This window comes from Bufo bufo, chromosome 3, assembly GCF_905171765.1.
Source record: "Bufo bufo chromosome 3, aBufBuf1.1, whole genome shotgun sequence".
Taxonomy (NCBI): Eukaryota; Metazoa; Chordata; class Amphibia; order Anura; family Bufonidae; genus Bufo; species Bufo bufo.
In genome coordinates, this window is record NC_053391.1 from 320,141,824 (window position 1) to 320,213,912 (window position 72,089).

The following is a 72,089-nucleotide window of genomic DNA, read 5'->3' on the forward strand; positions in this document are numbered from 1 at the left end:
GTATTGATCTATACTGTGGCACTTTGCACTTTATTTATATGTTTATTGGGATTTATGTCATCCCCTTATATCTGCAGGAGCATCCTACTTTGATGTATTATGTATAGTGCTCCTGTGGGCATTTTTCCTGTGAATGTAATGCTGCTAATATATATATATATATATATATATATATATATATATAACAAAAAAAGGTCACAGCAGCACAAGACCGATGATGTGGGTGCAGGTAATCCTCACAGCCGCAGGCTCAAACGGCTATAGGTAAGTATAGCATCAAAAGGATGAGCCAGCACTCCAAATAAAGTGAAAAAAATGGTGGATCTTTTATTCCCCTCTGCAACGTTTTAACCGCTCAATGCGGTCTTTCTCAAGCATACAACATGGTGTCATACAAGGGTATATATACCCACAATGCATAGCAACAAATAAAGTGACAATAATTCAATAAAAAATATTCTAAGAATAAAAAAACACGTATAAAATACAATAAGCATCTCAGAATTGTGAAAGTTACATCAATAGTGATTTACCTGATATAATACATCATATACAGAAGTGATAATCATAATACAAACATAACAGTGCATTAATTAGTGACAATAAGACACATCATTACAATGTGATATCACCTGTGTATCCATATTGAAAGTGATCATAATCAATAAAGTTAAAAAACTCACACGGCGGTGCATGGACCGGGGCGCCAAAGGTCCGCGTCCTCACAATTAGACCGCGCATGCCCAGAATCCCAGCAACATCACCCACACAGACGCAGCCCTGCGACGTCACCACGGACACGTGAACAGACACGTGACCTACCAGACGATCACGTGACCAGTCCAGGGGAGGCGTCGTTGCCCCAGCAACCGCAAGCCAAACACCGCAGGCAATGACGAGCCCATGCTAGAGAGAAAGGGGCCGGCGCAGCCAGATTAGAACAGGAGGAGACGGGAGAGAAACGAGGGGCACAGTAATCTGAAAAATTCTGAAAAACAAACAGACGGGAGCATATAAGCACCCCCATACGGTCACTGTATACAGGTTTAGAGAATAGAGTGAACGTGGTATATAAGTATATCGGCACTAAGAAGGAACACCTTCAAGATATGTGCCATACTGATACAGAGCAGGGGAACAGGGGCCAGTGGTCCTGTCATTCTCACGACCATGACCACAGGTCCATAACGGGTGCGGGGTCAAGGACACGTCCATGCCCAAGAACCCCAAACCCAAAAACCGTCCCCTGAGCCTATAGAGTAAAATAATTAGAGAAACCACCACTCATAGAACAAACAACCCTATACAGTCGACCCACATGATGTATAATATAAAGAATACTTTTGCGCCCCATGGATCTCCCCCATCACCAACTTCTCAGCGGAGGAACGTAGAAAAAAGCGCCCACCATCCATAAACGACGCCATTAGAGCATAGATGACAGAAATCTAGAGAAAGAAAACAAAATATATTTTTTAGAACAATGAATCTAAAATTAACTGTAAATCCAGTCATCATAGTTAATTATATAATAGATGACACCAATCGAGTTCACATATCCCAGGGCACAACAAGGAGAGGATCAAACGGGAACAATAAAGAGCCCCATCCTATATCACACTCCACTTAAAATCAACATTAAGACCACCGGGTCTCAAAGTATTGAGGCGATGGATCCATCTAAGCTCTCTCTGTTTGAGCTGTTACATGTTAGGAAGTGACAATCATCGGTTCTCAATTAGACAAAAAAGGAAAGATCTGCCAGTCCCTAAACACTTTGTGGAGGCCAATCATAAGGAGAGGGACCTGAAATTCATGATAGTGGATCAGATCACTCCGTCTAGACGGGGAGGTGACAGGACATTGGCTCTCAAACAGAGCTATATATGCAATTTTATTTTTGTAAATTATTAGTCTAATAAAATCTGTTATCTTTTGTACTATATCTCTGCTGCTCTGTTTTTCTTTGGGGTTAATTGATAATGTTCTCACAGACAGCCTTATATTGGGGTTTGTTCTGATTATAGGGTGTGTGTAGGTTCTGCATAAAGAGTCTAAGTCCAGGCGTGTGTTCACACTTTGCCAACAGGTCCCCGCCAAAGATTAAGTCCAGGATGTAGTCGACCTATCTTCCCTAAACAGGTCGCAAGCATTCATCCAAGAACAGGCCCTCTCCCCCTGCTTCCGTCCAGCTGGCTTTTAAGACAGTTAGGTGTTGGCAAAGCCCGGACCCGCACCTAAAATCCAGTCCGGTGCTTGACCTAACCTGGCTATCAATCAGTCCAGCAGCACATGCTGTGAGGAAAATACCTTCCCCGCCAGACCAGACCTTTTACTGTGTCACAATTTGCATAGTAGCTTGACCTATGTAGCCCAAACTCAGTTTGGAGTTGTTGAAATGTTTTCAATATAGCATTGTCAAACACCTGGTGGACATAGTGTATCCCTTTATTGTGCCCAGCCCTCAAACCCCTCCAGTTTGTATTGTATACGTTTTGCCACAATGGGGTATATTTGGTGCAGCCCTTAATGTCTAACAGGTCTCTGACAGTCCACCAAACCTTGTGCATGAGTTAAAAAGTGGGAAAGCTCCTCCCCCCTTCCTATTTAGACAACTGATTATTGCAGCTCGTTTGTTGGTCCCAAAATACTGGCTTTCAACTACTCTTCCATCTATGGAACAGTGGAAATTGAAAGTGGATCAACTTTACTGCTTTGAGGAACTTTCCGCATGGGAGGCTAGGAATCACCAGAAATTTGCAAAACAATGGCGACTGTGGCGGGAGTTTAGGTTTACTAGTAGCTAGTTTCCTCTTTCACAATCCAACGATTGAATAGAATAGAATAAGCTATCTGACTAATCATCCTTCGGATCTTGTTGCATAGGACGATATTATACATAATAATAATAATGACATAGCCCTTCAAGATGTGCTTAACACAGCATACTCATATTGGTGAACTCCTATTTGTACTGTCATTTCTCAGGAACCTTCTTGCCTTTGCCCTTGCCTTTGCTTTTGTAATGTATTGTATATGCGCTATTGATGGCATCATGTTAGATGCCTTAATTGTCAAATATGTACCGTGTATTGTTTTCTTAAATTGAAAATAAAAAACTTTAAATAAAAAAAAAAAGTGGGAAAGCTAGGGGAGTATAGCTTAAATGCATGTGCCTCCAGCGTCCCAAGAGGGGAGTGAGTGATTCCCTACAAGAGAACCAATAATAGGTCTCCTAGGGTCCCGGACTGTTGTCAGGTTCCAACCATGCATATGTTGAAGTTGTGCAGCTAGGAAGTCCGGGGATGCGGCAGTGGCACTCTATCGCTATCTTTACCAAGCTGTAGTTTTGACAATTTTATCCTGGGCACCCCTTTCTTCCATACCAGATCTCTAAATAGCCCATCTATCCTTCTGAAGAAATGCTGGGGGACCCAAACCGGGCGTTGTGCAGGATGTATAACAGCTGTGGCATTAGTATCATTTTAACTACGTTCGCTCTACCTATCATGGACAGTGGTAGTTTGTTCCAGGCATCTACTTTACGCTTCATCTTATCCAATAGGGGTATCAGATTGAGCTCAATGTATTGAGTAACCTCCCTTGTAATCCAAATTCCCAGATATTTAAACTTATAAATAGGGATTTACATATAAATGATGTGGAGCCTAATGCAACCTCAAGGTTCTACAGAGCCATAATTGGGCACCTACAGAAATCTATGATCCCTGCTGTGAATCATCGCATGTTTCATCTGACTCTCATTACGGAGGTATTCTCTCTTATATTGCCCAATGGAGCACTATAGTGGGTTACATTGAGTCCATACTACAGAGCCACTTGGACAGAAGACTTTATTGGATCAATGCATTTCAGGAGTTAGTGCTGTACTATACAGCCCAATTCTGCAGGCGATTGTTGAGAGGGAAGAGTTCCTTCCCGGCAATCGCCTGCTTGTTACTGGAGGAGACCGCTGCTATTAAATGCGATCTCTTCCACAGCATGGGGAAAAGTGATCGGTATGCCATCGCTTGCCCCCCATGCTGTCTCTACTGGTTTGCCAGCGGAAGATCGTGATTAGACAGTATGATCTGCCGCCAGCAAACAATGATATTTAAGCATGCTTGAAAATCACAATTGCCAGATAACCAAACATTTGCTTGTTCACTGGGCAATCGGCGGCAGTATGACACTGCCAGACCATCGCTAATGATCCCATCGCTAATGATCCTCTTTAATGATGAACTGGCTGAAAATATAATATATAACAAACTATGATTGTACCCCGTTATTCCTGTCCACCGACGGGAGGGGAAACGGCAGTGAACATTATTAAAACATAGAATTAATTACATAAAATACCTTCATAGTTACTTTGCAACATATATATATATATATATATACAGTGGATATAAAAAGTCTACACGCCCCTGTTAAAATGTCAGGTTTCTGTGATGTAAAAAAATTAGACAAAGATAAATCATTTCAGAACTTTTTCCACCTTTAATGTGACCTATAAACTGTACAACTCAATTGAAAAACAAACTGAAATCTTTTAGGTGGAGGGAAGAAAAAAAAAGAAACTAAAATAATGTGGTTGCATAAGTGTGCACACCCTCTTATAACTGGGGATCTAGCTGTTTTCAGAATTAAGCAATCACATTCAAAATCATGTTAAATAGGAGTCAGCATACATCGGCCATCATTTAAAGTGCCTTTGATTAACCCCAAATAAAGTTCAGCTGCTCTAGTTGGTCTTTCCTGAAATTTTCTTAGTCACATCCCACAGCAAAAGCCATGGTCCACAGAGAGCTTCCAAAGCATCAGAGGGATCTCATTGTTAAAAGGTATCAGGAGAAAGGTACAAAAGAATTTCCAAGGCATTAGATATACAATGGAACACAGTGAAGACAGTCATCATCAAGTGGAGAAAATATGGCACAACAGTGACATTACCAAGAACTGGACGTCCCTCCAAAATTGATGAAAAGACGAGACGAAAACTGGTCTCGGAAGCTACCAAGAGGCCACAGCAACATTAAAGGAGCTGCAGGAATATCTGGCAAGTACTGGCTGTGTGGTACATGTGACAACAATCTCCCGTATTCTTCATATGTCTGGGCTATGGGGTAGAGTGGCAAGACGAAAGCCTTTTCTTACGAAGAAAAACATCCAAGTGAGGCTACATTTTGCATAAACACATCTGAAGTCTCCCAAAAGCATGTGGGAAAAGGTGTTACGGTCTGATGAAACCAAGGTTGAACTTTTTGGCCATTATTCCAAAAGATATGTTTGACACAAAAACAACACTGCACATCACCAAAAGAACATCCTACTCAAAGTGCTTTGGGGCTGTTTTTCTTCAGCTGGAACTGGGGCCTTAGTTAAGCTAGAGGGAATTATGAACAGTTCCAAATACCATTCAATATTGGCACAAAACCTTCAGGTTTCTGCTAGAAAGCTGAACATGAAGAGGAACTTCATCTTTCAGCATGACAACGACCCAAAGCATACATCCAAATCAACAAAGGAATGGCTTCACCAGAAGGAGATTAAAGTTTTGGGATGGCCCAGCCAGAGCCCAGACCTGAATCTGATTGAATATCTGTGGGGTGATCTGAAGAGGGCTGTGCACAGGAGATGCCCTCGCAATCTGACAGATTTGGAGTGTTTTCGCAAAGAAGAGTGGGCAAATCTTGCCAAGTCAAAATGTGCCATGCTGATAGACTCATACCCAAAAAGACTGAGTGCTGTAATAAAATCAAAAGGTGCTTCAACAAAGTATTAAAGGGTGTGCACACTTATGCAACCATATTATTTTATTTTTATATTTTTTCTTCCCTCTACCTAAAAGATTTCAGTTTGTTTTTCAATTGAGTTGTACAATTTATAGGTCACATTAAAGGTAAGAAAAGTTCTGAAATGATTTATCTTTGCCTCATTTTTTTACAGCACAGAAACCTGACATTTTAACAGGGGTGTGTAGACTTTTTATATCCACTGTATATATAAATTGTGACACAGTGAGAGGTTTTGTCTGGCAAGGCAGGTATTTTCCTCCCAGCATGTGCTGCTGTGGTGATTTACAGCCAGATGAGGTCAAATACCTGTCTGGATTTTAATTGCGGTCTGGGTTTTGGCAGCACCTGGCTGTCCTTAAATAGGCAGCTGGGCTCAGAAGCGAGGTCTCTGTGTTGGGATCTCAGACCCTTGTGTCTGGATGAAGGCTTGCTCCCTGTTTGGCGTGAAAACAGGTTGGTGCTGCTATGGTCAATGACTCTTTGAGACAGAATTGCCGCATGGTGTGAATTAACACCAACACGGCAAGGTAACTTTTTGTTTGAATATAACTGCTTGTTTTGTCACTTGCTTAAAGTGTGAATAAAACACTGAACTGTTTGATCCAAAGAACTTGTTGTTGCCTCTATACTGCGTCCTCTATATATATATATATATATATATATATATATATGCATATATATTAGAGATGAGCGAATCTATTCTAACACATCGATCCGTCTCATCAGCCGGTCATCTTCACCTGTGAAGGGCTGTTACCGCAGGTGAAGAAGTGCCCACATGCCGCTAAATTGACACTGCCAGACAATTTACTGCCTGTGCTGTTGCATCGCTGCGCAAGTGCCACTACCATCTGCCAGGAAATTGTCAGAGCCAGGCTAAATGTCCAGCCCTATCAATCTAGCAGCAGGTGGCCGCTTCTTCACATGTGGGGACAGCCCCTCACAGGTGAAGAAGCCCTGTGATGAGACAGATTGATTCATTAGAATCAGTTCGCTCATCTCCGATATGTATGTATATGTCACGTAGGCAAGGCAAACAAAGCTAATGAAGAGCGATAGAAGCCAATATTGGACAAAAAGGCACTCGACTTTCAATAAGCCTAGGGTTTCCCTGTGTGTATAGAAAGTGTCTTGATTGTTCTGAAAAGCCGAAAAAAGCCTTGGCAGTCAAGTTGGCTCGGTGAAGAGCTATGGAAGCCGATATAGGAAAACAGAATAAGCTTGCTTTTAGTTAACAGCAATAAGGTCCAGGATTTTTATAGTGATGGCTTGTCCTCAGGATAGATCATCAATATCTGATCGGCAGGGGTCTGACTCCCAGCACCCGTGACCATCAGCATAGCACAATGAATTGTTTTGCTTCCATAATTCCCAAGTTACCAGAAACAGTATAGCTCGTTGTGCTATGTCGTTTGCATAGCTACTATTCATTGCTATGGGAGTTACAGAAACAGCAGAGCACAGTTGACGTGGATGTTTCTGTAACTCTGGCCATCTCTGGTTATGCCCATTAGGCCCAGAGCTTCCCTGTGGAGCTCAGAAAGTTAAATACTTTTGTAATTCTTAAAAGGTGGAGCGTGTATGTGTATGGGGGAGTCGGGAGAGATAATTGTCATCTGAGCAATCATTCGGCCAACAGCTATTGAATGTGTATGACAGCCTTTAGTCTAATGGAATGACTAGATAATCTGTTCAAGTGGGGTCAGGGACAGTAGACGCAGGCCAAAGTTACAATGGATAGCAAAATGTTTGGACACACTATGTAATAGATCATATCTCCCTTTCCATTAGTTTGTCCCAACATTTTGCTATCCATTATAATTGTGACCCAAGTCTACTGTCCGTGACCCCACTTGAACAGATACTATCTGGTCAGGCCAATGACCTAGGGTTTGTATCCAAAGAGAAAACTTTTGGGGGCATTCATCAACCCCTGTACACCAGTAAACTGCCATCAAAAGTTATAGCCTTTGGCACATGCCCCATTTGTGCAAAATGTTGTCACTGTCTGGAGGTTTTGTGCCCTGCTCGCCACTGAGAGGCAGAGCATAGCCAGCCCAGCATTTTTATTATAATCGGTCAGGAAACTGGCATAGATTATACGTTAAGTCTGAATCAGCATCTTTGCTGGCACTGATTTCAGTTCTGGTGCACAGACCAGATGAGCCACAGTTATTTAGAGGCGTGCGCTTCTTAATTGTGGCGCATCCGATTCCAGTGGAGCATAGATTAATAAATGTCTCCCCTTGTGTCTGGTCTTTAATTCTTTTAAATAAAACTCTGTTGTGTCAGCTCCATTGTGTCCAAGTGTGTACGGCTGAGCTGGAATACTGCAAACTACCTGTGGACAGGGTTAGTGCTGTTTTTAGAGGAAAGCAGCCACTCTTTTCTAATCCTGTATAACCCATTTAATAGCCACGGTGTTTAGGTGCATTCCACAGCACAAAACCTGTAATTCATCAGATATGATCATTGTCGTTATTTTAGGGGTATACCAAAACATTCAAAAATATTTTCTATAAAATATTTGAACAAAAATATAAATGTTTTGTCGTTAGCTGGTAAAACAGATGTTTCCTTTTTAGGATATGATCAGTAGAAATATAGTTTCAAAATAACAGGGAAAGGAAGTGGTTATGATGCATTATCATTCTGCAGAGAATGCAGTTAGAAAAAGCAAGGGGTTATAGGAAACTGCCGTGTAGAGGTTTGGATGGTGTAAAAGGGAGATCTCTAAGGAACAGTGAAGTGAATGTGCCTTAAACTATTCCATTTTGTATCAGCTATTATTACCCTTAAAGTGATTATTCACCCCTGGGGACCTTTTCTACAAACCCCCCATGGTGGTAATATACACCTGCCACTGGGTTCAGGCTGCATCACTGCTACATCAGCTCTGCAGGTCCCGGGTTTCCCAACAATAACATTATGTGAAAGGCGGCAGTGACATGTGACATGATGCATGGGTGACACGTCACTACTGCAGCCAGTCAGTATCTAATTTATACATCTATCTAATCTTTTCATCTAATCTATCTATCCGTCTATCTATCTATTTATCTATCTATCTATTATCTATCGATCTTCATGTTATATAACACAATGCATCCAACAAAATGAATATCAGCAGAACGCTGCACCATCAATTTACATCTCAGCCTGCGTCTCATCTCTCATTACACCTCGACTGCAATTTGTGTTATATATAGATCAGATGTAAATAGATGGTGTGTTCTAATTTCGTCTGATCTTCATTTTGGAAGCATCAAACCCCAAATCATACAGACCCCAAATTCATACAGACCTCAGATGAGTTCCCAAATTCAAACACACCCCAGATGAGCCCCCAAATTCATACATACCCCAGATTTATACAGACCTCTAATTCCTACAAACCCAGGTCAGGCCCAGATCAAGCCCCAAATCCATGCACACCCTGGCTGCCGATAACTCCCACCCAACCCCTCATACTCCTAGATGCAAAGTTGCAGACCTCAGACCAGGTACAAAAAAAAATACTCACCTCTCCTCTCCTCTCCTTCATTAGGTACCATGGCCACCACTCTTGCTCTTCCTGCAGCGTACCATTGTGTTGTGGTGCCGGTGCTGCTGTCACACTTTGGTGTGGGAGGGAAACACCACACCGAGCATAGGATGGAAGGGATAGGATGGAAGGGGGGAACAGGGAATCAGGCCTGAGAACTAGGGAAGGAAAATGGACACCTCCTAGTAAAAACCATAACCAAAATCCTGACTACTAGTATGAACAGACCCCAAAGGTAGGTAAGTTCATACGCAGGAATACCTAGAGTCCTATCAAACCCTATAGGACCCTGGAACTTATCTACAGTGCCTTGCAAAAGTATTCACCCCCTTGACTTTTTTCATGTTTTGGTGCCTCACAACCTGGAATTAACATGGATTGTTTGAGGATTTGCATCATTTAATTTACAGAACATGCCCACAGCTTTGAAGATGTTAGTTTTATTTTTTATTGTGAAGCAAACAACAAATAGGACAAAATAACAGAAAAAATCAATGTGCATAACTATTAACCCCCCTAAATTTAATACTTTATAGAGCCACCTTTTGCGTCAATCACAGCTCCAAGTCGCTTTGGATAAGTCTCTATGAGCTTGCCACATCTTACCACTCGGATTTTTGCCCATTCCTCCTTGCAAAACAGCTCCAGCTCCTTCAAGTTGGATGGTTTGCACTTGTGAACAGCAATCTTTAAAGGGGTTGTCCAAGTTATATTTATTGATGACCTATCCTCAGGATAGGTCATCAATAGCAGATCGTCTGGGGTCCGACACCCGGCACCCCTGCCGATCAGCTGTTTGAAGAGAAGGTGCGCGCCGTGCCAGCGCTGCCTCCTCTTCATTGTTTACCTGCTCGCCGTTGCATCTGCAGCGGTGAACAGGTGTAATTACACCCAAGCCGCTCCCATTAATTTCAAAGGTACGGATTGCTTCTATACACTTGTATAGGAGCGAACCGTACCATTGAAATGAATGGGACGCCTTGGGTGTAATTACACCTGTTCACCGCTGCAGATGCAATGGCGAGCAGGTTAACAATGAAGAGGAGGCAGCGCTGGCACGGCGCGCACCTTCTCTTCAAATAGCTGATCGGCGGGGGTGCCAGGTGTCGGACCCCAGCCGATCTGATATTGATGACCTATCCTGAGGATAGGTCATCAATAAATATAACTTGGACAACCCCTTTAAGTCTGACCACAGATTTTCTATTGGATTGAGATCTGGGCTTTGACAGATCTGGGCTTTGACTAGGCCATTCCAACACATTTACTTGTTTCCCCCTAAACTACTCAAGTGTTGCTTTAGCAGTGTGTTTGGAGTCATTGTCCTGCTGGAAGGTGAACCTCCGTCCTAGCCTCAAATCACGCACAGAGTGGTACAGGTTTTGCTGAAGAATATCCCTGTATTTAGCACCATCCATCTTTCCCTCTACTCTGACCAGTTTCCCAGTCCCCCCAGCATGATGCTGCCACCACCATGTTTCACTGTGGGGATGGTGTTCTTTGGGTGATGTGATGTGTTGGGTTTGTGCCAGACATAGCGTTTTCTTTGATGGCCGAAAAGTTCAATTTTAGTCTCATCAGACCAGAACACTTCCTCCATACCTTTTGGGAGTCTCCCACATGCCTTTTCGCAAACTCACAACGTGCCTTATTGTTTTTAGCTGAAAGTAATGTCTTTCTTCTGGCCACTCTGCCATAAAGCCCAATTCTATGGAGCTTCCTGCTTATTGTTGTCCTATGTACAGATACTCCAGTCTCTGCTGTGAAACTTTGCAGCTCCTCCAGGGTTACCTTAGGTCTCTGTGCTCCCTCTCTGATTAATGCCCTCCTTGCCTGGTCCGTGAGTTTTGGTGGGCGACCGTCTCTTGGCAGGTTTGCTGTTGTGCCATGTTCTTTCTATTTGGTTATGATAGATTTGATGGTGCTCCTGGGGATCATCAAAGATTTGGATATTTCTTTATAACCTAACCCTGACTTGTACTTCTCAACAACATTGTCCCTTACTTGTTTGGAGAGTTCCTTGGTCTTCATGGCAGTGTTTGGTTAGTGATGCCTCTTGCTTAGGTGTTGCAGCCTCTGGGGCCTTTCAAAAAAGGTGTGTATATGTAATGACAGATCATGTGACAATTAGATTGCACACAGGTGGACATCATTTCACTAATTATGTGACTTCTGAAGGTAATTGGTTGCACCAGAGCTTTTTATGGGCTTCCTAACAAAGGGGGTGAATACATACACACATGCCAATTTTCTGTTTTCTATTTCTGAACAATAGTTTTATTTATATATTTTTCTAATTTCACTTCACTTACTTAGACTATTGTGTTCTGATCCATCACATAAAATTCAGATTAACAAAACATTGAACTTAAGGCTGTAATGTACCAAGACACGAAAAAAGTCAAGGGGGGTGAATACTTTTGCAAGGCACTGTATATAACAGTGTCAGCCAAATGAAGCTAGAAATCTATACATTAAATCATTGCTTTACTCACCAAACGTGGTTCCTACTCATTTACCGTATTTACCGCACTATAAGACACATTTTATTGTCCCAAAAAAGTGAGCCAAAATTTTAGTACATCTTATAATGTGAAGATTGCCTTCAACACTCCCCCTGCAGTCTCTACTTGCACTGTAAGTGTATTGTAGGCTTCTGCCATTGTCACTATCCAGCACAGCATCGCCTGTGGTATTCCAGTGTAGTGATAAGCGGCAGGGGCAATATTCGAATTCCCGATATTTTGCGAATATTTTGTAGAATATTCGTCATATAGTCGCGAATTAAAGAATTCGAGATTATATTCTTGATTGCAAAAATCGGCAATGTATTATTCGCGTAATGCGCGCAAAATACCGGCGTGGGTCACTTATGCTACATTTTTCAAGGTGGTATAAGTTTCCTGAGACTGGAGAAAATGGTTGGCACGGCAGAATATTAGAATAGCTTTATATGCAGATAGAGTGCTCCAATATATTTGTGCTTGCAAATTTTCGGCAATTAATGATGCGCATATTTTTTCGAAATACGTGCAACTTGTGACATCACAGCACTATGTCTATAGCATGTATGTATGTATGGACAGCAGAACCTATTACACTGCCTAACACCCTGCACTGGAACCTATCAGCTACACTATAGATCAATCTAACCTACACTGACTATCTCCCCCTAACTATCTGAATATAAGCTGTGACAAAGCCTTCTAATTGGCCCACAAGCTAGAAGAAGGGAGGGAGGATCACCTGATGTGTACTGTGTTAAAAACAACAACAAAAAAAATTAATATTCGATATTACGAATATATAGCGCTATATTCAAAATATTCGCAAATTCTCGAAGTGCTGATATTCGCAATAAAAATTAGCTTTTCGAATATTCGCGCTCAACACTATTCCAGAGGAGAGTGAAAGACGACATGGTCAACCTGGAGATGCCCCCGCGCACACGATACCGCCAGTGCCGTGTGTGGCTGGTCCGGTGTGCAGGGATGTACGTAGCTGGTAAAGTGTATGCGGCTTGACCTGCAGGCAGGACACCTGGGAAAGGATGTCCATTAGGACGTGGTGCCCCCCCCCCCCGACACCGGATGTTTTCATCTGTGCACGGGGACCAGCAGCGGCGGGGGTGCAGGGACCAGAAGCGGCGCGGGGAGCGGGGGCCCGGCAAATCGGGGGGGGGGGGGGGCGGTTTATGATCAGGGCAGTCTTTAATATTGATTGGACCCTGGGCAAAAATTTACTTGGGCCCCCTGGATCCCGCCTTTCCACACCCTAGCATGCAATCACGGCCTCCACCACAACACACACACACAAAAAATCCACACACCTGGTAGAGTACAGTGATGTAAATACTTCCAGTTCTGAAGACTCCAGCGGCTCAGGATCAGTGCTCTGGGCAGCTGGGCTCAGGCTGGAAGTGAGCACCGCTCTGCAGGAAGGAGACCGGGCTCGGTTCACCCTATCATTACAGTGCACCCCAGAGTATGCAGTATAGCACCCTATAGTATACAGCAACCCACAGTATGCAGTATAGCACCCCGCACTATACAGTATACAGCACCCCACACTATAAAGTATACAGCACCCCACAGTATATAGTAGAGCATTATAGCACCCCACAGTATACAACACCTCACAGTATACAGTAGAGCAGTATAGCACCCCACAATATACAGCACCTCATAGTATACAGCACCCCAAACTATACAGCACCCCACACTATACAGCCCCCCCACACTATACAGTACAGCAGTATAGCACTCCACAATATACAGCACCCACAGTATACAGCACCTCATGGTATACAGCACCCCAAACTATACAGAATACCGCACCTCACAGTATACAGTACCCCATAGTATACAGCACCCCAAAATATACAGCCCCCCACAGTATAAAGCACCCCACAATATACAGTATACAGCACCCCCATAGTATACAGTAGAGCAGTATAGCACCCCACAGTATACTGCACCCCCATAGTATACAGTAGAGCAGTATAGCACCCCACAGTATACAGTAGCTTACAGTATATTAGTATACCAGCCCCTGTCACCTTTTCCTGATGTAATCTTCACAAAAAAGCTCCACAATTATGGGAAACGTCTCCTGCAGCAACACTCCTGGTAGAGAGAAAGGACCTTTGATGACCTCATAGCCATGTGACCAGTAATATTACTAGGTTACTGGTCAGATGGTGATGATATCATCTAAGGTCCTAGAAAATCACAGCTCTCACAGTACACTGCCTGGAGTGCCGCAGGCAGGCATGGCAGCACCCCCCTGTGTAGCTGACAGCCTGATACCTGGGACATTGGCCAGCAGGGCTCAAGAGGCAGCTGCCTTGGGCCCCCCAGGAGAAACTGGGCCCGGGGCAGCTGCCTCTTTTGCCCCTTGTTAAGGACGGCCCTGTTTATGATATTGGATAACCCCTTTAAGCAGCCGGGGTACATAAGGTACCAGTAATAATGTGCAATAAGAAAATGCATCTCACCCATTAACACGTAGAAATAGTAATATGCCACAATAAATGGTAAAATTATACCACAATAAATAAGTGTATAACTGAGGGGGCCCTGTATGGCAGCAATTTTTTTTCTTATTTTCCTCCATCTAAAACAGGCATGCTCAACCTGCGGCCCTCCAGCTGTTGCAAAACTACAACTCCCATCATTCCCGGACAGCCTACAGCTATCAGCCTACAGAAGGGCATGGTGGGAGTTGTAGTTTTACAACAGCTGGAGGGCCGCAGGTTGAGCATCCCTGATCTAAAACATGCACTTACAGTGCGTGAAATACGGTAACTCCTTCCCTTACTGCCTCACTCTCTCTCGTCTCCTCACTCTCAAATAACCCAAAATTACTCTTTGACACTTTTCATTCTCTGTTAAGCCCTAAAGTTCCAGAACCTGTCACTGACCTCTGCGCTGATGGGATAGCCACTTACTTCAGAGACAAGATTGGCAGTATCCGGCAGGAAATAATCTCCCAGTCCCCAAATAATTTCAATCCTCCTCCCTCCCATTCCTCCACATGCTCTCTCTCCTCTTTTGACCCTATAACAGAGGAAGAAGTCTTCAGGCTTCTTCTCGATCCACAACCTGTAGCAGTGATCCTATTCCATCACACCTCCTTCAGTTCCTCTCCCCGGCTGTCATTACTTACCTAACTACAATTTTTAACCTCTTTCTCTTCTGGTATCTTTACCTCCTCTTTCAAACACTCTGTTATAACCCCACTACTAAAGAAAACATCTCTTGACCCGACTTGTGCTGCTAACTACCGACCTGTTTCTAACCTCCCCTTTATCTCTAAACTCCTTGAACGTCTTGTCTACTCTCGCTTAATAAGCTATCATTCTGTGAACTCTCCTCTTGACCCCTTACAATCTGCCTTTCGCCCTCTTTACTCTACAGAAACCGCCCTTACTAAAGTGTCTAACGATCTTCTAACAGCAAAAAGAAACGGTGATTATTCTCTACTGATTCTGTTGGATCTCTCTGCAGTGTTTGATACCGTAGACCATAAACTCCTCACCATGCTCCACTAAATTGGCCTTAAGGACACTGCTCTCTCTTGGTTCTCTTCCTATCTCTCTGGCCGCCATTTAGTGTATCATCCGCTGTCTCTTCTTCTTCTCCTCTTCCTCTTGATATTGGCGTTCCTCAGGGCTCAGTACTAGGTCCTCTACTCTTATCGCTCTAAACAGCCCCTATCGGAGAGAGACTATCAGTAGATTTGGCTTTCGATACCATCTCTATGCTGATGACACCTAACTATACACTTCATTCCCTGACATCACCCCTGCTTTACTCCAAAACACCAGCAATTGTCTGTCAGCTGTCTCTAACATCATGTCCTCTCTGTATCTAAAACTGAACCTCTCAAAAACTGAACTTCTTGTCTTTCCCCCATCTACTAACCCACCTAAACTTGATATTTCAATTTCATCATAACTCCTGTGCAACATGCCTGCTGTCTTGGGGCCACATTTGATTCTGATCTTTCCTTTCTTCCCCATATTCAAGCACTTACATGCTCTTGTCGTCTGCACCTCAAGAATATCGCCAGAATCCTCCCTTGAATCAAGGCAAACTCTTGTTGCCTTGATTCATTCTCGTCTTGACTACTGCAACGCATTACTAATCGGTCTCCCTCTCACTAAACTCTCCACCCTTCAGTCTTTCCTAAATGCTGCAGCTAGGCTCATCTATCCATCCAACCGCTACACTGATGCTACTAGTCTGTGCCAGTCACTTCACTGGTTGCCCATCCACCACAGAATACAGTTCAAATTTCTCACCCTCATCCACAAAGCTCTCCACAGTCCTGCACCTCCATATATCTACTCCCTCATCTCCATCTACCACCCTACTCGTGCTCTCCGTTCTGTTAGCGACCTAAGATTTATAACCTCTATAATTCGTACCTCTCACTCCTGTCTTCAATACTTTTCTCGAGCTGCACCTACTCTCTGGAATACTCTGCCCCGGAATATTAGGTCAATTCACAACTTCTCCACCTTCAAACGTGCCTTAAAAAAACACATCTTTTCAGGCAGGCTTATCAAGCTACCTAAAATGACTTTTTCCTGACTAAACCTCTCCCCCACCAACTCTTCTGGCCTAATCTCGATCCTCTAGCAGTCCCAAACCCGAAGCAGATCGGCCGGCACCACTCCTGTCAGTTCAATAATTATGGATCGAATCCTGCTTATCACAATCAACTACCTTATGTGTCACCCCCAATTCCTCATAGATTGTAAGCTCTTGCAAGCAGGTCCCTGACTCCTAGTGTTTCAGTTGTATATTAGCCAGTTACTTTTGGTTTTGTACATGAACCCTATGAATTTGTAAAGCGCTGCAGAATATGGTGGCGCTATATAAATAAATATTATTATTATTATTACTGCCTACAAGAGTTGTCTTTTGGACATTACAGTGGATGTATAAGAGAAGAGAACTACAACTCCCAGCATGTCCAGGCTGTTATGTGCCATCAGAGGAAATTATAGGGAGGAGGTATAAGAGGAGAAAACTACAACTCCCAGCATGTCCACACTATTATTATGTGATATCACAGGACCATTACAGGTAGGTGGTATAACAGGACTGAACGACAACTCTCAGCATGCCCAGCCTGATATTATGTGATATCAGAGGAGATTACAGAGAAGAGATATAAGAAGAGAGAACTACAACTAGCAGAATTTCCCTCACAATAAATCCATGCTTCTCAACTTTCTTCTCAAGCACACAAAGTTCAGCTCCATCATGTCACATGACATCTTCATAGGTTCTTAATACCACTTCTCCACTCCACTGCTGAACCTTGCCCCGCATGTACTGATCATATAACAGTGACCTCATCATAGGTCCTTCACCTCTTGCAATGTATACAGTGCTCGCTGCAGCCAGTGCAATGGTGCTGTCTGAGTGTGCTAGGCAGAAGCTAAGGGAGCCATGTGCTCTGTGATTCACCATTCAGCTCAGTTGCACCACTCCCCAGCTGTCCATACATCGCAATGCTGGGCTGTATAGGAGGAGCGTGCAAGCCCAGGAATCAGCCTGTGTGCTTATCCTACACAGCCCAGCAGCATGATGTGTGACCGCATTGTGCTGCTGCTGTGGAACACCTGGTATGCCTGATCATCGGGGAAACAGGTGAGTATTCAGTGTTTTGTTTTCTTTTTACTCTAATAATGGAGAGGGCAGTACTGAAAGGGGCAAAATGTGGGCTAACTATAGTGAAAGGGGCTATATGTAGACATAACAGGGCACAATGTGAGCATTACTACTGTGACAGTGCACAATGTGGACATAACTACTGGGAAGGGTAACAATGTGGGCATAACTACTGTGAGGGGGCACAGTATCGGCATTAATACTGTGGGGGAGCACAGTGTGGACATTACTACTGTTAGGGGGCACAATGTGAACATAACAATGTGGACATAATTACTGTAAAGGAGCACAATATGGATATTACTACTGTTATACCATTGGGATGACTAAGTCTTACAGTGCCAGCACAGCACCTCCTGCTAGATATTTAACAGCGACATCATGCTGACACACCAGCGTTTCGCTGGATGCGCTAGGACCAGTTGGTTCTTTCATAATCAGAAGGTGTATTGGTACTGCTGTGTAACATATGATAGATTTTATCAGGTGTATATATTGGGGGTCATTTACAAAGACCAGCTTTTTACGCCGTTCTTTGTTATCCCTCTGCACTGCTGGAAAATTAGGCTAATTTATGAATTAGGCACACCACCAACAGTTCGTGCACCTGGAGTAAAAACTACTCTTTTCAGTGTAAATGTGTTGAGGCTGGAGTCCAGGCCCCTGTCACGCACTCACCACAATAGTTGCAAAAATGCGGCTTGTGACTATTTTTACGCCTAAAACAGGCATAAAAATATTCGTAGGAAAATTATTAAAAGTTATGTTTTAACCCCTTAAGGACCTAGGACGTACCGGTACGCCCTATTTCCCGAGTCCTTAAGGACCTAGGACGTACCGGTACGCCCTATTTCCCGAGTCCTTAAGGACCGAGGACGTACCGGTACGTCCTGACTTAAAATCGGAACTCCGGCGCCGCAGGGGTTAATCGGAACGGGATTTCGGCTGAAATCATTCAGCCGGCATCCCGTAACAATGCAGGGGGGGGTCATTTGACCCCCCCGTATCGGCGATCGCAGAAAACCGCAGGTCAATTCAGACCTGCGGTTTTCTGCGTTTCCGGTCCATTCGGGTGTCCTGTGACCCGATGAACCGGAAAAAGACTGCGATCGGTGGCGTAATTATACACCACCTATCGCAGTCCGAGGATTTGGAGAGGCGGTGCTGGCCCTGGTGCTGAATGCCGCTGTCCAGGGTGCTGATTGGTGCAGGGGAGAGAGGCGCGAGATTCAAACTTCCTGCGCTCCTCTCTCCCCTCCTCTTCCTGTCCAGCACCCTGACCGTGCAGCACCGTCCAGAACGAGCTCCTGTGTCCCCCTAATCGGCATCCATCACCCTCCTGCACCCATCGCCACCCAGGTAGGTTAGGGTCAGTGAGGGAGAGGCACCGTTAGGCAGGGAAAGAAGGGAAAAGTAAGTTAGAAAAAAAAAAAAAAAAGTACTTTTATTCCAAACTTCCAAACTTCCATCTAACCCTAACCCAGACCCCTCCTGCCACTTGCCCCCCCACCCACCCCCCACCAGCCACTTCCCCCCCCCCCCCACCTGCCTCCCCCCCCCCACCCACCCCCCACCAGCACCCCCCACCCCCCACTCACCACCACTTTTTTTTTTCTGCGTGCGCTGACTGGCCGGCACTTTTTAGCGTCCGTCCACTGTTAGCGCATCGCCCGCCCCACCACCCCACCGACCGCTGATCAGCGTTGTACCGCTGATCAGCAAGTTTTAACTTTTTTTTTTTCTAACACTTGCCCATTTTTTTGCCTGGACTTTTTAGTACGCGAACACCCGTTGCCCCCACACACACGCACATATAATAAAGTTTGCCACACACGCACACCTACACGCACACACACCCATGGCCCACCGGATGTTCTCGGCCGAGGAGGCATACGCCCAGATTGCCTCCGACTCTGAGAGCCCCAGTGAGGATGAGGATGACCCCACATTCCTTTTGTCATCCGCATCCTCCTCATCATCATCTGATGACGATGAGCCACCAAGGCGGCGGAGACGCCGCCAGGCGGAGCCAGGGGCCCCACATGCTAGGGATCCTGTGGCCCACCCTAGTACGAGCCGCCCTGGGGTTCGTACTGGTTTCCCGGCCCACCAAATAAGTCCACCGGAGCCCCCTGCCGATGAACTTAGCTGGTGTCCCCCAGTGGACTTTGAGCCTGAGATTCCGGATTTTGCTGGCAATCCTGGAATCCAGATTCCCACAGTGGGGTTTACTGAAATAGACTATTTTAGTTTTTTTTTCAGTAACTCACTGGTGAATTTGATGGTGGAGCAGACGAATCTGTACGCCCAACAGTTCGTCGCTCAAAACCCAGGCTCAGTTTTGGCTAGACCCGGTGGCTGGACGCCGGTCAGTGCAGCCGAAATGAGGACATTTTGGGGCCTCGTGCTGCATATGGGTCTAGTCCAAAAACCCAGTGTCAGGCAATACTGGAGTGGGGACATACTCTACCAGACCCCACTGTACAGTATGGTCATGACACGTCACCGGTTTGAGGCCATCCGGAAATGTCTGCATTATTCCGATAATGCAGCATGTCCCCCCCGAAGTGATCCTGCCTATGACCGGCTGTATAAGATACGGCCGGTCATCGATCACTTTGGGGCCACATTTCAGCAGGCCTACGTACCTGGAAGGGAGGTCGCGGTTGATGAGTCTCTCGTTGCGTTCAAGGGGAGACTCAGTTTCCGCCAATACATTCCCACAAAGCGGGCGAGGTATGGCGTGAAGCTATACAAAATTTGTGAGAGTGCCTCAGGGTACACTTACAAATTTCGTGTGTACGAGGGGCGAGATTCCCGTATTGAACCCCCAGAATGTCCCCCCACTCTGGGTGTTAGCGGGAAACTCGTGTGGGACCTTATGTACCCACTGCTGGATAATGGTTACCACTTGTACGTGGATAACTTTTATACCAGCATTCCCTTGTTCAGGTCCCTTGCCGCCAGATCCACGTTCGCTTGTGGGACCGTGCGGAAAAATCAACGCGGCCTCCCTGCCTACCCCCTCCAGGTACCTATCCCCAGGGGTGAGACCCGTGCCCTTACCAGTGGAAACCTGTTGCTGGTCAGGTATAAGGACAAGAGGGATGTCCTTATGCTGTCCACAATCCACGGTAACGGCACCACCCCTGTCCCTGTGCGAGGTACCGCGGCAACGGTCCTCAAGCCCGATTGTATCGTCGACTACAATCGGTATATGGGAGGAGTTGATCTCTCTGATCAAGTCCTCACGCCATATAACGCCATGCGCAAAACCCGGGCATGGTACAAAAAAGTTGCGGTCTACTTGGTACAGGTTGCCATGTACAACTCTTTTGTACTATCCCGAAGCGCTGGCAGCACAGGGACATTCCTCCAGTTCTATGAGGCAGTCCTCAAAGACCTGATCTTTTCGGACCGGGAAAGAGCAGGCCGGAGTACCTCGGGAATTGGAGGCGCCCGGATCGTCCCTGGCCAACACTTTCCAGGTGTGGTCCCCCATACTGGAAAGAAGGGACGAACCCAAAAAAAGTGCAGAGTGTGTCACAAGAGGGGGATACGGAAGGACACCACTACTCAATGTGACACTTGCCCCGATCATCCGGGCCTCTGCATTATCAATTGCTTCAGGGAGTATCACACTTCCATGGAGTACTAAATTTTTATAATCCTCAACAGTCCACTAGAGAACATAAAACACTATGGCTCTCAGACTTTGGAGACACGGAAACAATTTTTCTTTCCCCAAAAAATATTAGTTTTAGAGCAGGCATCCTCAAACTGCGGCCCTCCAGATGTTGTAAAACTATAACTCCCAGCATGCCCAGACAACCTACAGCCATCAGCAGGGCATGGTGGGAATTGTAGTTTTACAATATCTGGAGGGCCGCAGTTTTAGGATGCCTGCTTAGTGTCTCCAAAGTCTGAGAGCCATACATATTGGGCATCGTCGCGTGCGTAAAAGTCGTCGCTATAAAAATAACTTTTGACCAAACGCCTCGGATGAACGGTGTTAAAAATATAAAATAAAAACTGTGCCAAAACACCAATTTTTGGGCAGAATTTCAATTTGAATCCATTTTGCCGGTAATAAAGCAAGGGTTAACAGCCAAACAAAACTAAATATTTATTGCCCCGATTCTGTAGTTTGCAGAAACACCCCATATGTGGTCGTAAATGGCTATATAGCCGCACGGCAGGGCATAGAACGAAGGGAACTCCATATGGTTTCTGGAAGGCAGATTTTGATGGACAGTTTTTTTTTTGACACCATGTCCCATTAGAAGCCCCCCCTGATGTAGCCTAGACTAGAAACTCCAAAAAAGTGACCCCATCTAAGAAACTACACCCCTCAAGGTATTCAAAAGTTACTTTACAAACTATGTTAACCCTTTAGGTGTTCCACAAAACCAAATAGTGAATGTAGAAACAATTTTAGAATTACATTTTTTTGTTACATTGCCTCAAAAAAGACTAATATAGAGCAACCAAAAATCAAATTTACCCCAAAAATAGTCCCAAAACAACAACCACCTTATCCCGTAGTTTCCTAGATGGGGTCACTTTTATGGAGTTTCTACTCTAGGGGTGCATCAGGGGGCTTGAAAGGGTACATGGTGTCAATAAACCAGTCCAGCAAAATCTGCCTTCCAAAAATGACGTTCCCCTTCTTCTATGTCCTGCCGTTTAGCCAAATAGTAGTTTACGACCACATATGGGGTGTTTTTGCAAACTACAGAATCAGGGCAACCCATTTTGAGTGTTGTTTGGCAGTTAACCCTTGTTTTACTCCTGGAAAAAATTGATTATATTGGAAAATTTTCCAAAAAATAGAAATTTCAAAATTGTTTCTCCATCTGCCATTAACTCTTGTGGAACACCTAAAGGGTTAACAAAGTTTGTAAACCCAGTTTTGAATACCTTGAGGGGTGTACTTTCTTAGATGGAGTCACTTTTTTGAAATTTCTATTCTAGGGGTGCAACAGGGGGCTTCAAATGGGACATGGTATAAACAAAACCAGTCCTGCCAAATCTGCCTTCCAAAACCCATATGGTGTTCCCCTCCTTCTATGTGCTACCGTTCGGCCAAACAGTAGTTTACGACCACATATGGGGTGTTTTTGCAAACTACAGAATCAGGGCAACCCATTTTGAGTGTTGTTTGGCAGTTAACCCTTGTTTTACTCCTGGAAAAAATTGATTATATTGGAAAATTTTCCAAAAAATAGAAATTTCAAAATTGTTTCTCCATCTGCCATTAACTCTTGTGGAACACCTAAAGGGTTAACAAAGTTTGTAAACCCAGTTTTGAATACCTTGAGGGGTGTACTTTCTTAGATGGAGTCACTTTTTTGAAATTTCTATTCTAGGGGTGCAACAGGGGGCTTCAAATGGGACATGGTATAAACAAAACCAGTCCTGCCAAATCTGCCTTCCAAAACCCATATGGTGTTCCCCTCCTTCTATGTGCTACCGTTCGGCCAAACAGTAGTTTACGACCACATATGGGGTGTTTTTGCAAACTACAGAATCAGGGCAACCCATTTTGAGTGTTGTTTGGCAGTTAACCCTTGTTTTACTCCTGGAAAAAATTGATTATATTGGAAAATTTTCCAAAAAATAGAAATTTCAAAATTGTTTCTCCATCTGCCATTAACTCTTGTGGAACACCTAAAGGGTTAACAAAGTTTGTAAACCCAGTTTTGAATACCTTGAGGGGTGTACTTTCTTAGATGGAGTCACTTTTTTGAAATTTCTATTCTAGGGGTGCAACAGGGGGCTTCAAATGGGACATGGTATAAACAAAACCAGTCCTGCCAAATCTGCCTTCCAAAACCCATATGGTGTTCCCCTCCTTCTATGTGCTACCGTTCGGCCAAACAGTAGTTTACGACCACATATGGGGTGTTTTTGCAAACTACAGAATCAGGGCAACCCATTTTGAGTGTTGTTTGGCAGTTAACCCTTGTTTTACTCCTGGAAAAAATTGATTATATTGGAAAATTTTCCAAAAAATAGAAATTTCAAAATTGTTTCTCCATCTGCCATTAACTCTTGTGGAACACCTAAAGGGTTAACAAAGTTTGTAAACCCAGTTTTGAATACCTTGAGGGGTGTACTTTCTTAGATGGAGTCACTTTTTTGAAATTTCTATTCTAGGGGTGCAACAGGGGGCTTCAAATGGGACATGGTATAAACAAAACCAGTCCTGCCAAATCTGCCTTCCAAAACCCATATGGTGTTCCCCTCCTTCTATGTGCTACCGTTCGGCCAAACAGTAGTTTACGACCACATATGGGGTGTTTTTGCAAACTACAGAATCAGGGCAACCCATTTTGAGTGTTGTTTGGCAGTTAACCCTTGTTTTACTCCTGGAAAAAATTGATTATATTGGAAAATTTTCCAAAAAATAGAAATTTCAAAATTGTTTCTCCATCTGCCATTAACTCTTGTGGAACACCTAAAGGGTTAACAAAGTTTGTAAACCCAGTTTTGAATACCTTGAGGGGTGTACTTTCTTAGATGGAGTCACTTTTTTGAAATTTCTATTCTAGGGGTGCAACAGGGGGCTTCAAATGGGACATGGTATAAACAAAACCAGTCCTGCCAAATCTGCCTTCCAAAACCCATATGGTGTTCCCCTCCTTCTATGTGCTACCGTTCGGCCAAACAGTAGTTTACGACCACATATGGGGTGTTTTTGCAAACTACAGAATCAGGGCAACCCATTTTGAGTGTTGTTTGGCAGTTAACCCTTGTTTTACTCCTGGAAAAAATTGATTATATTGGAAAATTTTCCAAAAAATAGAAATTTCAAAATTGTTTCTCCATCTGCCATTAACTCTTGTGGAACACCTAAAGGGTTAACAAAGTTTGTAAACCCAGTTTTGAATACCTTGAGGGGTGTACTTTCTTAGATGGAGTCACTTTTTTGAAATTTCTATTCTAGGGGTGCAACAGGGGGCTTCAAATGGGACATGGTATAAACAAAACCAGTCCTGCCAAATCTGCCTTCCAAAACCCATATGGTGTTCCCCTCCTTCTATGTGCTACCGTTCGGCCAAACAGTAGTTTACGACCACATATGGGGTGTTTTTGCAAACTACAGAATCAGGGCAACCCATTTTGAGTGTTGTTTGGCAGTTAACCCTTGTTTTACTCCTGGAAAAAATTGATTATATTGGAAAATTTTCCAAAAAATATAAATTTCAAAATTGTTTCTCCATCTGCCATTAACTCTTGTGGAACACCTAAAGGGTTAACAAAGTTTGAAAAAACAGTTTTGAATACCTTGAGGGGTGTAGTTTCTAGAATGGGGTCATTTTTGGGAGGTTTCTATTATCTAAGCCTCACAATATGACTTCAAACCTGAACTGGTCCATAAAAAGTGGGATTTTGAAGATTTCTGAAAATTTCAAAATTTGCTTCTAAACTTCTAAGCCTTGTAACATCCCCAAAAAATAAAATATCATTCCCAAAACAATTCAAGCATGAAGTAGACATATGGGGAATGTAAAGTCATCACAATTTTTGGGGGTATTACTATGTATTACAGAGGTAGAGAAACTGAAAATTTGAAATTTGCTAATTTTTCAAAATTTACGGTAAAAATTGTATTTTTTTATGCAAAAAAATTAACTTTTTTGACCCAATTTTAGCAGTGTCATGAAGTACAATATGTGACGAAAAAACAATCTCAGAACGGCCTGGGTAAGTCAAAGCGTTTTAAAGTTATGAGCACTTAAAGTGACACTGGTCAGATTTGCAAAAAATGGCCTGGTCCTTAAGGTGAAAATGAGCCTGGTCCTTAAGGTGAAAATGAGCCCGGTCCTTAAGGGGTTAAGCTAGTCACCCTGTGGCAGGCGCAACACTATGAAGTGCCTTTTGCGCTGTAGCATTAGAATAATTCTGATATCTCTGACTTTTCGTCTAACACAAACATAGGAACTGTATTAAGGGTATTGGCAGGTCTAGCTGTATAAACATATAAGCTGTATTAGCAACCTAGGACAGGTCCTAGCTGGCCAGCTACACACCCATTATCCTAAGGAGGCTGGGTGGGACTGGGTCAGTATAGTTATGCATTGGGTGGAGTTAGAGGCATACTGAATCCTTCCCCCAATGCATGAAAGCCTAGCTATACGTCTGGTGCCAGCCACAGAAAAGAAGGACACCAGGCATCCGTTCAGGCCCCTAGAGTTGGATTGAGGGCTGGGAGACGAAAAGCCAGACATCTGCCCGTGATGGGGGGCACCTACCTATCATATATGATCCCAAATAATGAATCCCACCAGTGTGTACATTCCTGCTGTAGCCTATGACCATGCAGGTTTCCCTCCTGTAAAGAAATGAGCAGCCCCAATAATGTCTAGTTTTCTTATGCAAGGGCCATCATTGTAATGTCAAGGAATGCCAGGATGTCATTCAATTTTGTGATGTCATGGAATTTAGTGATATATGTTCTCATTTGCATATGACGCCAATCTGTTGTATTTTAACCTGTGGAAACCCCTTTTTTATTGCCTACCAGGCTGAAAGCTTCCCACCCATTGGATCCTGGGGATGCAATGTGAAAAGAGCCCCCAAATCAACTATTAGCTACTAGAAGGCATCTGTAATATAATCTATCTATCTGAGTTATCTGTCTATCTGGTTATCTATCCCCAATAATGAATCCCACTGTGACCATGTAGACAGTTGAAGAATCTCCCTACATACCTGCTGCAGCCTTTGGCCATGTAGGTTGGCCTCCTGCAAAGGATTGAGCAGCCCCAAAATTGTCTGGTGTTTTTATGCAAGTGCCATTATTGTGATGTCATGGATGCTGTGATGTCATGTGCTCATTTGCATATGCAGCTGCCAATTTGGTGTCTGTAAAAGGGAATCTGTCACCAGTTTTATGGTGTCCCAACTAAGGCCTCTTTCACACTACCGTTTTTTTTTTCCGTTTTGCGGTCCGTTTTTTGCGGTCCGTATACGGAACCATTCATTTCAATGGTTCCGCAAAAAAAACGGAATGCGTTTCTGTATTTCCGTTTTTCCGTTCCGTGGAAAGATAGAACATGTCCTATATTTGGCTATATTCGGAAATGAACATGTCCTATATTTGGCTATATTCGGAAATGCATCCGTTTCCGTTCCGTTTTTTTTGAACAATCTATTGAAAATGTTATGGCCAGCCCAATTTTTTCAATGTAATTACTGTATACTGTATATGCCATACGGAAAAACGGAACGGAATGACGGAACGGAAACGGAAACACAACGGAACCAAAAAAACGGAACAACGGATCCGTTAAAAACGGAACGCAAAACACTGTAATGGACATACTGTAGTGTGAAAGAGGCCTAAGGGCAATATAAACTAGTGACAGATACCCTTAGCATAATGCTGGTTTTGTGTCACGAAAGGGAGGGAAGAGTGCAGCACTGAAATCCACCCGCACCTCTATCCCTACCTACTTGCATGACCCGTCCTAACTGACGGCGTACAACTTGGCGGCAGTCCCTAGCTTATATACGTGCAGGGGCCTGAAGATGATAAGAGAAAAAAAACTTGAACAGAGTCAGGGAAGCAAAAGTCAAAGCCAGGAGGTCACACAGGTACACAGGGAAAAACACAACAACAAGGTCAATACAATCCAAAGTCAGAAGACAAGAGGTCACGTCAAATCCAAGGAGGTGACAAGGTCGAGGTCAAAAAGAGAGCCGAGGTCAAAACACACAGAGTACACAATATAACAATATGCTGGTGAGGGTAGCAAGACCAATCACAGGCAACCTGTGGCCAGCAGGCTGCCTGTTTAACCCCTTAAGGACTCGGCCCTATTTCACCTTACGGACTTGGCCATTTTTTGCAAATCTGACCAGTGTCACTTTAAGTGCTGATAACTTTAAAACGCTTTGACTTATCCAGGCCATTCTGAGATTGTTTTTTCGTCACATATTGTACTTCATGACACTGGTAAAATGAAGTAAAAAAAATCTATTTTTATTTATAAAAAAGTTTCAATTTCTCTACTTCTATAATACATAGTAATATCTCCAAAAATAGTTATTACTGTACATTCCCCATATGTCTACTTCATGTTTGGATCATTTTGGGAATGATATTTTATTTTTGGGGGATGTTAAAAGGCAGATTTTCCATTTGAATAATTTTTTTGCAGTTACAAAGCAAGGGTTAACAGCCAAACCAAAGTAGTTTACAGAAACACCCCATATGTGGTCGTAAACCACTGTACGGGCACACGGCAGGGCGCAGAAGGAAAGGACTGCCATACGGTTTTTGGAAGGCAGATTTTGCTGGACTGTTTTTTTTTACACCATGTCCCATTTGAAGGCCCCCTGATGCACCCCTAGAGTAGAAACTCCATAAAAGTGACCCAATCTAAGAAACTACACCCCCCAAGGTATTCAAAACTGATTTTACAAATGTAGTTAACCCTTTAGGTGTTCCACAAGAATTAATGGAAAATAGAGATACAATTTCAAAATTTCACTTTTTTGGCAGATTTTCCATTTTAATAATTTTTTTCCAGTTACAAAGCAAGGATTAACAGCCAAACCAAACTCAATATTTATGGCCCTGATTCTGTAGTTTACAGAAACACCCCATATGTGGTCGTAAACTACTGTACAGGCACACGGCAGGGCGCAGAAAGAAAGTAACTCCATATGGTTTTTGGAAAGCAGATTTGACTGGGATAATTTTAAGCTGCGATGTCACATTTGAAGACCCCCCTGATACACCCCTAGAGTAGAAACTCCATAAAAGTGACCCCATCTAAGAAACTACACCCCTCAAGGTATTAAAAACAGATTTTACAAACGTCGTTAACCCTTTAGGTGTTCCACAAGAGTTATTGGCAAATGGAGATGAAATTTCAGAATTTCAATTTTTTGGGCAAATTTTCCATTTGAATCCATTTTTCCCAGTAACAAAGCAAGGGTTAACAGCCAAACAAAACTCAATATTTATGGCCCTGATTCTGTAGTTTACAGAAACACCCCATATGTGGTCGTAAACAGCTGTACGGGCACACGGCAGGGCGCAGAATGAAAGGAATGCCATACGGTTTTTGGAAGGCAGATTTTGCTGGACTGGTTTTTTTGACACCATGTTCTATTTGAAGCCCCTCTGATGCACCCCTAGAGTAGAAACTCCAAAAAAGTGGCCCCATTTTAGAAACTACGGGATAGGGTGGCAGTATTGTTGGTACTAGTTTAGGGTACATATGATTTTTGGTTGCTCTATATTACACTTTTTGTGAGGCAAGATAACAAGAAATAGCTGTTTTGGCACCGTTTTTATTTTTTGTTATTTACAACATTCATCTGACAGGTTAGATCATGTGATATTTTTATAGACCAGGTTGTCACGGATGCGGCGATACCTAATATGTATACATTTTTTTTATTTATGTAAGTTTTACACAATGATTTCATTTTTGAAGCAAAAAAAATCATGTTTTAGTGTTTCCATAGTCTGAGATCCATAATTTTTTCAGTTTTTGGGCGATTACCTTGGGTAGGGTATGATTTTTGCGGGATGAGATGACGGTTTGATTGGCACTATTTTGGGGTGCATATGACTTTTTGATCGTTTGCTATTACACTTTTTGTGATGGAAGGTGACAAAAAATGGTTTATTTAGCACAGTTTTTATTTTTTATTTTTTATGGTGTTCATCTGAGGGGTTAGGTCATGTGATATTTTTATGGAGCTGGTCGATACGAACGCGGCGATACCAAATATGTATACTTTTTGTTTTATTTATGTAAGTTTTACACAATAACAGCTTTTTTAAAACAAAAAAAATGATGTTTTAGTGTCTCCATATTCTGAGCTATAGTTTTTTTTATTTTTTGGGCGATTGTCTCAGGTAGGGGCTCATTTTTTGCGGGATGAGGTGGCGGTTGGATTGGTACTATTTTAGTGGGCAAACGCCTTTTTGATCGCTTGCTATTGTACTTTTTGTGATGTACGGTGACAAAAAAATGGTTTATTTAGCACAGTTTTTATTTTTTATTTTTTACGGTGTTCATCTGATGGGTTAGGTCATGTGATATGTTTATAGAGCCGGTCGATACGGACGCGGCGATACCTAATATGTATACTTTTTTTTCCCCCCTATTTTTTACCAATTTTTTTTAACTTAATTTGGGGAAAATTAAGTTTTTGTTTATTTTTACTTGAAACTTTTAATTTTTGGGGGGGAAAACTTTATTTTTTCAACTTTTTTTTTTCACTTTATTTTTTGTCCCACTTTGGGACTTGAACTTTTGGGGGTCTAATCCTTTACAATGCATTCCAATACTTCTGTATTGGAATGCATTGGCTGTATGAGTAATACTGTGTGTATTACTCATACAGCTTCCGGCCTGTGTGATCCAGGGAGCTGGATCACACAGGCTCGTCACCGGAAGGCAGCGCGATGCCTTCCTTAGACCTCGCGCTGCCTTCCATGCCATCGGGTCCCCCCCACAGCTGCATGGGGACCCGATGGCACCGCCGACCACCGCACCAGGTAAAAGCTGCAAACCGCAGGTCTGAATTGACCTGCAGTTTGCGGCGATCCTGTCATTCAGTTGTGACAGGATGCCCGCTGAATGATTTCAGGGGGCATCCTGTCACAATTATCCCCCGCCGTACCGCAATCTACTTTTAAACTTAGGACGTACCGGTACGTCCTGAGTCCTTAAGGATGCGGCAAACGTGGCGTACTGGTACGTCCTAAGTCCCTAAGGGGTTAAATAAACCCCACAGGTGAGTCACATGACGTGGCCAGCGTCACGTGACTCGTATTGCGCATAATACAGCTGAGCGCCGATTCATTATTATCAGCGCTCCTATCCCCTGCTGCTCGTTGTCTAGGGGACGGAGGATGCTGGCCACGCTGAGGAGGCATGCATGGCCGGGTCCTCCTCGCCCCCTGGTTACCATGGAGACAAGGACGCTGACCACGTCCTCGCACAGCTAAATGCGCGGGATGCTGGCGGCGCTGCAAAGGAAGAGCGCGCCGCCGGCTCCCCGTGACACTTTGTTTAATTGACCCAGCCTTTTTGCTAAAATCTTGTGCTAAACAACTTGAAAGAGCCCAAGATGACCTACTCCTGATTCCTGATCCCTTGGTGGTTTGCACTGGTGTCTCATGCCCATGGGTCAGCAGCCAACTACACCAGGACGACTTCCCTGCAGCAAAGTCCAGATCCCTGTACAGATGTTAAAGGCTGAATACCGGGGAACCTGCAGGACAATGTCTGGTTTAGTCCAAAGTCAAACTGGTTAGTTGGCACAGTGGGTCCACTAAGTGTAGCATATATAAACATAGGGGGAAATTCATCAGTCCCCCTATGCCACTTTTTGGTTTTTAGAAAGTGGCAAATCCAGTAGATTTGCAACTTTTCAATGCCATTGCAATTTTTCTAATCGCAACTGGCATTTTACGCCTCCCTCGCCAATTTTACAAAAAGAAGACATGACAAGAGCAGGATGCGTCCCTGGCTCATTCATTATTATTTATGCCAGAAACCGGTGTATGGCCTTATGCACACGACCGTTCCATTTTTTGCGGTCCACAAACCGCGGATCCGCAAAAAACAGAAGCTGCCCGTGTGCCTTCCACAATTTTCGGAACGGGCGGCCTATTGTAGAAATGCCTATTCTTGTCCGCAAAATAGACATGCTATATTTTTTTTGCGGGGCTACCGAACGGAGCAAAGGATGCGGACAGCACACGGACTGCTGTCCGCATCTTTTGGGGCCCCATTGAAGTGAATGGGCCCGCACCAGAGCCGCAAAAACTGCGGCTCGGATGCGGACCCGAACTACGGTCGTGTGCATGAGGCCTAAATGTGTGCATCTTGTCATAAATGACATGCCTTCTCTGGCAGTGCAAGCCCTATCAAGACCGGTCTTGATAAATCAGGGCCAAAGTGTTCATAAATGTATAGAAGATTGCTCTTCCAATTAAGACCTGTTGGATACAAAGAGCCCAAAAGCAAGATCCATCTGTATATTGAAGACATGGCACGTCCAGCCTCTCCCGTTTCTTGGTTTGGGAACTGTCTCAAATCCATAGAAAATGAAACCATCTAGATGCACGACCACCATGCTGATCAATGAAATGCTGAAATATACATGATTTAAATTTTTATCTTCAACCAAGCATAACAAATTACATATAATGTTTGCCTAAAATGACACAATGGCTAGCCCAGGTAATAAAATATAGATTACATCTTATCCCATATATCTAAAATAAACCCATTGCGACCGCGAAACCTTATTGCTGAACATACTAGGGGAAAGCATGTCCCCCAGAAGACCACCTCTTTTAGTAGATCACATCTGATCTAGACTAGATTTTTTTCTGTGATGGATTTTCTTATTTATATTGGTCCTCTTCTTTGAGAAGACCAAACCTCTAGAACACAGTTTTTCACTGCAGCTTTCAGTGGTCATCACAGGTTTCAATGTCTTTACAGTGTACAGTACTATACAGATTTTCCTTAAAACAATATTGTGGCCCTTGAAAATATCATTCATAGCTTGTAAACAACTGTTTCCGAGATAAAACTCAGTTCCTCATTCACATGGCCAAACGTGTAGACATTTATACACTTGCATGTAAAGCCGTGTTGATTATTTCAGTGTGTGTGTAGTTACACAACCTAATAAAGATGTCTGGTGTTGGTAGGTGTGCAATTTCCGTTATGTGTTCCTAATAATTATGTTTTCCTAATAATGTGTTCCTAATAATTTAAATTTTTTCTTAATCCATTGAACTGTTGTTTTTTCAATACTTTTTTTCCTGCTGAAACTGGTCATACAGGGAAACATGATTTAGCTAAAGGCTGTATTACACTTGCAGTGTAATACTGCTGCCGATTGCCCGATGAACAAGCAGACGCTAGTCCATCGGGCAATTCTGATTTTTAAGCATGCCGGTGGCAGATTGTGCTGTCTAATAGCGATCTGCCGCCGGAAAACCAATAGACGGTATGGGGATGAGCGGTGGCATAGCGATCATTCCTCCCCATGCTGTGGAGGAAATCTCTGCATGTAATCTGCTAGCTAGCAAGCGGTTGCTGGGAGGGAACGCTTCCCTCCCGACAATTGCTTGCTGATCTGCCTGTCTAATACAGGTTTAAAGGTTTCTACCTGAAATGTGTCAACAGGATGGCATGCTTCTGCCTTTGTTCATCCTGGAATAAAGCTGTTTGGATTACCAGAAACTGCTAGAGTGCTGGACATTTATGTATATGGACTAAAAGTTTGGTTTACAAAACATGTCTTTCATGCGAGAAAATGAAACATGCAAAAAAAAACTGAGATTAAAGGGACACTGACAGGCCCAATAAGCATATTTAGGTATATATATGACAGTACAGGTCTTCTAAAGTGTATTAAAAGCATATAAGTATAACCCTTGTCCACCTTATAAATACAGTAAACTGAAGTTTTATAACCTGGTTGAATCGTTTTCATTCTGCCCAAGGGGCGGCGTTTCATCTCCACTTCTGCCCAGCCAGCCGCCCCCAACTTCCGTTTTGAAGCGCCGCACAGCTCATCAATATTCACTTCGCTGGGCGGCTACTACTGTCCCCGACTTCACAAGATCCGGCGCATGCCCAATACAATCCTATGGGCATCGGCCTCCGCCTCATCTTCAGCGCATGCGCCCGGCACCTTCACTGGCCGGGATCACATCGCGCCTGCGTTCAGTCTGCATCTTGGAGGCCGCTACAGCCTCTGCGTTATGCGCATGCGCCGGGCACTGTTCAGAGCAGTGCTTCAGAGCGCTGCTCTCTTACACCTCAGAAGGGGTTAATACTAGTGCTGAAGATGAGACGGAGGCCGATGCCCATAGGATTGTATTGGGCATGCGCCGGATCTTGTGAAGTCGGAGACAGTAGTAGCCGCCCAGCGAAGTGAATATTGATGAGCTGTGCGGCGCTTCAAAATGGCAGTTGGGGGCGGCTGGCTGGGCAGAAGTGGAGATGAAACGCCGCCCCTTGGGCAGAATGAAGATGATTCAACCAGGTTATAAAACTTCAGTTTACTGTATTTATAAGGTGGACAGGGGGGATACTTATATGCTTTTAATACACTTGATAAGACCTGTACTGTCATATATGTACCTAAATATGCTTATTGGGCCTGTCAGTGTCCCTTTAAGTTATCACATTATGAGTATTTCATCTACATGTCATTGTTCTCAGATTGTTTGTTGCATTGAATCTTAAAAGGGTTGTCCAGACTACAGATATTATTGCACTATTCTCAGGATACATCATCAATATCAAAATCAATTATTTCTCCTAAATCTTTATGAATAAATGTTTGGATTACCAGAATCTGCTAGAGTGCTAGGTCCGACAGCACCCCCACCAGTCAGCTGTTTCAGGAAGCCATGGTGAAGGAAACTGTACAGTGTACATAGCAGAAGCAGGCGGCATTGTGCACGGTGTCGTTTCTAGCACCGGCACACTACTACTCAGCTATTATTCACCTGAATGGGAATTGAGCTGTGGCACTCTGACATGGCCACTACACTGTGTACAGAGCTGTCGGCCTCCAACACCATACACTGCATAGTTTCTGGTGCCGGTGGCTGCTTGATACAGCTGACCGGTGGGGGATCTGATGTTGGTGACCTATCCTGATAATAATGGTAAGAATAAATCATAGAAAAAAATTACTTTTAAACCAGTCTATGAAACCAGCCTATTTAAAGAGGCACCTGATAGTGGTGACCTATCCTCAGGATAGGTCATTAATATTGGATCAATGCGGGCCCCACACCTTGCACTCCCTTCATCATATAGAGCAGGCATCCTCAAACTGCAGCCCTCCATCTGTTGCAAAACTACAACTCCCAGCATGCCCGAACAGCCTACAGGTAGCCCACAGCAGGGCATTGTGGGAGTTGCAGCTGGAGGGCCGCAGTTTGAGGATGCCTGATCTAGAGCTTCTGGTGGTGGAACTAGCACTTTGAATGGAACAGGAAGCACAGCTCTGTTCAGAGTGTAGTGGTCATGCCGCTTCACTGCAACTCAGCTCCCATTCACTTTAATGGGGACTGAGCTAAGGTAAGCCAGCACAGCCACTGCACTTTGAACAGAGCCAGAGTTTCCTGCTCCACTCAAGAGCTAATTCTGGCTCTGGAGGCTGCAGGGAACACCTGATTGGTGGGGGTTCAGGGTGTCGGACCCTCACCGATCTAATATTTATGACCTGTCCTTAGAATAGGTCATTAATATCAGCAGCCTGGAGAACCAAGAACCTGTCACCCTTCCTGACATTCCTTGTATTCCTCTTAATATAACAATTCCAAGGCATCTGTTCTTAGAACTTGTCCATTTATTCATAAAATTTGGGAGAAATAACAAAGGCATGACACAAGACAGAGTTCCAAGAAAAGATACTCCAGAATTGTTATTTTAAGTGTGTGGCAAGACAGACATGTCAGGAATCGCAACAGGTCCACTTTATTATAATTATTATAATTATTGTTCTGTCCCCACATGAAGGCGAATGAAGGTGTAACTGATAATGGCTTTGTGACTGGCCTACCTTCGTATCCAAGCAGTGGAGCAGACCGGACCGGCAGATGCTCAGGTTAGATGGATCCAGACGTAGACATGAGGATGCAATCAAACGTGGGTTTATTTGATCCAGAGCAGTGACATACGGTGATACAATACAGGAATGCAGTAGATGCTGTCATGTGGATGTCTTTTCTGAAGCTACTGCTGAGGCAACTGCTGGTCAAAAACTGATGCCTTCACAAGCCGAGGTGTGTGTCTCCAGTCACAAAGGATGCAGCACTGAAAAAGGCTACAGGAAGTGACCAGGCCCAAGGCTGCTAAAACCACGCCCAGAGAAAACTTTATAGACAACGAACGAAGCGTGCAGCATACAAATTCCGGCCAGCAGATGGCAGCAGAGAACAATAGATTTAAACAACATAGGTAAAAACAAGAAATAATACAGTGCAGAAATTCAATATGAAAGGAACAGCACACTCCCCGTCTGAAATTCACTTTGGGGATTTCACTATGACGAATGTCCATAAAATATAAACAACCTGTAAAAGAAAACATGTTAGAATGCAAACATAGATTAGTCCTGTTCACCCTGCAGGGACGTTCTCGACGGGTAATATTAAAATGAGTTCGTTGATTGGTCTTGAGAACGTTTTAAGCTCGCCTTTCCTGAAGATCTTCAACTCCACCTTCCGGACCTTGCCATCCTTGCTAGGGAAAACCTTTGAAATTAGTCCGATAGGCCAGTCAATCCTTTCGGTTTGTTGCTCTTTCATCAATACAAGGTCTCCTTCCTTCAAGTTTGGTTTGTTGTGTTGCCATTTTCTTCTTCCTTGAAGAATACTGAGGTACTCCTTTCGCCACCTGTTCCAGAAGTAATCTGCTAGATATTGTACACGTTTCCAGTGTTTTTGGTAGATGTTAGCATGAGTAAATTCTCCACTAGGTGTTAGCGTACTCTCAGTCTTTTGGGTAAGTAGAATAGCCGGAGTCAGTATGGCAGGTGTTTCAGGATCCATAGACACTGGCACAAGGGGTCTTGAGTTGATAATAGCCGAAACTTCGGCAAGAAGGGTGACTAGAGTCTCATGTGTGAGTCTTGACGAGTTTACATCCATCAGCATAGAATTTAAGATGTTGCGCGAGATGCCGATCATTCTCTCCCAGGAGCCCCCCATGTGGGAACTATGAGGAGGATTGAAAATCCAGGTGCAACCTTTTTCCGCCAACTGATCTTGAATGGACTTGGTGTCGATGTTAAGTTCTCTACAAGCTCCGATGAAGTTGCTTCCCTGGTCAGACCTCAATTGTTTTACTGGTCCTCTGATTGCGAAGAACCGTCTTAAGGCATTGATAAGGCTGGATGTGTCCATAGATTCTATCACCTCTATGTGAACTGCTCGCACGCTCATGCAAGTAAATAGTACAGCCCAACGCTTACTGTTTGCGTGACCGCCGCGAGTCCTGCGTGCGGATACCATCCATGGCCCAAAGACATCTAGGCCAACATAGGTGAAAGGCGGCTCTGTACATAGTCTGTCCGCAGGCAAGTCGGCCATTTGTTGGTGTAGTTGTTTTCCTCTTGCTTTACGACAGTGCACACATTCATGCAATACTTGGGCCACGCGTTTTTTCATACCTATAATCCAAAGGCCAGCAGACCGTATTTTGCCCTCAGTAATTTGCCTGCCTTGGTGTTCGGCCCTTTCGTGGTAGTGTCGGATTAGCAAGACGGTGATATGATGTTTGCTGGGAATGATGAGAGGATTTTGTGCTGCAATTCCCAGGTGGGCTTGATTCAAACGACCACCAACTCTTAGCAAGCCAAAACTGTCGATAACTGGATTTAAGTTGGCAAGAGGGCTTTTTAAAGGAATCTGCTGTTTGTTGTACAAGCACTTCCATTCTATGTTGAAATTTTCCTGCTGGACGTGACGTAATATGAGGTACTCACTATGAGAGATGTCCTCAGCAGAGAAGGGTTTATGACAGGCATGCCAACCATGACAATCTTTATCTTGGTGAGTATTATGATAACATCTTGCAATGTGCACTAACCTTGCAATAGTTCTGACGAGTCTCATCCAGCTGGAGAAACGTTCAAAGCGCTGACAACCGAAGCTGGCGGTTTGCTTTGTTCCAGTGACTAATGCGCTAACTTCAGCGCGGATTTCTGGATCATTATCCGGATCCTGGATGCTGAAAACTTCCTGTACACATTCGTCCGCCTCTTCAAGCAGAAACTCTGGACCTGTAAGCCAAGTAGAGTTAATAAAGGAACCTATAGACATAGGCCTAGTGGCGTGATCTGCTGGATTAAGTTCGGATGGTACGTAGTGCCATTGTTCAGGTTTGGAGGACCTCCTGATTCTCTCTATGCGGTTACTAACGTACACATAGAATCGCTTGGTCCGATTGTGGATGTAACCTAAAACGACCTTACTGTCGGTGTAATACTGGACTTCAGCTATGTCGACACCCAGTTCTTGTTGTATGAAATCCGCAATCTCAACTGCCAACACAGTCCCACAAAGTTCCAGTCTGGGAATAGTATGATCGGGCTTGGGGGCTAACTTAGCCTTACCAAAGACGAATCCAACGTGGTTTTGGTTGTTAGGTTCTGTCACTTTCAGATAGGCAACCGCTGCGATGGCCTCCGTGGAGGCGTCCGAGAACACGTGGAGTTCTTTCTTTATGCTAGAGGAAAGTGAAGTTTTAATATAGCATCTCGGGATGTGGATCTCATCCAAGGCACACAAGGATCGCTTCCAGGCTTCCCATTTTTGCTCTTTCTCGGAGGGAAGTGGGGTATCCCAATCCTTGACTGTTTCAGAAAACTGTCTCAGTAGAGATTTACCTTGTATGGTGATGGGCGCTACAAATCCCAGCGGATCAAATAGGCTGTTTACCACTGATAGGACGCCTCGTTTTGTGAATGGCTTGTCTGCACAACTTATCTGAAAACCGAAGGAGTCAGCCGAGAGATCCCATCTGAGGCCCAAGCTCCTCTGCACAGGTGGACTGTCCAGTCCCAAGTTAATGTCCTTGAATCCTGGTGCATGATCGCCTGATTCGAAGGCCCTCATAACGGCCAGGCTGTTTGAAGCAATTTTGTGTAGTCTAAGTTTAGCTTGGTACAACATACTTTGAGTCCTTTTGAGCAGATCGATAGCCGCTTCTTCAGTGGGTAGTGATTTGAGTCCATCGTCTACGTAGAAGTCCTTTTCTACAAAGTCTCTGGCGTCTTTACCGTACTCGAATTCTCCCTCTAATGCAGTGCGCCGAAGGCCGTAAGTTGCCACGGCAGGTGAAGGGCTGTTTCCAAATACGTGTACCCTCATACGATATTCTGCCATCTCTGCGTTGGTGTCATTATTCTTGTACCACAGAAACCTGAGGAAATTCCGGTGGTCCTCTCTGACTACGAAACAGTGGAACATCTGTTCAATGTCGGCGGTGATGGCAACGAGCTCTTTTCTGAACCTCATCAGCACTCCGACTAAGTTATTCGTCAGATTAGGACCTGTGAGAAGGACATCATTAAGCGATACACCTTGATGTTTGGCACTTGAGTCGAAAACAACCCTAATTTGATTAGGTTTCCGTGGGTGATACACTCCGAATGAAGGCAAGTACCAGCACTCGTCGTTCTTCCCTAAGGATGGAGCTGGTTCTGCATGGTTGTTGCGGAATATTTTGTCGATAAAGGCAACGATGTGTTCTCTCATCTCAGGCTTACTGTTCATGGTACGCTGAAGAGAGTTAAATCTAGACAGAGCTTGTTCCCTATTGTTCGGGAGTCTCACCCTGGTAGCTCGGAAGGGTAATGGAGAAACCCAGTGATTGGTTTCGTCTTTAAGGAACTCATTGTCCATTATCTTGATAAATTCTCTGTCCTCTACTGACAAAGCTACTTTATCATCGTCCTTGCTTGTGTGAAAGACTAATCTTCCCAAGTTGTCAGCAAAGGGAGGAATGTCGTCAGGTGGTTGTATGAGGTCTGGAGGCTTCTCTTTCACCTCATAGTGATGAGGGCAAGGCTTAATGCAAGTTGTGCGTCCATCTCCACGCACGTACGTTTTGAATGAGCGGATTTTTGGTTGATCCAGGCATACATTTCCTATGACTACCCATCCCAAGTCCAGTCTCTGGGCGTATGGTGCATAGTCGGGACCATTACACTGTTGACGCACCTTGTGTACCCTTAGATTGTCTCTGCCAAGCAGGAGTAGAATCTCGGCGTTGTTGTCCATAGGTGGGATAACATTGGCTAGGTGCCTTAGGTGTGGATGGTGAAATGCAGCTTCCGGGGTAGGAATTTCATCCCTATGGTTGGGTATTTGATCACATTCGATCAGCGTCGGTAGAGGTATTTCCGTATTTCCACTGACGGAACAAGCGATGAATCCTTGTGCCCTCCTGCCGCTAGTCTCTATGCGACCCGAGCAGGTGTTTAAGATGTAGGGTTCTGACGGTCCCTTTATTCCAAAGGCTTCAAAGAATTTAGGTCCTGCTAGGGAGCGGTTGCTTTGGTCGTCAATGATGGCATACATTTTTACTGCCTTTTTTGGTAGCCCCTCCGGGTAGACCTTGATTAGGCATATGCGGGCACAACATTTCTCACTCTGGCCCTCGCCACATACGTCCAAGCATGAGCAGGAAACAGCGGTGGCTGTGTTAGCGTGGTTCTGTGGCTCCCCGCCATGACTTTGAGCAGGAATGGTGGTGACAGCAGCCGGTGAATCCCTTGTGAGTGGAGTTGGGTGCATAGCTGAGGCATGTCTTTCACTATGACACTCCTCACACTTGACAATGGATTTACAGTCCTTAGCCATGTGCTCCAATGAAGCGCAGCACTTGAAACATACCCCAAGCTCGGTCAGGACTTTCCTGCGCTCCTGTATTGTTTTGGATCTAAATCCTCTGCATTTGTTCAGTGAGTGTGGTTTTTTATGAATGGGACATTCACGATTGAAGGCCTTGTCTCCTGATGAGGTAGTGTACTGTCTACCAGTGGGTACTGCAGATGATGGTAGGTTAGTCTTTCTAACATTCACGCTGCTCTTAAAGTCTCTGTGTTTATGTACAATACTTTCATACCTTGATGATGGTGTCACTGAGGCTGTAGTATTGAACTCCAGGAAGTCGAGGCTGGGGTCATTCCTCATCTGGGACTGTTCATCGATGAACCTACAGAAATGAATAAATGGGGGAAAAGTGACGTCGTGCACTCTTTTGTACCTTGAGACTGATGCCGCCCACTTTTCTTGCAGGCTGTATGGTAGCTTCACGACAATTGGGTTCACCCCATGGGCTGTATCCAGGTAGCACAGCCCGGACAGACGAGGGTCTCTTTTGGCAAGCTCCAGTTCCATGAGCAAATCACTTAAATCCTGAAGCTTATGGACATCCTTGAGACTGATCTTGGGGACGTTCTGCAGTCTCCTGAATAGTGCCTTCTCTATTGCTTCTGCACTGCCAAAGGTGCGTTCGAGTCTCTGCCAGGCTGCAGCGAGACCTGCTTCTGCTTGTCCCACATAGACAGTTCTAAGGCTCTTGATGCGATTTGTGGAGCCTGGGCCCAGCCAGTTGATCAAGAGGTCGAGCTCCTGCTCTGCAGTTAGGTTGAGGTTGGCGATGGCGGCTTTGAAGGTTGCCTTCCAGGCTCTGTAGCTTTCCGCACGGTCATCAAATTTTGAGAGACTGGTGTTAATTAGCTCTCTGCTCACCATAAACCTGGCAAACTCAGACATATCTGATTTCTCACTGCTTGTTGCCATGACAACTTGTGATGCCCCTGGGGCGTATAGGCTGCGTGGCGTGAAAGGGTGAGATGCTTCCGGGTAGAATGATGTTGCTGCAGGGTTGAGCTGTGGTCTAGCCTCTGTAGATTCTGATGACTGCTGCTTGAGCTGTGGAGGTAGGCCAGGAAACACATGGTAGCCATCTTGCAGTAATAACTGTCCTTGAGAGGGTGCGTCTGGGCGACTGTTATTGGATTGCTCAGGTGCTGTGGGTGTCACTGGCACTGCAGGTAGAGCTGACTTGGAGGTTTCAGTGTTGTTGGCTTGGACAGTACTGCACACTGGGGGTGGTGCAGATAACTGTTTCAGTACGTAGTCGCTGGTGCGATCAGCTGGATCGTCTATCTCCTCTGGTGGTAAGCAGACTGAATCAGGGCCTTGGCTCAATGCTTGCTCAAGTAGTCTTACTTTTGCTAATGCGATTTCCTCTTCCCTCTCTGATTCAAGGATCTTTATTCGAGCCTCTGCTTCTGCCCTGGCAAGGACTTCTTTTTCGACGAAGGAGCGCCTCACTTTGGATTGCTCTGCATTTATGCGGGCCTCTAGTAATCTGTCGCTCAGGGCGGAGCTTCTAGAGCATGATGATCTGTAGGACCGCGAGGAATGTTTGGATGAATGCGATCTGTGTGATCTAGTTTCTTGCAAATGAGAGATGCGGAGTTCCACTTTATCTTTAGCGTCCAGCACCATGGCGTCTCTTTGTCTGTCTATTGATTCTGCCTTGCACAATTCTGACGGGGCTTCTTCAATATTAGAGTCTTTTAGAAAGGTTATATACCTTGTGGACAGTCTCTTGTATCTTTCATGGGCTGCGTTCAGCCGCCCGATGGCAACTTGTAAACTGGTGGCATCGCCTGAGGAGGACTTAAATCCTGATATGAGGGAGGAAACTCGTTCCCATAGCTCTTCCAGGTTGTCACATAGCTCATCTTTCCTGGTGTGATAATTTTCTGTGATCTTTATAGTTGGTTTGAGAGAGCGCCTTGGTCGCGTGACTTGGTCTGCTGGAAGTGTGGTTTCTACCTCGAGCTCTTCATAATGATCAGTATCAGGTAGCATTTGTTTTGTTTCATCACTGGGGAACTGTACGAGGTCCTTTTCGGCCATTTTTATTTAAGGTGCGCTGTCTCTTTAAGAAAATGAACTTTTGAATTGGGGGCTGAAAATTGCTGTGCGGCTCAGATGAGGCACCCCGATGAGTTTCCCAAGGTGTTTTAAGTGAATGGCGGGGTTTTGGTTTGAGGGAGGCCCCGCGAGTGTGAACAGTCCTTATATCGTGCGAGCAAGGGTTAATATAGGATGTAGAAAGTGGCTTGGCGAGTAGTGGAGGACTTCCAGGCGAGAGTATATCTACTGCGGACACGCCGTGCTTCCCCTTAGACTTATGGGACGTGCACTGTTGCTGGGCAGATTTGCTGGGAGTGGGCCTGTTGCAGGGGAGGTTCCTGAGTGTGGCCCTGGGCTCTGAGGGAACCTGCAGCCGGCATTGGACATTCAGACGGGTATTGACTGGGGTATAAGGCTTTAAGGCAGTTTTTGACTGTTCTGTCCCCACATGAAGGCGAATGAAGGTGTAACTGATAATGGCTTTGTGACTGGCCTACCTTCGTATCCAAGCAGTGGAGCAGACCGGACCGGCAGATGCTCAGGTTAGATGGATCCAGACGTAGACATGAGGATGCAATCAAACGTGGGTTTATTTGATCCAGAGCAGTGACATACGGTGATACAATACAGGAATGCAGTAGATGCTGTCATGTGGATGTCTTTTCTGAAGCTACTGCTGAGGCAACTGCTGGTCAAAAACTGATGCCTTCACAAGCCGAGGTGTGTGTCTCCAGTCACAAAGGATGCAGCACTGAAAAAGGCTACAGGAAGTGACCAGGCCCAAGGCTGCTAAAACCACGCCCAGAGAAAACTTTATAGACAACGAACGAAGCGTGCAGCATACAAATTCCGGCCAGCAGATGGCAGCAGAGAACAATAGATTTAAACAACATAGGTAAAAACAAGAAATAATACAGTGCAGAAATTCAATATGAAAGGAACAGCACAATTATAATTATTAATTATCATAACAGAGCAGTAATATCAAACCAGAATGATAACATGTAAGAGGGGGTTTCATTACAAAAATTACTGAAAAAGCGCTATGTTTGTACCATAACTGTGACAGAACGGCTACACACTGAACTTGTCAGCTTCACTGACATTTATCAACTGGATAATTAAAGATAGTCACTATGACATTCTGAAAAGAATCATGAACATACAAGTCAGAAGCCTTTCCATGGGTGCTGACTGGCTTAGGAGGATTATTTGATGATCATGTGATGAAACATAACCAGGGAGTGTTTAGTGGACGCAATTGAACCCACTAATATAACTTTATTAGGGTATAATCCTTGTGCTATTATTTAAATAGATCTACCATAGAGATAGGTTAACTTTAAAGGGAGTCAGTCTGTCAGTTGTTTTGGCCATGCTAAACTGCTGATAGCACTAGGTAGGAGCTGGGAAAAACATAACAAACATACCTTTTGTGTAGCTTTTATTAGCAGTTTTATTCTGCTAGGTTCTGCTCCTGCAAGTGCCCAGGCAGAGATTCACTGTGAAGTGCTCTCTGCATTGAGCTGTTTCACAGTCCCTCCCCTCTGCTTTGAGTGGTGGTTGTAGTAGTCTGCTATCTGGATACTACAGCTGTCACTCAGAGCAGAGTGGAAGGACTGTGAAGCAGCCGAATGCAGACTGCACTTCACAGTGAAGTTCCACTATCTGGGCACTTGCAGGAGTAGAACTTGTAAAAATAAAAGTTCATAATCATACCCCTGTTGAGAAAAGCTCCAAAAAAAGGTATGTGCATACTGCTCTCAGGGCCGGCTCTATAATAAGGCAGACCAAGCGGCTGCTTGAGGGCGCAGAGAAGGGGGAGAAATGTGAGGGCTGATGTGACATAGGTGATTTGACATGGAGGGGGAGAAATGTGACATGGAGGGGGAGAAATGTGCCATGGAGGCCTCGAGGGGGAGAAATGTGACATGGGGGGCTGATGGCTGACATGGGGGCATGATGTCTGACATGGGGGCATGATGGCTGACATGGGGGCATGATGGCAAAATGTAGCTTCGCTTGTGTTGGCAAAAATCCTTGCACCGGCCCTGACTGCTCTCCATAACACCTATCTAGTGTTGTCAGCAGTTTAGCAGGGTCAAATTTCATGACAGACTCCCTTTAACTGCTTCCCTACAACCGCCATATATGTACTGCGGATTTTGGGAACTTTGAAGATGGTGGCTGCTCAGGGGCAGAACAAGAACCATAGCCTCAGAGTGACTGCTGTTTTACTCAGCAGACACTCATTGGCAGAGTCTGGCAGCAATGCCAGTCACAGAGTTTTACCACCTCAGATGCAATGGTCATTTGTGACCACGGAATCTGGATTGTGAATTACTGGGAGCGCTGCACACCTGGTGACAGAACAGGCTCCCCATCACAGGATTGCAGTCATTGAGTTGCTATGGCAGCCTTGGCCCTTCTGAAGGTCTGGACGGGCTTCATAGGAATGTAGTGATTCTCCCACAGACTGCAATGGCAAATCATTGTAGTCTATGGGATAACTGATTTGAAGATCGCATGTACAATTCCCCTAGGGGACTAAAAAGTTTTTAAGCAAATATATAAAAAATATATAACAATTCAAATCACCCCCTTTCCCCATTTTAAAAATAAAAAAGCAATAAAAAAAGATTATTAGTATGAAATATATGCCAAAATGCCAGTACTCTAAAAATATAAACATATTTATCCCATATGGTGAACATCCTGATGGACAACATATTTTAATGGTTTATTCACAGTTTTTGTGGCCGCAACTCTCCCAAAAATTCTATGAAAGTGATCAAAAAGTCACACATACCCAAAAAGAAAAAATTCTGATCACCCGCATAAAATGAGCCTTCACACAAAATGTTTGGGGGTCAGAATATGGTGATGTAAAGAAAGAAAAAAAAAAAAACATTTTCAAAGTTTTCTTTATTTTTTTAAGGATTAAAGACCAAAAAAACTATAAATGTGGTATCACTGTATTTAGTGCTGACCTGCAGATTGAAGTCAGTTTTACCCAGGGCTGGCCTTAGGGTTGTGTGACCTGTGCGACTGCACAGGATGCATCACCTTTCACTTCTGAAGGGGGCACCAGACAGTCCCCTCCTCTGGGCACCCGGTCACTGGGGTGATTCACCCAGATTTCAGGCGGGTTCTATGGCTGTGTGTATGTAATAAGCTTTGTACTTCTGCTGTATATATGTACCATGATTGGGTCAGGTGCTGTATTTATGTAATGAGCTTGGTTCTGGTGCTGTATGTATGCAATGAGCTTAGTATGGCAACACTACTACTATATCTTAAATATCACATTGGGCATGCACTGGGTCCTCTCCATTTACTACTGTGGGACATCAGAAAATAGCTGAGCTAGCCCTCAGCTATTTCAGAAGTAATATAGCAGTGAATTGATTGGTGGCTGCACATTTGTGGCTTTCTCTCTATTCGCTTTGGGACCTTGTCCTTGAGATAGGAGAGGGTCCTCCAGATGTGGGACCTGGATCTGCACCTGTCACACATTTATAGCATATCCTATTCATAGGTAATAAATGTCCCAGATGGGCAGGGGTGGATTGGCCATAGACCTTACAAGGAAACTTTCCAGTGGGCTGATGCCCATGGGGCTGCCTGAGCCCTCCTCACGGCCGGCCAGTGGAAGTTTTTGGGGAAGTATTTTGTGCTGCTGACGACAGTATTTTGTGATGGGCTGTGGCATTTGGCTGTGTTGGGGTGGTATAATGTGCCACAATGTGGTATTGCTGGCCCCGCCTACTTGTGTTGGCCCTGCCTTCCATCAATTTGGATCTTACTACAAAATGGGGCCACTTTTAGTATTTTTTCCAGGGCCACTTTAAGTTCTCAGTCCGCCCCTGCAGATGGGAATACCCCTTTAAGAACTGGCTGTGCAGTTCTCAGGATAGGTCATCAATATCAGATTGGCGGGGTTCCGACACTTGGCACCCCCTCGGATCAGCTGGATGAAGAGAAGGCCGCAATCCGTGCGAGCGCAGCCTTCTCTTCATTGTTTACCTGTTCGTGGTCGACATCCCACTCACTTCAATGGGACGGCTCGTTCCTATTCAAGTGTATACTACAGAGCCATCCCATAGAAAAGAATGGGACAGCTTGTATTTACACCTGTAAACAATGAAGGGAATGCTGCGCTTGCACAGCGCATGGCCTTCTCTTCAACCAGCTGATCGGTGGGGGTGACGGGTGTCCGACACCGGCCAATCTGATATTGGACAGGTCATCAATATTAAAATCCCAAAAAACCCCTTTAATATACATGGAGTATGGAAATCCAAGCTTAAAAACCATGTATTTTTTTTTACCACTTTCATGTATTGTATTTTTATAGAATCCATTGAGCTATTGTTATGTAAAGAACAAAATGGTTCCATTGACATAGAGTAGCTCATTCATAAATTGGATGGGGCTTTTCTATTAGGTTTGACAGCTGCCTGAAGTATGTGTTTTCTCAAGCTGGCCGCAGCAGGCATTTACGCCTTAATGCCATCTCCTCCCCGTCACACCCCTGAGAGAATAAACACTGAATACAGCTAGTCTTATAGCACCCTGGTAAACTATGCTTCTTTTGTTTGTGTCTGTTATGGTGGCGCTATGTGCTCACTGCCATCCCGCTATCCGGGGTGGGCATGGTTGCCACATCTTTCACACTCCTGTGGCTGATGCCGTAGGGTTCTGAGGCTCTGGTCGCCCGCTCCCACGTGTCTCCTGTCTGCAGGCCGTGAACTGCTCTTGTCGGCATGGTTGCTCCCTGTGTCTGTAGGGTGTGCACGCTCATGCTGACTCTTAAAGGGCCGGCGCACTTGCCCTGACTTGTCCTAGCCTATGGCTGGCCACCTGTGCATTTATAGGGCACCTTCCCCTGGAGGAAGGTGCCTGTGCTTTAGGTTTCCCAGTTGCTTGTAACCAGTAAAGGTGTGCTGTTCTGTTTGTCTACCTGTATACCGACCTCTGCCTGGTTACCGACTCTGACCTTCCATAACACTCATTCCACACTTAACTTTTAGCTTCTCATAAATTCCTTAATGGAGAGCACTCCTCCCTATAGGCCAATCAAAAGATAAAAGGTAACACGATCCTATAAGAAACTAGTGTGCATTGACTTTAGGTGAACTATCTTGGTCATAAGCACCATGGGGTTCAAGTGAATATGTAATACTTACAGCTTTGAGCAAGGCTATATAAAGTTAAATGGGTTTTTCAAGCAGATTTTTTTTTTTTTTTAAGTCAACAAGGGTTAGAAATAGCAAAGAAGCATTACTCACCTCCACTAAATCCTGTTGCTGCTGGTCTGATGCTGCTTCAGTACATGCTGCTCCCCACTGCCTGTCCAGGCTCCACAAAAACACGAATGCAAGGAAAGGCCCAGCCAATCTTTGACTGTGGCAGGTCACCAATATTGACTTTATACATTTGGCTTTATTGACATAACCATTGACTTAAAGAGGTTGCTACTTTTTATCAAGTGATGGCCTGTACTCATGAACGGCTATCACTATCTGATCGGCGGTGGCTGACACCATGCACCACCACCACTGAGCTTGTCACTGCAGAGCTGCTCCCATTGACTTTGGACCCCCGCCGATTATCTAGTCATGGCCTATCCTGAGAATAGGCTATCACTTAATAAAAGATGGACAACCCCTTTAAGAATGAAATGATATACATTCTATAATAAAGTACATTTAAACGGAAACCTCAACTTTCTAATGTAGCCCTGTATAAAGCACATTTGATTATGTATTTTTTAATATAGGTTTTGGGATCAGAGATCCTTATGGCCAAATCTACCCATGGACATTGTAGAGAATAGCTTAGTAGAGGGGCAGCCCTGCCAGCCCTAAGTAGCAGTACAGCAGATGGTCTCTTCTTATTATTCGGAAAGCTGAGGCATTATTACTATTACTCTAGGCACCTACGGTTCCCAAGGGTACAGATGCTATCCATTTGTGCATATAGTGTGTTGAATGCCATGTATGCATTAACTCTTCCCATACAGTATAATCTGATCTCCTTCTTTTGTCAAGGAAATAAGGAGACGTTCCAGCTCAGCACACAGACCCAGGGCTCAGGTTCACTGTTTTCTCTAACAACAGAGCTATTGCCTTGCAATCCACACACCCAACACTAAAAATAAATGCACATAAACACAAGAGAGCGATGAATCAGATAAGGGTATAATTAAGGCTCAGCACATACAGTACATTCTTTTCTTGGAATGTAAAGGATTTATGGTTTGTAAACAGGGTAGACACTGCATTATAGCACAGACTATACCAGATAATATGCTTACACTATATGAACGTTGTATGTGTGGTTGTTAATATGCAGAAGTGATCGTAGAGGTTAAAGATTTCAGTTGCACTTTGGGCTCCAGATCATGTTTAGTCCTGGCTCAAGCAATAAAAGATAAGTTGCTCCTTGGCATGCATACTTCTAGCTAGTATAAACTGTGTGTCTATTGTCATGTGTTGTCAGGTGCCGCTACGTAGCGTACTGTAATCCCATTTAGATAAGAGTGGCCCCACTGTCATTTGCAGCAACACCCAACTGTGTTTGCCCCCTTGCCTGGAGACTGTTTGTTTTCAGTCCCCACTGGCTTAAGCTTCCCATACAAATGAGAATTTAGTCTTTAGAAACTGTTGTTTTCCACTCTTGGTATTTTTTTAGCTGATCCTCTTTTATTCTCTTTAGGGTTGACTTGTAGTGAAAACGCCACTCACTCCCCCTTCCTCCATAAACATAAATCTACATACTCAGTATACAACTTACACACATGTAAGGGTCGGCTCACATCAGCGTTATGTTTTCCGTTATAAGTCTACTTTCACAGTGGCATTTTGGCTTTCCGTTTGTGTGATCTGTTCAGGGCTCTCACAAGCGGTCCAAAACGGATCAGTTTTGCCCTAATGCATTCTGAATGGAAAAGGATCCGCTCAGAATGCATCAGTTTGCCTCCGTTCCGTCTCCATTCCGCTGTGGAGGCGGGCACCAAAACGCTGCCAGCAGTGTGTCCGTCTAACGAAACTGAGCCAAATGGATCCGTCCTGGCACACAATGTAAATCAATGGGGACGGATCCGTTTTCACTGACACAATAGAAAACGGATCCGTCCTCCATTGACTTGCAATGGTGTTCAAGACGGATCTGTCTTGGCTATGTTACAGATAATAAAAACGGATCCGTTCTGAACGGATGCAGACGGTTGTATTATCTTAACGGATCCGTCTTTGACAAGTGTGAAAGTAGCCTAACATGGTTATAACAGAAAATTCCTGGACTCCTGCATAACGGAAACCAGGACGGATCCGTTCTGCTGCCCATAGACTTGTATTATGTAGGATCAAAACTTGACTTCCGTCTTATGGATTCCGTTATTTTCCGTTATAACCATGTTATAAAGGAAAGCCATAACGGAATACATAACGCTGATGTGAACCCACCCTAAGCAAACACACATACGTGTATAAAGAATGATTATTTTTTGATTATCAGAGAGGTTTTCTCATAAGGCTACTTTCACACTAGCGTTCGGAGCGGATCCGTCTGATGTTTCATCAGACGGATCCGCTCCGATAATGCAGACGTTCGCATCCGTTCAGAACGGATCCGTCTGCATTAAAACTTAGAAAATTTTCTAAGTATGAAAGTAGCCTGAGCGGATCCGTTCAGACTTTACATTGTAAGTCAATGGGGAACGGATCCGCTTGAAGATTGAGCCATATGGTGTCATCTTCAAGCGGATCCGTCCCCATTGACTTACATTGTAAGTCTGGACGGATCCGCTCGCCTCCGCACGGCCAGGCGGACACCTGAACGCTGCAAGCAGCGTTCAGGTGTCCGCTCGCGGAGCGGAGGCTGAGCGCTGGCAGGCGGATACATTCTCAGTGGATCCGCCTCCACTGAGAATGCATTGGGGCCAGACGGATGCGTTCGGGGCCGCTCGTGAGCCCCTTCAAACGGAGCGCACGAGCGGACACCCGAACGCTAGTGTGAAAGTAGCCTAAGAAAGTTGCACAAAACAATGACTTCTCTAGTTGTTGCTTTATTTTTTTTGTCTTCTATATTTTTATTAGTCGAGTAAAGAAACATACATACTAATGTATAATACCTGTACCATACATAACAAATGAACGAGTGTGACAAATGTGCCATGAGACCAGCAGGCTGGATTCACATTTGGCATAAAATACACCACAAAAGTCGCTTTAGGCTACGTCTACACGACGACATTTGTCGCGCGACGATAAGTTGCGCGACAGATAGGGCACAACTACACTGCAACATTTGTAGCACAAAATTTTGTTGCACTAATGTCGCGCAACAATTTTTATAATGGCAGTCTATGGTGTCTCACTGCAACATGCAACATGCTGCGACTGCGACGCAACAGTCGCAGAAAAATCCATCTCGAATGGATTTTCTGCGACTGTTGCATCGCAGTCGCAGCATGTTGCATGTTGCAGTGCAACACCATAGACTGCCATTATAAAAATTGTCGCGCGACATTAGTGCAACAAAATGTCGCGCGACAAATGTCGTCGTGTAGACGTAGCCTAAATGACATACAGTTGTATTGTATATTTTTTGTGGCATATTTGTTGCAGATTTGTGTTGGGGATTCCATTGTGAAATTTCAAATAACATTGAAGCCTATGAAGAAATTCTGCATCTAACACATTACGCTGCGGAAAATATTTACACTGGAAAATTACACCCGAAAAATCAATGTGTCAATAGGAATCAATAGGAATACCTGGTGCAAATTTACACAGTGGATTCTTCCGCAACTAAAATTTGCTGCTCCCACGCCATGTCTGAATCCAGCCACGGTGGCCTGGTATTATTTTAAACTCAGTGGTTTCACTAGTGTCTTGCAGCTGGTTCCCTACAGTTTCCTCCCACACTCCAAAGACATACTGATAAGGATTTTAGATTATGTAGATTGTAAGCCCTCATGGGCAGGGCCCTCTCTTCTTCTGTACCAATTTGTAACTCGTCTTGTTCATGCTTAGTGCAATTGTCTGTATTATATATGTGCACCGCTTATCATAGGTACAGCGCTATGGAATGAATGGCGCTTTATTAATAAATAATAATAATAATAATAATTGTGAGCTCCACTGAGGACAGTGAGTGGTGATAATGTCTATAAATTGCTGTCAAATATGTCAGCGCTATATAAGTAAGGGCTCATGCACGCGACCGTATGTATTTTGCGGTCTGCAAAACACGTATCCGCAAAAAATATGGAAGATGTCCGTGTGCATTCCGTATTTTGCGGAACAGAAAAGCTGTCCCCTATTAGAACAGTCCCAACCTTGTCTGTAATGCGGACAATAATAGGACATATTCCATTTTTTTGCAGAAAGGGAAACCAAATGCATACGGAGTAACTTCCGTTTTTTTGGAGGACCCATTGAAATGAATGGTTTTGCATACGGTCCACAAAGAAAACGGAAAGAAAAAACGTTTGTGTGCATGTGAGCCCTAAGCCATTTATGTAGGAACAGGAATAATGCAGAGAACAATGTGGGTGCTTTATATGCTCTATGTGCATATTATGTTTGTATTTTCTTTTGGTCACCTTGGTTAATAATAAAAGTGATCTTTTATTATACAGCATACACAGATGGAAATACCATATAGACGAGATACATTAGCTACGCCATATGAGCTTACAAACTCTGATTTGTAATTTCCATCTAGTTAAATGTTGCTGTTTTCTTTGCTTTACTCTACAAAGACATTACTTGAACACTGACTCTCATGTCCATAGGGCACCTTGTCTCAGTGGCATAACCATCTGATAGGCAGCAGTTCATGCAGTCTAACAACAACACATGGGCGGCAATGGATTGAGGCCAACCAATCAAGAGCAAAGGGCGTCTGGAATTAGCCACCACCCCACTGTATTCTGTGTCTTGAGAGTCCTATTTAGCAATGCACACTGGTGTAGGAAGTCTGGAGGACTGGTCTGGATTCCTCTCATTTACACGCTGATTGGATTTACAAAGGACTGATCAAGGGAAGAACTGCTGCTTTGGGTGAGTGTATTGAACCCCTTGCTAAATGTATTCTAGAAGCATTACAACAATCATTTGTAATGTGCTTTTCTCACACAAAGCCCAAATCTAGTTATATCCTAAGATAGTGTATGTGTTTGTTATGTCCTGCAACAGTCTACACAAATATTGTCCTCCTACTGACCCCTAAAGTCACCATATTGTAGCTGTACAAACAGCACAAAGCACTCCGTCGGGTAATACTGCCGAATTACTATAAACCACTGCTCTGAAAATAGAATAGAACCAGAAACAATAAGTGCTGCGTTATCATATTCCTTTGTTCAGAAACCTCAAGAATCCTTTGACTTGTTAAGGGTTAAACTTTTTCTGTTGAAAGGCTTTTGTTTTCCTTGTAAATCCCCTGTGCCTTTAATGCACATCCAAATGGGTGTGAAAAAGGACACTCAATCCTATTAGACCCTAGGCTGTAAATGCTGGACGTGGTTGGCGTCATAGTGTTGTTATTATTATCTATTATTAAAGCGCCATTCATTCCACGGCGCCGTACATCTAATAAGACAACTGCAATAGTGTTACTATTGTATCCATTATAACAAATGCATAGACCTTTGTATCACATGAAATTCAGGACGTGCCTATATCTATTATATCAGAAAGCTCTACCATCAGCTTGCTTCACCCTGAGTGTAAAAAGCCACCAATGTTATATGACCGACAAGAGAAGAAATTTACCGCCACAGTCAAACACTAACTTCAGATAATCCCATATATACATAATATTAATGAATAAGGAAATCTTGCAACTGTCATATCAGATATTTTCCAATATTTTCTCCATCCTTCGGTCAGAAGCAAGTACATAAATTACTATTGCTAAGCACTGCTTGCACAGAAGCAGGATATTTACTAGCGTCTTGCAGATAGAGCTTTCCTCGGAGAATGCATACTTAAATTGCCTTAGCACACAGGAGAGTTTCCATAGATCGTATTCACCTACCAACTTTAACTGGCAGAAAAAACCTGCTGTACTGAACAGAAACCGATGAAAATAGTGAAGAAAAATCAAAGGATGCCCAAGTCTGCTTATGCCCTTGCACACATTGCTAGTTATATTTAAAGGGGTTCTCAAAGAGTACAATATTGATGGTCTATCCTCAGAATCGGTCACCAATATTAGATTAGTGGGGGTTCAACTTTCAGCATCCCCACCGATTAGGCTACTTTCACACCTGCGTTCAGTGCGGATCCGTCTGGTATCTGCACAGACGGATCCGCACCGATAATGCAAACGCTTGTATCCGTTCAGGACGGGTCCTTTTGCATTATTCTTTAAAAAAAAAGTCTAAGTCAAAACGGATCCGTCCTGACTTACATTGAAAGTCAATGGGGGACGGATCCGTTTTCAATTGCACCATATTGTGTCAGTGAAAACGGATCCGTCCCCATTGACTTACATTGTCAGGGGGACACCAAAACGCTGCAAGCAGTGTTTTGGTGTCCACCTCCAGAGCGGGATGGAGGCTGAACGGAGCCAAACTGATGCATTCTGAACGGATCCTTATCCCTTCAGAATGCATTGGGGCTGAACTGATCCGTTTTGGGCGGCTTGTGAGAGCCCTGAAACGGATCTCACAAACGGAAAGCCAAAACGCAAAACGCCAGTGTGAAAGTAGACTTGGCTGTATGAAAAGGCTGCAGCATTAGTATAACTGCCGAGGCCACCTCACAGTATACCAAGCACAGTGCCATACCTTTATAGTGGCTGTGCTTGGTAGTGCAGCTCAGGCCCATGTACTTGAATGGCACTGAGCTACACATAAGCCATGTGACCAATCAGTGTGACATCACTGGAATGGAAAGAGGAGCAGAGAGCAGTGGCCTCTTCAAATAGCTTATGGCAGGGGTACCAGACATTGGACCCCACTGATCTGGTACCGATGACGTATTTTGAGAAAAGGTCATCAATATTTTAATCCCAGAAAACCCCTTTAACTATGCAACCTTTTTTATCCTGCATGTTTTCTACACATTGGTGGGAGAACTTTATGTTTTATTCTAATATGCTAACATCCACAGTTATATAAATGACCGCCATGGGGGCAAAATGTAATGCTTTGCATGGCTCATACCCACTAGACCAGAATAAGATTGACAGTTCTTATACTTAGGGTTATAGCAGATACCTATGCAAATATCTAATGCTATCAACCTGTAAAACTACACCGGTACTATATACAAATGGGAGGAAGAGGGATCTGGGTATTGTCTAAATATTGATTAAAGGAAGCAATCTTTTAACATTAGGTAGGTTGCACTTTGGTTGGTTGGTCTACTATTTATCCCATTAAATAGTAACTATTCATGAGCAGAATATTTCTACAAAATTACATGTATATTTAAGTAATGTAAAAATAATGCTTTACCATTTTCTAAACATAGGGAATGGCAGACCCAATGATGATGTCAGTCATGCAAAACGGACATCCCAATTATAGGATGAATGTCAACGGTATGCAGCCTCAGCCACATCCTCATTCTGCTAGAAGCATGCCTTCAGTACCAATGATGCAATATGGAGTTGTTCATCCAGATGGAAATATGAGGGTACGGATGAATGTGCACCAGCATATGGCAAACCCTATGATGTACCCTGGACAAGCTCAATCTTATATGGGAGCTCAGCAACTAATGGCTACAATGCATCTTCAAAAACTCAGCACTCAGTACCAGGGACATCCAATGATGAGTAATACTGGACTTGTGCAGGGACTCCCAGCTTACAAAATGGCACCAAATCACCATCAGAACATGCCTACTTTAAATGTGACAGACGCGGACCTCATTGATGAGGATGTCTTAACATCTCTGGTGCTGGAATTAGGTTTGGACAGAATCGAGGAGTTACCTGAACTGTACTTGGGGCACAATGAGATGGACTTTATCCTGGACTTTGTCGGCAAGCAGCAGGTTAGCACAGTAACCTGCTGATGCACAGAGAACTGGGAAACTCGGCTGCACTGTATATGGCTTCCACAAGTCCTAGTTCTACTCGCTCAAAACCCTTTCCCCTCAACGCTAACTACAATGTGATCAGAGAAGGTTGTTTGGACTACATTTTAATCATGAGACACACCATCATCATTTGATGGACACAGTAATCCCATGTGTATTGGAAGTATTCAAGAAATTGCATAATTGTCATAAGGGTACGGCCAGACAGTCAGGTTTCCTCTTGCAGTTTTGGAAGCCTTCGAAGGAGAGAAAGTATGAAGGACAGATACAATCTCTTCCTTTCTTAATTCATTCCTGGTTTTTGCTTCCAAGACTGTATCAGGAAACCTGACCGTGCGTACCTTCGCATTTTCAGCTGCAACCTTTGCACTAAACCATAGCCACCAATTAAGGTCTATTTTGTTGCATTGCTCACCAATAACTGGTATACACGATAGCATAACTGCACTGGTGATGGTTTACATGTTCTTTGTATGCACAATCAGATTCTCATATGATAAAAAGCTTTTTTTCACTTACATGGGACAATTTTTATTACACGTTGCTCTTGATTTGCACTAGACTGCTGAAATCTACTTACGGCTTGAGGTTTTCACGCCATGTTTTGGCACTATTGCTGCAAAAACAACAAAAAGTGTAGGGTAAAAACTCAGCCTGGTTTACACCACATCGTTTTAGCCAAAGCTAAGAGTGGATCCTAAAGAAAGGAAAACAATAAATGAAAGATTGATACTTCTCATTTGCAAAACTAAGCATCATAAATTGCACAGATGTATGAAGCATCCCAGACCAGTTGTGAGATCTCTTTAGGCACACCATTATAGACTGGTGATCTCAAGACATTACTGAAGATGCCGAGATCAGAAGGTCCCTATTTGTATAAAGCCAGCTATATCTTCTATGTTTCAATTCAGGTAAAACCCTAAGTGCAATGTCAGACAATTTTGCACTTTACAGTTGGGTGGTAGCAGGTTTATGGTGATATTGTAAATAAGTCCATTACGGGAAATGTAGTGACTGTCCCACAAATAGCCATATAGGCTCTCAATCAGGGAGATCAACACAATTGGGGTAGTTACATTGTATATTATAATAAAAGGTCAATGAAGAAACTGCATTTGTGTTTTTTAACATGAATGTTGCGAATAATTATGAAAAGAAAATTAAAGGGGTTGTGCCATAAACTACATTTTACTCTAAAGTGTATTTCCATTCCTCCTTGTTTTTTTTTTTTTTTTTTTTTTTAAATTGACCTCCTTTTCCGTTTTGTCTTATCCCCCATGCTTGAATCCTACTTCCTGGTCTGTCCTCTGCTGTCCCATCATGACTTGGGGCAGTGAGATGTGTGCTGACATCAGCAGGACATGTGACACTAATCACGTCCCTTGTTCATACCAATGATGCTTGTGCATAAGTGACTCAGCGGTGGATTGGAAGCGACTCGTAAAGGTGGATCACTGAGCTCACACTTCAAAGTAGACAGCAGCTAGCTAAAATTGCAGGAGACATGCCAGTTGATATACAACAAATGAATATCAGACCAGATTTACCACAGGGTGCAATGGTAGGCTAATAACTTTAGAACATGGCAGTTTTGATAAATGGTGGTATTTGAGGAAAGTGATTTAACAGCAATATCTGTTGGACGGGATCCATTTATATAAGTGGAACAACCTCCTTTCATTTCCAATATAATATGGTCTCACTGAAATTCTGCATCTTTCTTTAGCCTTAAGGGACATTCTCATGAAATCTGCAGCATTTCAGTGTCATGCGAAACTACTTTTAATTAGATCCCCATAGCATGTGGTACCTATTAAAAAAAATCATACCCACTTACCATGCCCAGGCTCTATTTGGCTATGTTCTGGTCCCTGGATTGTTTACTTCTGGCTGGGGTATGGACATGGTCACATGTGCTGCAGCAGCCAATGACTGACCTCAGCAGTGACATGTTCCCAAGCGGTGTTTGAGCCAGTAGGGACATGTTGCTTGCTGAGGCCCGTTACTGCTGAGACCAGTTATTGGCTGCTGCTGTGCAAGTGATCACGTCCATACCATACAAGCTGGGTTCATGAACATTGCTGAATTCAGCCAGGATGCTGGAAAGGAGCAGCAGGGAGCAGGTGAGTATGATTTTTTTCAATATGTACCACATAACTACAGGGGCTAATTAAAAACCCCTTAAGGGACTTATGAAGACAACAACACTTATAATCCAAATTTGATCATGTAGATGTCATAGAGGAGGGACCCCACTTGGATCCCCTCTTTATGAGCACGAAAGAAAAGCAGCACTGTCAGACCAGCTACCACTCTGGCAGATCTGGTCCATGTAATGATGCATGTATGGACAGCATCTCCCAGTGATAATAACTAATCTCTGGAGGTTAGGGAACTGGCTTCCATGTGAAGAGAGCTTGTCTTCATGATACAATGCTGTTAAGGAAAACAAGCAAAAGGAAATTTAAAAAACAATAACTTTTGTCATCATTTTTTATGACACCATGTTCTACATATTTAAAGAGAACCTGTCACCTCTCCTCACTTCTCAATTTCAGCAACTACTTGCATTCCTCATGTAATTACAATTCTGGAGCATCGTTTCTTACGACTCTATGTTGTGTAATCCCTTTTGCAATGAAGGTCCAGAAGGGTGTTATCAATTAGTTGTATCCCTGCACAGTCACTGGCAGCACTAATTGAATGTGTCAGACTGTGCAGGGACATATCCTCAGCTGGTAACACCCATCTGGTCCTTCATTCCAAACTGCTAGTAATTCATTCATAACTTCTAGCAGGAATAATAAAGGAATGACATATCATAGAGTCCTAAGAAGAGATGATCCAGAATTGTTATTACATGGGGAATGCAAGAATTTGCTAAAGCAGACATGTCGGGAAAGTTACAGGTTCTCTTTAATGACCCATTATATGACTATGATACATGGTTACCATGTGTTTATTATATTTAAACTATAATATTCAAGAGATGTGTTGCTGAACTAGACCTATATGAGTATTAAGAGCCCAAGAACATATGGTACGTTGGTTTTGTAGAGCTACATAAGTGGTTTCCAGCTTCCTTCCTGCTCGCTGTTGACTTGTCCATGAAATAAAACAATACTGCAGATCCTAATTTACTGTAGATACACAATGTTTTATTGTAAATATGTTTTCTGATGATCATGTGATCCTATCGGCTGGCCCTCTTCTATTTTCAAACAGGCAATATTGTCAGTAATTTGTACATTAATTCTTGATACAATTGTAATATTTAATTAATAAAATAACCACTTTGTGGCTTTTAAAAGTAAAAACAGGTTGAATTTCTTTAATATTCATACACAGAAGCTCTGTGATGATGCTGTGCTGAAATCATCTGGTAACATGTTATATTGACATGTCAGAGGAAGACAACGGTATTGGGGCATGTTAGGTCTAACTGAAGGAATGAGTCTGAGTGCCACCTTCCATCTGTTCAGAATACATGAATTTCTAATTTTAACTGCATTCTAGATGTCACAGGTCACATCATTAATAAACTCTGGTAACTTATTTGTGTATTGCTTCCATAAGAAATGTTCCTAGCAGCATGTGACTGGATTGATGAACTTCAAATTGGGGTTATATTCTAGTAAACCTTTGGGGCCCATAGCAGTGTCATAACCTGGGCCCAATGGTCTATCCATATTTTCTGATGTCCCAGTTTGACCCGGAAGCAGCGATCCATGAGCTCTAACCTAGCTAGTCCCTACAAAGGCATGTAGTTCATTGTAGAAAGACTTGGTGCTTCTAAGAGGATTCTTTCATAGAACATCTCTGACACAATGTGTAAGATGGGACATCATGGATTTTTTTTTTCACAACCAATAGACCCTCTTTAATCTTCATATATCTCACTATTATACACATCCTTATTTTCAATGAGATATTCAGAGTCTACCAGAATTCTCTTCTAATTCATAAATATACAAATCAGAATGAATTGGTAGTGTCCCTTTAGGTACTTACAGCCTCAACCAGAATTAGCGATCCTCAAGTCAGGAGCTCAAAAATGATATATAAGTACATGGTATGTACCTACGGGGAAGTTCTATATTTTTTTCAGATCCTGGCTGCTTTTTAGCTCAGCTCCATTAGGGTCAAGCTGTGATCTAGCTATCATCCATCCATAATTGACTTTAGTATGGCATTATTGCTCCTCGGATGCAGGGCAGAGACAGAACAAACATTCCATTAGCCACATGATGCTAGGAATGTGTGACACAGTTGTGTGATTGCAGCGTATTACAAGCATATTTAGATGTAGGGTACCAGAAGATCCTTTGTAGGCTGTGATACCATAGTGGGCCCCAAAGGTCCAGCAGAAAAACAAACATTTGGCGTTTCCTTTGGTGCCAGTCACTTGCCACTAGGGTCTATTTCTTTGAATCAAAGCCTACGAGACTTAACTGATGGTATGGGGTCTGGGCCCCAAAAATTATTTCCTTTGGTGGGCCCAAGAAAACCCAGCCCAACACTGTTTAGATATTCTTATAAATTCCAGTTCTAAAATTGCATGTCATAAAACGCAAAAAAATAAAATAAAAAATGAAGCTCCAAGAAATATACACACACAATTCTATGTTGTATCTAACATCTTCAAATGTACAGGTCATTGCTATGTTATTGTTACACTGTAGGCAGGACTGTGGTGGAAAGCTTTACTCTAAAGCCTCATGCACACGGCTGTTGTGTGGCCGTTCCGTGCATTGGGGACTGCAATTTGCGATCCCCAATGCACGCGCAACGTCCGTGCGGCGGCCGGGACGGATCAAGACCCATTCAACTTGAATGGGTCCATGATCTGTCCGCACCGCAAAAAAATACACTCCATAGTGCTTCCGTGGGGTTCTGTGCCTCCGTTCCACATCAAGTGAATGGGTCCGCATCCGTGATGCGTGGAGCACACGGCCGGTGCCCGCATATTGCTACGGCTGTGTGCATGAGGCCTAAGGGTTCTTTTATTAATGAGCGGCAAGCTACTCGTTTTTGTGTTCGAAAGACGTTCAACTAGACAAGATAGTAATCACTAAATATGTTCAGGGTTTAATCATTATTGCCATCTTTGCTTGTTCGCCCCTAGAGGAATTACACTGCTAACCACTGACAGATTTATGATCAGATGAGGGAATGTGGTGGAGACTAAAGCCTCATGCAGACGTCCGTGGAACAGGGTCCGTGAGATACCAGACTGGCATTGTTGTAGGAGCGCCCAATGACGCTGTGCGCTCCTGCAATGCCAGTCCGGTATCTCATGGACCGTGTTCCACGGATGTCTGCATGAGGCTTAACAATAATCATTCAGTTGCTTTGAAAGATCTGATTAAAAATGTATTACTCATCATTGGATCACTGCAGGGTATTACACACAAAGATAATTGCTCAAACTCAAATGATTATATGAAAATTTACTTAAAAGAATGTCACCAATTTTTTTCTGAAAGTAAAAAACCTTTTTTTCTATTCAGTTTTTCTTTTCTGATTGTAGATTTTTTCCTGAACATGATTATGGAGGCTGCTTGCACTATTGTTTAGCAATATGCTTTATGGCAGCCACATGGTCCATAGACACAATGGACAGAACAGCACCCTATTGACTTCTATGGGAGAGTTTTCTCCGCATGCTCTGTGACCTGTGCAGAGGTCAATGTACAAGGAAAGAATAGATAAGCTGTGACAATCACCTATTGTGAATGGTGAATCCTCAGTTATTCATATAGTGTTGTCTGTAGTGTCACACTATTTAATATCACAAAAAGGCGCATAGTAAATTATATACACGATGTATAAATACAGTATATATAATGTGTGTGTATAAACAGATATGAGATAAATAGATAATAGATCGATAGATAGATAAACAATCTATCTATCGATCTATCATCTATCTGTCTATCTATCGATCTATTATCTATCTCATATCTGTTTATATTATATATACACTGTATACATACAGTATATATAATAAGAGTATATAAACAGATATGAGATAGTTAATAGATCGATAAATAGATGATAGATAGATATTAGATTGACAGATAGATGATAGATAGATATGAGATAAATAGACAGATAGATAGATAGATAGATAGATAGATAGATAGATAGATAGATAGATAGATAGATAGATAGAAAGGAAAACGGTATGTGCCAAATGATGTAAATAGGTAATTAGAGCCTCAGATATGTTTTACATACACAGAAAATATAAAAGAGAAGGAAGGAATAGAAAAGACATTTAGAACTCAATGTAGCACATTCACTATATCCAGTGTCAGCAATAGCCCTCCATTAATCCTTGCAGGCAGGAAGTGAAATTGCTTCATTTTGATACGTCTGGCATCTACCCATGGCCACTTTCCAAACTACTTTTCAAAAGTTTTGAAAGGGGTGAAAAAATAAAAAAAAAAGTCTCATATTTTTTGCTAAAAAATTGCGTGCAAAACTATGTGTGACTTTTTTATGCTAGAAAACCGGCACACAGGACTTCATAAGGTCAGCAGCAGCCATTGCATGATCAAACTTACTAGATTTCCTGCTGAGCCAGTAATTTACAGAGCTCAGGAATTTATGAAGTGGATGTAGTATTAGGTGCAGTTGAAGTTTCCACTCTGACATGTCAGAAAATGCTGAAAGGCAACAAACCCCTACTGGACGGCCTTTATTTACTTGTACGCAGCTCAATACTGCCACCTACTGTCTCACAGTCTGATGCTTCAGTATTTGAATGTCAGCCCATCATTGACAGACACTGCTGTAATTACTCACAAATCGTGTTGTAGTGTATTCTAGGAAATGTTTTCTACTGAAAACCACTCCGTGCATGATATGTAATAATAGCTGGGAGTCAGCCGAACCCACCGATTTTGGCGGGACTGTCAAATGTACCTAATGTGTATGGCAGCCTAGTGACTCTAGTGATGGCACGTGTTGGATTTCAATATGCCTGATCCTTTTGGAATAGCTGCCAGAAGGGGTCTAGTATTCCACTGCCCCATTTGAAAAAACATTCATGTTTGCTTATGGACGATAGCTTTTTTACTCCTTTCTATCCTGTGCCATTAATGCCAAGCACTGCACATTTAGAGTAGGTGCACACGGAGGTTTTGAGGCAAATCTGCCTGCGGGTTTTTCAGTGAAAGCCAGAAGTGGATCCACAAGGAGAGAGAAGTGTAAATTCTTCCTTTATATTTTCCAATTTCTTTTGAATCCACTTCCCGCTTTGGTTGAAAACCCTGCAGGCAAATCTGTCTCAAAAACCTTGTCCAAAAAAACTCTGTGTGTCTGTACCCTTACAGTATGGGGATGGCATGTGCACTGCATCAAATGGCAGCTGTACAGCAAAGAATATAAGTGGTTAACAGTGGAAGGGGGCTCTCTGTTACCCCAAAGCTCCACAAACAGCTTTTATAGCAGCTAGAGACCCCAGGTCTGCCGTCTTTGTGCAAATTAACAGGAAAATAGGACTTCGGGGTGGCCCTACCTCAATTTCTGGGGCTGTGTGAGGACGGCAAGTAGCAACCAGAGGAACCCTAAAATATTGCAATACAGGGCTGTTATGACCTGGGCATAGCCACCATAGGGCCCATATCTAATGTTTGTTAGCTGTATGGCCCTGTCTATGATGCGCTCTCCGCTTCTTGTTTTTGTATGATCTTTGTAAAAATGTTAGGTCCTTCCAGAGGCAGAGCCTAATATGATGCTTGTCAGCATTACCCTGACTAGGATAATACACTGCAATACAAAAGTCTATTATAGCAGTGATCAGGCAATCACATGGTCAAGTTCCCTAGCTGGACTCAATGGAAAAGTTTAATAAAATATCTGAAATTTAAAAAAAACAACACACAATAACCCTTTATTTCCTACTTAAATGGTTTATTATATATATATATATATATATATATATATATATATATATATATATACTCACCTAAAGAATTATTAGGAACACCATACTAAATACGGTGTTGGACCCCCTTTTGCCTTCAGAACTGCCTTAATTCTATGTGGCATTGATTCAACAAGGTGCTGATAGCATTCTTTAGAAATGTTGGCCCATATTGATAGGATAGCATCTTGCAGTTGATGGAGATTTGAGGGATGCACATCCAGGACACGAAGCACCCGTTCCACCACATCCCAAAGATGCTCTATTGGGTTGAGATCTGGTGACTGTGGGGGCCATTTTAGTACAGTGAACTCATTGTCATGTTCAAGAAACCAATTTGAAATGATTCGAGCTTTGTGACATGGTGCATTATCCTGCTGGAAGTAGCCATCAGAGGATGGGTACATGGTGGTCATGAAGGGATGGACATGGTCAGAAACAATACTCATGTAGCCCGTGGCATTTAAACGATGACCAATTGGCACTAATGGGCCTAAAGTGTGCCCAGAAAACATCCCTCACACCAATACACCACCACCACCAGCCTGCACAGTGGTAACAAGGCATGATGGATACATGTTCTCATTCTGTTTACGCCAAATTCGGACTCTACCATTTGAATGTCTCAACAGAAATCGAGACTCATCAGACCAGGCAACATTTTTCCAGTCTTCAACAGTCCAATTTTGGTGAGCTCGTGCAAATCGTAGCCTCTTTTTCCTATTTGTAGTGGAGATGAGTGGTACCCGGTGGGGTCTTCTGCTGTTGTAGCCCATCTGCCTCAAGGTTGTGCGTGTTGTGGCTTCACAAATGCTTTGCTGCATACCTCGGTTGTAACGAGTGGTTATTTCAGTCAACGTTGCTCTTCTATCAGCTTGAATAAGTCGGCCCATTCTCCTCTGACCTCTAGCATCAACAAGGCATTTTCGCCCACAGGACTGCCGCATACTGGATATTTTTCCCTTTTCACACCATTCTTTGTAAACCCTAAAAATGGTTGTGCATGAAAATCCCAGTAACTGAGCAGATTGTGAAATACTCAGACCGGCCCGTCTGGCACCAACAACCATGCCACGCTCAAAATTGCTTAAACCACCTTTCTTTCCCATTCTGACATTCAGTTTGGAGTTCAGGAGATTGTCTTGACCAGGACCACACCCCTAAATGCATTGAAGCAACTGCCATGTGATTGGTTGACTAGATAATTGCATTAATGAGAAATAGAACAGGTGTTCCTAATAATTCTTTAGGTGAGTGTATATATATATATATATATATATATATACAGTACAGACCAAAAGTTTGGACACACCTTCTCATTCAAAGAGTTTTCTTTATTTTCATGACTATGAAGGCATCAAAACTATGAATTAACACGTGGAATTATATACATAACAAACAAGTGTGAAACAACTGAAAATATGTCATATTCTAGGTTCTTCAAAGTAGCCACCTTTTGCTTTGATTACTGCTTTGCACACTCTTGGCATTCTCTTGATGAGCTTCAAGAGGTAGTCCCCTGAAATGGTCTTCCAACAGTCTTGAAGGAGTTCCCAGAGATGCTTAGCACTTGTTGGCCCTTTTGCCTTCACTCTGCGGTCCAGCTCACCCCAAACCATCTCGATTGGCTTCAGGTCCGGTGACTGGAGGCCAGGTCATCTGGCGCAGCACCCCATCACTCTCCTTCATGGTCAAATAGCCCTTACTTTCAAAGTTTTCCCAATTTTTCGGCTGACTGACTGACCTTCATTTCTTAAAGTAATGATGGCCACTTGTTTTTCTTTACTTAGCTGCTTTTTTCTTGCCATAATACAAATTCTAACAGTCTATTCAGTAGGACTATCAACTGTGTATCCACCTGACTTCTCCTCAACGCAACTGATGGTCCCAACCCCATTTATAAGGCAAGAAATCCCACTTATTAAACCTGACAGGGCACACCTGTGAAGTGAAAACCATTTCAGGGGACTACCTCTTGAAGCTCATCAAGAGAATGCCAAGAGTGTGCAAAGCAGTAATCAAAGCAAAAGGTGGCTACTTTGAAGAACCTAGAATATGACATATTTTCAGTTGTTTCACACTTGTTTGTTATGTATATAATTCCACATGTGTTAATTCATAGTTTTGATGCCTTCAGTGTGAATCTACAATTTTCATAGTCATGAAAATAAAGAAAACTCTTTGAATGAGAAGGTGTGTCCAAACTTTTGGTCTGTACTGTATATACACTGCGTGCAGAATTATTAGGCAAATGAGTATTTTGACCACATCATCCTCTTTATGCATGTTGTCTTACTCCAAGCTGTATAGGCTCGAAAGCCTACTACCAATTAAGCATATTAGGTGATGTGCATCTCTGTAATGAGAAGGGGTGTGGTCTAATGACATCAACACCCTATATTAGGTGTGCATAATTATTAGGCAACTTCCTTTCCTTTGGCAAAATGGGTCAAAAGAAGGACTTGACAGGCTCAGAAAAGTCAAAAATAGTGAGATATCTTGCAGGGGGATGCAGCACTCTTAAAATTGCAAAGCTTCTGAAGCGTGATCATCGAACAATCAAGCGTTTCATTCAAAATAGTCAACAGGGTCGCAAGAAGCGTGTGGAAAAACCAAGGCGCAAAATAACTGCCCATGAACTGAGAAAAGTCAAGCGTGCAGCTGCCAAGATGCCACTTGCCACCAGTTTGGCCATATTTCAGAGCTGCAACATCACTGGAGTGCCCAAAAGCACAAGGTGTGCAATACTCAGAGACATGGCCAAGGTAAGAAAGGCTGAAAGACGACCACCACTGAACAAGACACACAAGCTGAAACGTCAAGACTGGGCCAAGAAATATCTCAAGACTGATTTTTCTAAGGTTTTATGGACTGATGAAATGAGAGTGAGTCTTGATGGGCCAGATGGATGGGCCCGTGGCTGGATTGGTAAAGGGCAGAGAGCTCCAGTCCGACTCAGACGCCAGCAAGGTGGAGGTGGAGTACTGGTTTGGGCTGGTATCATCAAAGATGAGCTTGTGGGGCCTTTTCGGGTTGAGGATGGAGTCAAGCTCAACTCCCAGTCCTACTGCCAGTTTCTGGAAGACACCTTCTTCAAGCAGTGGTACAGGAAGAAGTCTGCATCCTTCAAGAAAAACATGATTTTCATGCAGGACAATGCTCCATCACACGCGTCCAAGTACTCCACAGCGTGGCTGGCAAGAAAGGGTATAAAAGAAGAAAATCTAATGACATGGCCTCCTTGTTCACCTGATCTGAACCCCATTGAGAACCTGTGGTCCATCATCAAATGTGAGATTTACAAGGAGGGAAAACAGTACACCTCTCTGAACAGTGTCTGTGAGGCTGTGGTTGCTGCTGCACGCAATGTTGATGGTGAACAGATCAAAACACTGACAGAATCCATGGATGGCAGGCTTTTGAGTGTCCTTGCAAAGAAAGGTGGCTATATTGGTCACTGATTTGTTTTTGTTTTGTTTTTAAATGTCAGAAATGTATATTTGTGAATGTTGAGATGTTATATTGGTTTCACTGGTAAAAATAAATAATTGAAATGGGTATATATTTGTTTTTTGTTAAGTTGCCTAATAATTATGCACAGTAATAGTCACCTGCACACACAGATATCCCCCTAAAATAGCTAAAACTAAAAACAAACTAAAAACTACTTCCAAAAATATTCAGCTTTGATATTAATGAGTTTTTTGGGTTCATTGAGAACATGGTTGTTGTTCAATAATAAAATTAATCCTCAAAAATACAACTTGCCTAATAATTCTGCACTCCCTGTATATAAAAAGGGACATTTTTGGCACTGTTAGGTCTGCAACGACCCAAACTATAAAATTATCACAATGTTTAATCCATACGGTGAAATTGGATGTCCTGTGAATTTTTGAGAAGGACAATACAAAGTTGAGGATGCCACACTGTCACCTACTCCCAAGAGAAAGACTGTCCATTGCTGAGAATCATACCGTTGCCCACAGTTTACTCAGGTGTGTGTTCTTCTTGCACCTGTATCAGGGACGGCATTCTAAGCTTAAAGGGGTTGTCCTAATGAAAACCTTAGGGTACTTTCACACTTGCGGCAGAGGATTCCAGCAGGCAGTTCCGGTATTCTTTTTTGGGGCATTTTTAAAGGTCTCCGCATGCGCAGACGGGAAAGACAGATCCGGCACTAATACACTTCAATATAAATGAATGCCGAATCCGGCATTCCGGCAAGTGATCAGTATTTCTGGCCGGAGATAAAACTGCAGCATGCAGTGGTATTTTCTCCGTCCAAAAAACGTAAGAGGGACTGAACTGATGCATCGAGATGCATCCTGAAGGGAATGCTCTCCATTCAGAATGCATTAGGATAAAACTGATCAGTTTTTTCCAGTATTGAGCTCTTGTGACGGAACTCAATACCGGAAAACAAAAACGCTAGTGTGAAAGTACCCTTATTATACTAATCTGCTGTGGGGCCGATAAAATAATAATATAACTTGCCTTCGCCAGGTCCTCCAATCAGCAGCGCTGCTCCTTACTTTATTCCATCCTGCAGCCAGCTACGTATTAGTGTGGCTGCAACAGTGACACCCCCACTGCAGCCAATCACTGGCCTCAGCAATCTCGAGCTGCACACTGCTGAGGCCAGTAATTGGCTGCAGCCACAATATGTCACTGCTTGCAGAGAAAGGAGCTATGGCAGTGGATCAGAAGTGACACGTTATTTTATTATCTTACTGGCCCCAAAGCATATTACTATCAGACATATTAACTTGAGCAACCCCTTTAAAAGGGTATTCCAGGATTTTGTTAGTGATAGTTCATCCTCAGAATAGGCCATTAATATCAGATTGGCAGGAGTCCAACACCACCCCCTGACTGATGAGCTGTTACCATTGCCAGAACTACACACATTTGTCTACTGTGTGGCATTACTGAAACACTGCTCCCATTAAACTTAATAAAGCAGCGCAGCAGTTACCAGCTCAGTTCAATACACAATGGATGAAGAGGTGTAGTTCTGGTGTTACAAGGTGAAAGCTGATCAGCGGAGGTACGGGGTGTTCATCAATATCCTAAATCCTGGAATAACCCTTGTAGGCTATGTTCACATCTAAGCGTTTTATGTAAAGGACATACCGCCTGCGCAGCCAGTTCGGCTGCACGGGGGCCCAGTGCTGTAGGGGGGCCCGTGAGAGGTTCCGTGGCAGGGCAGGGATAGATGAGCGCTTCCATTGTGATGAGCGCTTCCATCTATATTTATCTGTATCGCCGTCCTCAGGACAGCGATACAGATGGATGCTGCGGCGGGGCAGGGGAGAGGTATTTCCCTTACCCATTCCTCTGATAGGCTGCAGGCCTAGTGCCTGCAGCCTATCAGAGGCCGGTGCAGGCTGCGCAATGACGTCATCGCGCCGCCTGAGCCGTACAGCGTGGGACACAGGAAGAGGCCTTCACCGCTTCACTGAGAGAGAGTGTCATGGAGGTAAGTATGGGAGTTATTATTTTTTTTTTAACACTATGCTGTTGCCCAGAATGGGGAAGGGGGGAGAGGAGCACTATGGGGGCATCTACTAGGGGGCATTATACTGGCACACATGGGGGGAGAGGAACACTATGGGGGCATCTACTAGGGGGCATTATACTGGCACACATGGGGGGAGAGGAGCACTATGGGGGCATCTACTAGGGGGCATTATACTGGCACACATGGGAGAGGAGCACTTTGGGGCATCTAAGAGGGGGCATTATACTGGCACACATGGGGGAGAGGAGTACTATGGGGGCATCTACTAGGGGGCATTATTTACTGGCACACATGGGGGAGAGGAGCACTATGGGGGCATCTACTAGGGGGCATTATACTGGCACACATGGGAGAGGAGAATTTTGGGGCATCTAAGAGGGGGCATTATACTGGCACACATGGGGGAGAGGAGCACTATGGGGGCATCTACTAGGGGGCATTATTTACTGGCACACATGGGGGAGAGGAGCACTATTGGGGCATCTACTAGGGGTCATTTTTTACTGGCACACATCGGGGGAGAGGGGCATTATGGAGGCATCTACTAGGGGCATTATTTACTGGCATAGATGGGTGGGAGCACTATGGGGGCATCTAGAAAGGGGCATTATTTACTGGCACACATGGGAGCGAGGAGCACTATGGGGGCATCTAGAAAGGGGCATTATTTACTGGCACACATGGGAGCGAGGAGCACTATGGGGGCATCTACTAGGGGGCATTATTTACTGGCACACATGGGGGAGAGGAGCACTATGGGGGCATCTACTGAGGCCCTATATATTGGCATTATATACTGTCACACATGGGGGCACTATGGAGAAGTGGGGGAGGAGCACTATGGGGGCATCTGCTGGGGGGCATTATATAGGGGCATTTTATACTGGCACAAACTATATGTGCAATATGGGGGTGGGTACTATAGTGGCATTTTATACTGGCATATATTATATGGGCACTATGGGGAAGAGGAACATTATCGGGCATCTACTTGGGGCTCTCTATAGGGGCATTTTATACTGGCACATTATGTCAGGCACCATGGAACAGGGGGAGGAGCACAGGGGCCTGTCTGTGTCCGACCCTGGTGTAAAGCATACTGTGCAGAGCTCTGTGAGTGTGTAAAGCGTACTGCTGTGGAGAACTGTGTAGAAAGTGTACAGTGTAAAAAGGTGTGTGTGGGTAAAGCATACAATGCAGAGCTGGGTGTGTATAAAGTTTACAATGCAGAGCTGTGTTTGTAAAGCATTCTACTCTGGAGGACTGTGTACAGTGCAGGGCTGTGTGTGTGTGTGGGTAAAGCATACAATGCAGAGCTGGGTGTGTATAAAGTTTACAATGCAGAGCTGTGTTTGTAAAGCATACTACTCTGGAGAACTGTGTGTGGGTAAAGCATATAATGCAGAGCTGGGTGTGTATAAAGTTTACAATGCAGAGCTGGGTGTGTAAAGCATACTACTCTGGAGAACTGTGTACAGTGCAGAGCTGGGTGTGTATGAAACATACAGGTAGAACAGTGCGCCGTGCACACGTCACTACACCTTCCTCAGGACGTCCCATTCTCCAGAAAATGCTACCCGAAACTCCTTCAGCACCACGCTCTGAACCCTGACTCCTCCCACACTGATCACATGGTCTGACATCATCAAAGGTCCTTTAGCCCGCTAGGATATAAGGTTCCCTGCAGGCTGTAGACTGCCTCTTGCAGCCCGCATGTCGTGGAGGTCGGACGGAGGCGGTGTGTGCGGGTGCTGTGCGGCCCTGCGCCATGCGCCTGCAGTAGGATGGCTCCGCACTCCAGTGTGAATATGTGTATGTATCCCGGAGCGCGGCTCCGTGCACCATGTGTGCCCGGTGTAGGCCCTTGGCTAGACCTGCACGGGTGGATGTGCTATGTGACTGAACCTCCATACCACACTGTTAAGCATTTTTTCCAGTATTCCCCCCTCCTTTTCAGTTTTAATATTTTCCCCCCATAAAATCCGGGGATGTTAGCTGAAGTTTGGTAGTGAAATGTGCTATAAATGGTGCCGGGACCCGATGGACACCCTGAACCTGACAGGAATGGATACTGCATGATGCTGGTGAATACAGCAAGTCACTGCTGGACCCCCTGCAGCTGTTCGGGTGGGCGCAGCTCCTGCGCATGCTCTATTAGAGGGCCGTAGCTGTACGGCACTGGGATTTCTGTCCCAGTTACCTGTGCCGTACATGTATGGCGCTGGTATACTATGGGTTAAGTCTTTCTTAATACAGTCTTCAGTGTGTCATCAAATGAGTAGTGTTGCTGTAATGTAGGGATGGCTTCACTCACTCCCTTTTTTTTTTTTTTTTTTTTTTTTTCCCCCTTAGGATAACTGAATCTGCAGAGGTTCTAATGGGATCTTTAACAACAGATCTTGAAGGTAGGTGTTTGACATTCTGTAAAACTGACCTGCCTTTCCATCGGACATCTCGTACACGGCATGAAGACTGTTCCTTAGAAGGGTTTTTACCACCTCTAGTGATGAGCGAACTTGTGTTTTCAAGTTTGGCGTATAAGGTTCAGGATATGTAAGAATTCAGTTTTGGATTCTGATGCCACAGACCATAACTCCCTGGTAGCGGAATCCATAACTGAATTCTTAGTTAACCTGAACCTTAAACACAAGTTTGCTCATCCCCAATTGCCTCCAAGGCCTGTGTGGAAATCACGCTCTGTGTCATCCCTCGTTATGGACAGTGCTCTTTTGCAGTTGTGCACAGTATGTGGCTCTGCATAACCTTACTTCTACAGAATTATACTGACATAATGCTGTCAGTGTAAGGACTTGCGCACATGACCGTACCTGGATTGGAGCGCCATGCCCTATTATAGAAATGCTTATTGCAATAAGTTGCTTCAGCCAGTATTAACTGCAGCAGAAAACAATGGGGTGCTGCACTATACCAGGCACAGCCAATACAAAACAATATGGAGCTGTGCCGAGAGTTGGACCCTCACAGGTGTTATATTGTTGGGCTTTATTGAGGGGGTATTTCAATCCGGATACTTGTGGCATATCGATGAGATATACCATAAATGTTTGACAGGTTTCCCACCAATGGGCGCACAGCCACCACTCCATTCTCCACTATAGGACTTTAGAAAATAGGTGCTGGATCAGCTTTTTTAGCAGTCCCAAAGCAGTTAATCCGCTGCTCACACGCCATTCACTGCTATGGGACTTCAGAAATGGGCACGAGCACTCGCTCAGCTGTTTTTCAGAAGTCTTATAGCCACACGTGCCTGATGGACTGTACAAGGCAGGGCCACTTTCTTGAGCACAGGTAGGACCTGCACCTATTGGACACATGACATATCCTGTTATGTCCTAAATGAGGGGATGAAAGTTGACATTTGCGGGAGATTTATCAAATTGGTTTAAAGTAGAACTGGCTTAGTTGCCCATAGCAACCAATCAGATTCTGCCTTTCATGTTCCAAAGGAGCTATGAAAAATGAGGTTGAATCTGGTTGCTATGGGCAACTAGGTCAGTTCTACTTTACACCAGTTTGATAAAGCTCCCCCTTTGTGCTTAATGGCTTC

General features: G+C 43.8%; 1 protein-coding gene and 1 long non-coding RNA gene across 2 annotated transcripts in view; both read left to right on the forward strand.

The window, feature by feature from the left end:
* The first annotated feature begins 51,845 nt into the window (after positions 1–51,845).
* On the forward strand, positions 51,846–55,579 carry LOC120995256 (cbp/p300-interacting transactivator 3-like). Its single transcript, XM_040424341.1, has 2 exons — positions 51,846–52,067; positions 54,489–55,579. The coding sequence occupies exon 2, from the start codon at positions 54,492–54,494 to the stop codon at positions 55,035–55,037; it is 546 nt and encodes a 181-aa protein (XP_040280275.1). The 5' UTR covers positions 51,846–52,067; positions 54,489–54,491; the 3' UTR covers positions 55,038–55,579.
* Positions 55,580–70,185: 14,606 nt separating this feature from the next.
* Positions 70,186–72,089, forward strand: part of LOC120995257 — a 4,083-nt gene continuing 2,179 nt past the window's right edge. The window contains exons 1-2 of the long non-coding RNA XR_005777555.1: positions 70,186–70,333; positions 70,874–70,926. This is a non-coding gene — a long non-coding RNA (uncharacterized LOC120995257). The remainder of the gene's footprint in view (positions 70,334–70,873; positions 70,927–72,089) is intronic.

What these genes read in the sequence shown, in the direction of transcription:
- LOC120995256 (XM_040424341.1), top strand. Translation starts at nt 54,492, where the DNA reads ATGGCAGACCCAATGATGATGTCAGTCATGCAAAACGGACATCCCAAT.